A 53,726-nucleotide genomic window follows, 5' to 3' on the forward strand; every position below is an offset into this window, starting at 1 on the left:
AGCCTAATCTGTTATGACCTGTCCATCCACGCGGTAGAGGTCAAAGATCCCAAGTTGTCAAAGTCTGATGAAAGGGTCGTTCTCATACTCTCTGTGCTGTAAGTGGACTTTGGACTTAATATTTGATGTCCTGGTGTTTCTAAGTGTAATATGATTTTGTTTCTATCCACTGCTACGCACAGTGTTTGTGATCAAATGGCATAACATGTTATAACTGCTACGGCCAGGAGGGGGAGACAAAATCCTATTCTTGTCAGAGGCTGGTTGTACCACAAAATGGGAGAATACTACAGTTAAAACTATTCTGTGTTTATTTTTACCACTAGAAAATAGAAGCAAAGAGTTAAAACTTTGGTATTTTCTGACAGCTTTTTGTCCATCAGTAACTGCAGTATTTGCTGGCCTCAGACCTGGTGCAGTGTACTGGTTGCTAGGCAACACTAAACCACCTAACAGTTCCTGAGTCTGTTAGCTGAAATAATACCGACAGTGGAGGACATTTGTCGCTGGTATAACAAAAGTATATAAGTGCAATAAACAAAATGGCATTCAGTTGTGACAAAAAAGGGCATATCGATGAAATGAAGCGCAAACTCCAACTTTTAGGTAAGTGTGTATGGTTTCTGATAGCTGTGTTCATGTTAGCTAGATTGGTGGAATCTGGATAAGTGACATGTGTATTGTACTTTAGCTAGTCATGTGACAGTATCTGCAACTGGAAACATCCCAGAAAAACAAAAGTATAGTGAATGTCAATTTAAGTCACCTTTGCATATGTGTATTATGGATAAATTTGTGCACCAGAGGCTGAAAAAACTGCATTTTATGAGAGCTCCCAGACTACCATGAAAAAGAATAAAGAGATGATCCAGCGTCTGAGGCAGGAGAACAAGGGACTGTTAAGAAAACTGGCAGAGGCTAATGCTGTAAGTCAAGTCAGGCTCCATCAGTGGTAAAGTATAACTAAGTAACTGTTTCCATTTTATTCAACTTTATACATCTACTCCTACATCTGTGTCCAACAATGTACTTTTTATTAAACTACATTTATCTGATATTTGGTATTTTTTATTTTTCTGATTAGTTTGATGTTATTCATAGTCCAGTATCACAAATACAACCTATACACAACACTTTCTGTCCTTACCCTCAGTAAAAGACTCATAGGAACCATTTTCATGTACAATGACTTAAAAAAAAAACAAAAAAAACTTTTTATCCTGAAATACATTGTAATGATAATACTTACATATTTTTACTTGTAGCAGAGTATTGTCCCAGTGTGGTATTTGGACTTTGACCTGAGTAAAGGATTTTGATCATTCTTCTTACCGTTCTCCATTAGATGTAGGTTTCACTTTCACCACTGTGCTTTCTATCCATAAACTATTAACTCCAAGGATTATTATCTGACTTGTAGCCTGATGACAGTATCATCAAAGCGGCTTTCAAGAAACAATGTATACCCTACCACAACATGACAGTGAAGGTATGTGGAAGGAGCCTGGCCCATGCACAACACATGCATCTTAAATGTCAAACTTCTTACCAGTACACAACTGTATAATAAGGTGGCCCAGAGGTGCAACAGCCCAAAAAATATCTAAGAAAAAAAAGATTGTGATTAATTTAAAATAAGTACCTGAAAAATAAATGTACCCCTTGAATAAAAATAAACTTGTGTGAAAGAAACATTAATGTCCAAAAAAACAAACTAGCAAACTTTTACTAAAAATCAATTTGTACAAAGAAATAAATTAAACTTGTCTGATTTCTTTTTTTTTTTTTTTTTTTTTAATAATCTCCTCGAATAAAATAGACTTCTACAAAAAAGTGTCTCAAAATAAAATAGAGCAACATCAAAAAATAAATTCAGTGTCAGGTTTTAAAATATGTTACCCCAAAATAAATGTCACCTAAATAAAAAAGACAATTGCTTATTTTAAAAAAATACATTTATCAAAAAAAAAGAGTGTTTGAAAATATAAACCTTCATATGCCTAAAAAGAAAACTCCCATACAAGTTTATTTTATTTCTTTGTACAAATTGAGCTTATTTTTTGTTTTCTGTTTTATTAGGGATTTTTTTTTTTTTTTTTTCACACAAGCTTATTTTTATTTAAGGGGTATATTTATTTTTCAGGTACTTCTTTTTAAATAAATTCCAATCTCTTTTTTTTTCTTATAGTGGATAATTTTTTTGGGCTGTTGCCCCTCTGGGCCACCGTAGTGTAACCTCCCCTTGTTTAAATTTTCTTTTATTGCTCTTCTTACAGGAAGCCATCGAAACTCTACAGGAAAAGGTCCTGTCAAAAGAGAAACAGCTCAATGCTCTAAGACACACCACAAGGACCAAGCAGCGCCACCTGGAGGAGCTGAAGATGGAACAGAACAGAAGGAAAGAAGGTGCAGCAGAGTGTGCTGATGCTATTGCTCGCAAAAAAGAGGAAGATGCCATGGTGTGTTACCTCTCAGGATCACTGTGGAAAACATGATAATCTCTCAGTAGAGTTAAACTGATGAATATATCAAAGGTAATATTGTTTGTGTGTGTGTCTTCAGCGTCTGCGGGAATTGGAGAATAATCTGGAGAAGACCCAGCTTAAATGTACAGTGGCAGAAAACATTGGTACTTGCTATCTGAAACTCAAACAGCACTTGCAGGTGACAAAAAATGTCATTTACCACTCACTACCACACTACCACATTAAATTCTCATCTCATCAATTTGCTAACAATATAGAAACCCCAACTATAATAGCATGCAGCGTTTTTCACAATAGGAATAAAAAATGAATTAAGGGACACATATAGTAATTGTACTGGTCACCTGCTCTGCGGTTCATTATGCATGTTCAGTGTCTCCTTTATACATGCTCTAGTTAATGTGTTTTGGTATTTTGTGCTGAAACAAAATTGTACTGAAGTCCATTAAATTGCAGTGTGTTTTGTTGAACCTTTGATAGGGGACTCTGTGTTTGTGATGTATAAACACTGAGTCAGACCTCAATAATGGTATAGTACTTCCTGTCCTATTGTAGCTTTACCTTTATGTAAACTTTATTTTACCTCCAATTTTTTATTCCATACTGGTAAATTCATTGAAAATATCAAGTTTGTTGTAGCCCTTTCGTGTCTAAAATCTATTTTTATAACTTAATAATTCAAAGCAGGAATTACAATATGCTATCGTCTTAATTTTTCCTTTTTTTTTCTCTTGATAGATAGTCATTCACATATTCTCTGTCTCCTTTTCCACTTTCCACAATTCAGGATGAGAGTCTGACTTTCCAGGGGCAGTTAGACAGCCTTGAAGCAGAAATCCTTAAGAGGAGAGAGGCGCTCCACAAGGCGCTGGCCATGAACAGCGAAGCTCAGCTCTCTATAAAAGCCACCAAGGTGACCTTTGACTTCCTCTAGCATGAGCTTACTGCATACATACCACATCTGAAAGCAGGATGGCTGTCTTATCTCTATTATTTAAGTTATATGCATCACAATGAATGCATCTCAAAGGTAATAAAACTGGTGGAAAGAAGTGCAATATCAAACCAACAGTACTACTACTAGTATCGGGTACTTGGAAATAATAATCTATGTACCACCCAGTCAATATACAATGTACTTGACCTGTATCACATAAATTTCTAGTTGTGGTTATGATCCAAACACAATCAATACTGAAATGAGAAAACAATCTTCACTAATACTATTTCTATTCTATTTATTCTATCACTCACTGAAAACTAACAACAAAAGACTGTTGAAACATGATTGAACTGTACTTTATTGGTTTTACATTACATTTTCATTTTCACAGTGCCTGTATATCAGTTTCAAATAAGGGTTACTGGCTACTGGCCTGCTTGAATAGTAATAATCATTATCAGCATTGGCTCTGAAAACAATATATTTATCAAAATACTGTTCACACAACATTTCCTCTAAAATAAAGTAAGATTATCTTTCTTCCTAGACTCCTAAAATCTGATTCATAGTTTATCAATAATATGCCACTGTAAAATTAACAGCCACATTTTCATCTGTCTGTTTCCTTAATTCATTCCCAGACTCAGACTCAGCTTTATTGATATTCGATCAATAGTACACGATAGAACGAAATATACTCACTCAGGTCTCGGTTTTTGTAGCATGAGAAAGATAAAAGGATAAAATTTAAAATACTATACACATATGGTGAATAAGGTTGAATAAAAACTACCATAAAATATGCAAAAAATAATAAATAAATAACTTCTTAATATGCTCAAAATTACACAGTATGCAGCAACAGTACAGTTAATGTGATGGTGCATGTAGCAGCAGTTTGAGCAACAATGCAATAAAGTGGCAGTAGTGACTTTAGCAGTATCATGACCTGTTAAGGTGCGCAGTGTACAGTCTACTGGCAGTATATAGGGGTTGAGCAGTCCAGCAGTCTTACTACATCCGGGTGGAAGCTGTTTTTCAGTCTAGATATTTTTGCCCGGATGCACCACAGCCTCCTGCCAGAGGGCAGGGGGGTGAACAGTTCATGTGCAGGGTGGGTGGGGTCATGGAGGATGCAGGTGACTCTGTCCCTGCATCTGGTCTCCCTCTTTTCTGTATTTCCCCCACTCAGTTCCTTTGTTTTCTCCTCTTTCTTCCAGGCTGAGCTACAGCAACAGGAGGAATTGCTCTACAAGGAATGCAAAGAGAGAGAGCATATCATAGCCAGCTACATAAAAAAGACTGAGGAGCTCAAGGCCCCGGCAGAAAAAGGCGAAAGAAGGGTGACACTTCAGTTACTTACTGGCTGTATGACATTGTTGTCAAACATTGAATTATTTAAAAAAATATGACAATGAGAGAAAACTCCTTATATGTCACTGCCTTAACTGTTAAATTCATGCTAAATAATTATTGCTTGATTGAGACAGACTGAAAGTAAATCATCAAACATGTTGATTGGTTTTAACCTGTGTGGCCTGCAGGCCCAGAGAAAAACAATGCAGCCAGATGAGGTAAGCAGTGAGGCTCAGCGCAGTACCACCAGGATGGCAGGTGAGGAGGAGAAAGCCATTTCAGCTTATGAGGAGGCTTTCAGACGCATCAAGGAGGCAACTGGAATCCAAACTGTAGAGGTAAGCATATGGAGGAAGATAGATGTGCTTTATCTGCAGTATGTGTAACAGAAGGTCCTGCCTATTGATGAGCCCTTATTTTATGATATTTCTGCGCTAAAAGGCTACATGGAAATCAGTAGAAATATGCCAGAATTTGAATATACACACCTTCCTTCTGCACTTCATTGATCTCAATCTGAGTAGAAAGGATTTAATACAAACATATATGGTGTAAAGATAGACACTGTTTCATTCCACCATGAAAAAGTACAACTCAAATATCACAGTTATGAGAGCTGTCATGTTAAGTAAAGCAGTAGAGCTGAAACCTTAAAAGTAATTGCTAATTAAAGCTCAATCACATATTTAACCCTACGAAGAAGTCACATTTTTTGCTGAATGATCCCAAAAAGTGGTTGCACACTGAATCTTATATGCCTACTAAGGGTTATTTCAGTAAGCTTTTAAAGTTTTTTTATATTATTATTATTTTATAGGAATTTTCAGAACGCTACAGCTCACAGAAGGAGGCACAAGAAAATCTGGAGAATATGAAGAAAGACAACGAGAAGGTGCTGCAGCAGCTGAAAGAACAGAAGGAGCTCCTGACCAAACAGCTCCAGGAAATGGAGTATTCCCATGAGGCTAAAGTCGCCCAGTGAGTGAGACCCAATCATCAGTATTAGAACAGAGACACTGCCCTGTTCTACTGTTGTACTTTATTTCATTGGTTTTTCAAATGATGTAGAAGTCATATTTTGTGACATATTAGCACACAGTATACCCAAAGAGAGAGTGAGTGACCTGTCTGTAAATGTATTGTGATTTAAATAGTGACCAACAGGAGCTGGAGGAGAGAGAGCAGCAGCTACAGGCTACACTGAGGAGGTGTGATGGAGCTAAAGAGCAGCTGGATGGGCTCAAAAAGAACCTCAGTACTGTCCAAGCTGCAGTGGAGCACATCACCATCAAACTTGAACATATCACACTGGTAAAACCAACTTCAACCATCATGATGAGAAACTGGCATCATTTAAAGAGTTTCAGTGCAAAAGTCTCAGGCTACCTTCAGCTGTATGTGCAGAATTGAAAACGCAAACGTAATCAGAACAAAATTACTTGCACAGACAAAAGTCAGTACTTAATGTGACCTCAGTTGCCATTTTAAAAAGAATCCCAAACAATAACAAACATTTAATATGTGGTAAATGAAACCTGGTAAAAAAAAAACCCACACCAAATGATTTGTGCTCAAAAGTGTTCAAGACATGTTAAATGCCAAGAGAGGTCACTTTGGTCTGTAGAAGCATTGTTTTTTTCTTTAAATATTTGTTGCACCTAGATACAGACACAGAGAAATGCATATGTATGGACATTTTATAAATATAGTATTTTCTTTTGTTCAGACAAGGAATAGTTTTTAGACGTTACCTGCTTGACAGTTTCGACTGTGACTCCAGTCTTCCTCAGAAGTGTCATCCGACGTGTTGCTGACTTGTCATTTAGGAGGAAGAGGAAGACTGGAGTCACAGTCGAAACTGTCAAGCAGGTAACGTCTAAAAACTATTCCTTGTCTGAACAAAAGAAAATACTATATTTACATAAACAGAAGACAAAATGAACGCCTTTAGCCTTATGCTCATTTTAACTTTACAGCAACAGCAGCTTTACCTAACCTAACGGTGGCCTCACAGTTACACACACAGAACTGTAACAGATGCTTTTCACTTAAGTTTCCTGACACCTAAATAAGGACAGGTGAGAAGCAGGGCTCTGTAGTCCACTAACTGTGACTCCTCAACTGTCTTCCGATGTCTTCCTGCAGAGTGAGGGAGCACAAGAAGCGGAGGTGTCTCCAGACTCAGATGAGCACATGGTGACACTGTTGACCCAGATTGGTTTGAAGTTGCAGATACTGCGTGATGAGCTTAAAGAAAAGGACCTGGCTGCGATTAAGAAGGAGATGGAAGAGGAGGAGGTGAGTCAAAGCTTCATGACACCACCACCACTTTATTTAATTAAGGCTTTGGTTGTGATAATGACACAGGTTGGGTTTTTAAAAGGAAAGCCACAAATATTTATGGGAATCCCACACAACATGTTTTTCTTATTAACAGGGAAGTTGGCACATTATTGATGTAATGTGTCTCATCCAACATCCTGTTACTAATAACTCTATAACTGTTAAGAATGATTTTTGTTACATAATTCACATACACGTTAATGTGTTAAATTATTTTGACAATAAACTGCATAGAGAACAAAAACATCATCAGGACTGCTGAATTCCTCACAACAACATAACATTCGCAATCACTTTGACTTGACGTTAATATTCCAATGCACAAAATTTTGAATTTTCTTTTCCCTTATTCTGAAAAATAAAAAGACATCCCAATTAGCTGTTTACAGGGGTATTGAATGCTGCATGTAAGAACTGTTCCTGTTTCTTTATATGTACTGTGTGGACACAGTTTAAATATCTTCTTTGGTCAAAGACCTCCTTCCTTCCTTTAGATATTTGTTTATATTTATAAACTGGTTCATATCAATTCTTATAATGTGTGAAAATACGAGTGTTTTATCTTCTGAACAGAAATGTGGAACTCTCATCTTTACTGGAGAGGATCTTTGTCTCTACCTCAGGTCATTTCAAACAGGGATCAGGTGTCACAATCTGTGATAAAACCCAAAAATGATACACATTCTTCAAATGCACTGTATGCATGTCCAGACAATTTTTATGTCACATTGCGAATATCAGCATATCCCATGTCTTACTCAGACAATGCTTCATTTGGAAAAAGTCTAATTCTGAAAACCCAAACAGAATATGTTGTTCATATGACCCCTGTCCAATTCTTATTATCATATTCAGAAAAGAAAATGTGGAATTTAGTGTACATGTAAATGTACTCTTATATACATCTAACATACATCTTCATGGAGACTTATGTAAATTTGATCAAAATGTTATTTTGCATCATGGAAGACAATGTTTAAAAGATATTTCAAGTAAAATGTAAAAAAATTAACAAAATCTTGGGTGGCCCTAAATGTTGACACTCTGCATGTGTGTGGTAAATTACAATCGAACCACATGAGGTTTGACCAAGATAAGATTTTTTTAAAATTCATCCAGCATAAACAAATGAGAATTTGGGAATTTTGTTTACCTTGACCTCTGACCTACAAAACATTGTCATCTGTAGTCACTGTCATCCGAAACCCTCACAAAAGACAGGATAATTAGTCTGAAACTGCGGACACTAGACTGCTAACAATCAGGCAAATACAGGTAAAACATAACCTTTTTGTCAGCGGTAATAATGACCAGTGTCCCCTATGAGTGGCATGTGTGTGCATGCAACAGGTGGCACGCTACATTAGCCCACATTACGCAGTAGGGCCAGTCAGCACAGGCTGCTCATGCATAGTGTTCATGCTCAGCCATGCTGCTGTGCTTATCTGAATGGAAAGGCAACCATTAGAGCCATGTGAAGTGTTTGTTCTTGATTACTAACGCTCCACAGCGACTTCTCTGTTTGAGAACATAGCATATCAGAGAGCTACAGACAACATGTAACAGTCTGTCTGCCATTTACTAATGACATTGACTATTTTACACTGTGATCCATTTTTAGGTCCTATAATCATTGTAACTGACGTAACTTGGAGCTGATAATTTCAAAATCAGTCAAGCAATGTTTGCTTGACCGGAACTTCTGAAATGTGCTCTTGCAATGTGTAACCTGAAAGCTGTGAAGGATTGAAAGTATCATCTTAGCCTAATTCATGAAAATTAAATTTGAGAAACTTGCATTTTTCAGCCATATAATTGATAAGATAAAAAAAAGCTGGTTAACCATTACAGCTGTAATTGTTTGGGAAAATAGAATAATTTGTAATATCTAAGAATAAATATACATTTTATTTTGTTGCAAATAACATATTTGCTGAGATTCTGAATTAAAGAAGCAGTTTATTTATGAATACACAGTATAGTTTTCCCACTGCTGAAGTGTTGGTACTGTTTGTGCAGTTCTACCTCAAGATGGAGCAAAACTTGCCCCTTTCCAACATTCGTGTGAAACTGCCTCAGGACCAAGACCTGGATCTTTCTGATGATGGTCAGTTGGTATCTACACACATAACCACAACAAGGAACACATACATAGTCCTCATATGTCTTTGTTTAAAATATATTGAACATTTGTGTCTCAGAGGATGAGAGAGACGAGGACGAGGCTAATTTCCTGTCACGGGAAGAACTGAAGCGTCAGTCTCAGCTGATAATTGACTCCAAATCCAAGAAAAAGCATTAGAAGAAGAAGAAGAAGGGAAAGTTCTGATGCAGTGCCACAAGAACCTGGACCAAAACCTGAGAGTAAATAAAGATTTAGTCATGAGATCTGAATTCTCTGTTTATCCACTTTATGCACACGTAATTATGAATATTATGCTACATTTTTGTGATTACTGCAAAGCCCTCTAGACCTCAAATTTGTTTGCACTACATAAAAATATCCATATTATGAAAGGGAAGTAGACTCTGTGTGTCTAGGGCATCACACAAAATTAGGAAAGAGCTGACTGCTTCAGTTTGGCATGCATATGTATTTTTGGTCAAGGAAGAGACTGGCGAAAAAGGAAAGCTGATAGGACCAATATTTTGGGAGATATTAGTAATTTTGGAATACAGTAGCCTTACAATCACATTGCTATGCACAGAATCATAAAATCATTATTGAAGTGTGTTACCTAGCAACAGATAAACAATAGGGTCAGCATAAAAACTACCACATCTAGAACCCGTGGTTCCCGTGGGTCAACACTATTTGGTATATATAGCCTTTTGTTTTAAAATACAAGTGATGTTGGTTTTCAAGATAGCAGCTTGAAGGAAGAATGGGTTCTCCTGTTGTCTCCAATAACTTCTACATCCAGAAAATAAAAATTTACTATTGATAGACTGCATTGATCATCATCCTATATTATAAAAGGGAAGTGGATTCTGCGTGTCTTGGGCATCACACAAAATCCGGAAAGAGCTGACAGCTGCAGTTTGGCATACTTTTGTATTTTTAGTCAAGGAAGAGACTAGAGAAAACAAGTTGATAGGACCAATATTTTGGCAGATAATAATTTTGGAATACAATAGCCTCCCAGTGGCCAATCACGTTGCTATACCCAGAATCATCACTGAAGTGTGTTACCTAGCAACAGATACAAAAAATAGGGCCACGTTGCCATGGTGTCAAATTTCATGTGCAGAAATATACATGCCAGCTGAGAGGTTATTCAACTGAAAACGCCAGTGGAATTTACCAAGAAAGTGAAGGAATAAACTGTATCAGAGAATCTAGAACCTGTGGTTCCCCACAGGTCAACATGCTAGTTAGCTATATTTTGTCTAGTCTGACAACATGACACAGAAAAAGCCTGGTTTCCAACACCACAGATGAGCCCAGCGAGCTGACTAGTGTAGCTGATGAAGGCGCCAGTAATGGAGCTGGCACCAACGCCAATTTTTCACTAGAAAAAAAAAAAAAAATTCTTTTATTCTAAACGTTTTTGTTGCCATTAGTACCCTCCAGCTCAGTAGGTGACATAGTCCTGTCTGACTATGCAGTTTTCATTCATTATAGCGACGTTAGGAACTTAGCTGTATGATCCAACATTAACAGTGTACTGTGCAGATGAATTTAGGCTATTTTTATACAAGAATGGAGCCTCTACAGATAAACCATCACTGCTCTGGAAGATGTTTGAAGCCTATTCTAGAAATTTTATTATATACTATATGTCCAAGAAGAACCATGGACGAGCTAAACAGAAGGAAATTTGGGAATCCAAACTAAAACAGGCTGAAAAACACTATTACAAAAAACTCATCAACAAGGAAGCTTCAGTAAGTCTCCACTCTCCGCTTTGCATTAGATTGTCTGTAAACAAGGGGTGTAGAGGGTAAAATAACACAAATGAAGGAGACAAACTAGATAAATACAGTATTTGGGATATCTGAAAAAGAAGAAATCAGACCCACAGAATATGTTCTCTATTACAGATGGAAATGGTAAGCAATCCTCTGACACTGTCAATAATAATAATAATAATAATAATAATAATAATAATAATAATAATAATAATAATAATAATAACAATAATAATAATGGATTGGATTTGTTTAGTGCTTTTCAAGGCACTGATCTGATCCATTATTCATTCACTCTCACATTCACACACTGGGGCATTTAAGAACTTTTAGGAAAATCTTTATAGATCAGAAATGCCCACCAGTACTCCAGAGTTGATGGATGTCTTCTTATCTGTATATAGTAAAGTAGTCTTGTTATGTGTTAGTTGTATTGTCCCTGGGTCACCATTCATATGTTTTATTCTTACACTATGTGTGTGTTTTAAGCTGGTTACTTGTTGAATAAAAGGGTTTGTTTTGGCAACACTAATGTTCTTCCTCATGTGTCTTTGTTGCACCAGCATGTATCTCTCTCCTTCTCTGCATACAGTTACACCTTCTAAGTTACCAGGAAGCCAGTGAACACGGTCAAAACAGTCATCTCACTTTTCTTTGATATCTTTTATTGAGGTCAGAAATAGAGAAAAACATTCAACAACACAGGTCCTTAAGGGGTTCCTCTGATGATGGAAACTTACCTACTTACTAATATAAGAGGTTTTATCTTGCAGGTGTATTGCTTTATAATCCGTAGTGTACTGAAAACTGACACCAGTGATCAATCTAGCCTTTATTCATAGATGAATCGCATTAGAACATTAGATGCTGATGCTTTGTCCCAGTGTAGGATATAATAATACACAGTGATGTACGTTCATGTGAAACCTACCCTTGCCTGAGGGCATCCTGGGTCAACACCTGAACTATTTCTGCTATGTTCAGCATCTCAACAATGACTCTTCCTCTTTGTTGAGACACTTAAGCTTAGGGTTTTATCTGGATCATCTCGTTTTGTGAGGCACAAAATACTTTTCAATCCAGCTTTCAGTTTTGTCGTCTGTCTCACTGTGTAATTGTACTTCTGATGGCAGTTACCGCAGCAGCAACAACTGTGTAACCATACAGAAAGGTTTGGCACTGAACAAAAGCTGCTGAATCGACTCATTGAATTAAAAGATCATGTGTTCCTTTGAATGTTTACAATCTGCCAGCAAAGGTTAAAATAAGAACAGGTAGACTCATATATTGGGCCCCGCCACATGTGAAGATCTAAACCTAACGTCAGCTGCTGTTTGTCTTTTTTAAAGTCATTATTGCATTCAAGCAAAAAACTGGTCATTTGGTCATTTCCAGGCAAAGTTTGGATCTATAATGAATATTTATTTGATGAGTTGGTTTGGCATTACAAATCCTGGATCTTTTTTTCGCCCTAAAGATAATTCTCTGATTCATTTGAGCCTTCATTTAACTCAGACAACAGATTTTAGTCTTCATAAATTTTAGAATTTCCAAAATTTTTTGAAATGGGGTTTGTGCAAAAAAAAAAAAAAAAAAAAAAAGGGCAGTGTTAAAAGAATTATAAGATTAAAAGACCTATGGTCACATGGTGAACTAAGAACACTGATGTCATTCAATATGACTAGAACTGTGTGTTGAACCTTATCTATCTATCTATCTATCTATCTATCTATCTATCTATCTATCTATCTATCTATCTATCTATCTATCTATCTATCTATCTATCTATCTATCTATCTATCTATCTATCTATCTATCTATCTATCTATCTGTCTGTCTGTCTGTCCGTCCGTCCTATCTGTTTGTCTGTCTGGATGCTGTGCTTCCTGGTGCTGAGTTTTGACTTGACCTATCACTGGTACCTTTGATTTAACAGTAAATTTAAATAATGTAATTGTCAAATTTTTGTACATTGACCTTTTTTTGTAAATAGTGATATGTAACCTGCTCGAAGCTCAGAAAGAACTCTGCACTTGACATCTTATTGGTAAACTCTATCAGTCTACTTCAAATTAGGGCAGTTTGGATGAAATAACCCTGGTTTCCTCACATTTTATGACTTCTGTCCATTTTGTTGAGGTGATTTATCCCATCTACATATGTATGTTTCAGTCTCATGACTCAGAACAGGTAACCATAAAAGTTGGGAGTGTGTGGTTTATTCTAATGAGGAGGAGGGCAGTGAGCTGGAATGATAGGATGAGAAATGCAATCAGAATGAGACATAATTATACATCAGAGAGTACAGCCAAGTAGAGAGGAGGCCTTTCTAACACAACACACACTCAGACACACATGCTCACAGAGCGTCGTCCACCCACAAACACAAAGAACAATCAGTCCTCTGATAAATGCCAGAGTCTCTGCTGTCCAACTTTCACACTGCCTCTCCTTCTGCATGCTGAATATATGCCTGGATGGATACAGCTCCAAATATCATCTTCATCGCTAATCATCAGATCCATATTCAAGAGGAACAGCATAGCAGTTAAGTGGCTGCATGTTTTCTTTATGTTATGGCTTTTGGTAGTGATCTCAGATATGTAAGTGCTAATTCATCAGGGTGATAATCTGCGAATACAGATGGGAGATTTTCTTGGGGATGGCGTAAAACAGACATGAACAGTTCATCTACAGCATTTTTTTTCTCTCAGTATTGAAATATATACACCAGATTTCAACAACTAGCAGACAGTCTTCATTTTTGCATAATTCCAAACCTGTCTTAGACTGTAAAATCACTGCATGAAAATAGAAAGGCATATTTGCATGTTCTGTCTGCAATCTATGTTTGGAAATAATAACTAGACCACCGGTGATTTTCTGTAGCAATTCAATCTAACAGCACTTCAATGTGGTAGTTTGATTTAATTCTCTGAATGTTATTTGTTTTTTCTAGATTTCTCTCTCTCTCTCTCTCTTTAAAATCGGATCTCCTTAATTTTATTTTGGCTTTTGTTATCCATTCATGTAAAAACAGCTTAAGCATTTATTAAATTTGCAAAAATAAAAAAAAGCTTCTTTTCCCATATATTTGCCTCACATTTGCAAACACACACTCAAGTTCATGACAGTTATTGTCTTTTTACTACTTTGTTGCAGTGGCTGAATCATTTCCAAAGCTCCATCCATTTAATTAATTCTTTTTTTTTTTTTTTTTTTTTGCTATATTCATTGTTGCTCCCTAAAAATGTCAAATGCAAGATAGGTTGGTTGGTATATACAAAAGCCATGTTTTCAGTTTGTTGTATCTGTGCTTTTTGTGTCAGTAGGTTTTTCTACATGCAGGGAAGTGATTAAATGAAGATGATTTACTTCCTTGTCCTATACTGCTATACTTAATAAATTGAATTATGGTGTAACCTTAACCTCATTTCTTGTCTATAAGGGTAAATCTAATCAGGCTCAAACTGAACTGTCTCTGACCCAGAATTTTTAAAGACTGACCTGTATTCAGTTGAAACCAGATTTCTAGAAATCCATAGATTTAAAAGTATGGTCTGCAAATGCATTCAACTGAATTGATTCAATCGACATGAAAGTTACATTTTGCCAGTGAGTGGAGGTGGTTTTCACGCTTTCCCCTCTGACACAGATGAGGCAGCAGGTGTGGGAGAGATCTGACTAGGCGTGTGGGTCTGCAGCGTGACACTGAGTGGGAGATGAGGACTGTTCTTCCTGTGTGCGGAGGCAGTGATGGAGGGGAGTCCCGCAGCCTCCGCTCCAAGGTGGGCATGATGAAGAAGCTCCTGTGGCTGAAGCCAAGCATCCATGAGGATGTCCACACAGACCGGGAGCCTGGCGTTTGGCTGAGGAGCTTCCAGTTTCTGGACACAGATGGACAGTATGAGGTGGGTAGATCATTTAAGATTTGTTTGACCAATCGTTCAAAAGATAAAGCCATTACATTTACAATGGTAAAATAAAGGGAAGTGGAAAATCCACCATTTGTGAAACTAGATCCAGAGAAACCTCACATAAGATCTCACTAACAGTTATATTCTAATCACTGATTAAACCTCAAATCATTTTAATTCATCTAAAATTATAACATCTTACCTACTTTAGAGGTAAGGCATCTTGCTTATACTTTCCTCATTCCAAAAAAATAATACTAAAAATAAAAATAAAACACCACTTCAAGCATATTTTCATGCATTGAGGGAACAAGGAGTAATGCCCAGTATAGTGGTAATAGTTTCTGGAACATGAAAAGTCATGTTCTGTTCTACACACTGAACCATTAAATATGATAATACCAATGGTGGGCTGTGTATTTCACACCCTAGGTCTTCAGTGGTGTTCTACCTGACTTAACCCACCTTTGAATATCAGTAATATACCATCAATACTATGCAAAAAACGCAATATGGTGTTGCGTCATAGAGATATCTCATAGTGAGAATGAATGCCATTACTACAGCAAGAAACCCAATGAACACAGCTCAGCAGGTTTCCTTTCACTTAACACATACATCATCTCAACCACAATCATCAATATTACTGAATAAAATAACAAAAATAAAAATGTTCATAATACATTATACTCACCAAAACTGGTGAGTTTTGGCCTTGTTGGCCCACCACTGGTTCATATTTAGTGGTATCTGGCAGTGAAAATTGCACCACGCTGTCAGTTAAGAAACACACTCACACATGATAGGTGATCACTGCTACGTTTCCATAAAATGTCAAGTGAATTTGAAACACGCTTTTCAAAAGTTGCAAAAACAACAATGTGAATTATGTGCATTTCCACCTAAATGGTCTGATCAGTCTACATGAGCTGTTGGACCAGAAATGCTTTCACTTTTCAGTTTTGTTAGAAATCTAGCAAACAGTTGCTGATTCGATGATCAATCATGTGTGTTAATATTTCCTATGTCAGAATTTATTTGAAAAAGGTGATTTTTTTCAAGTTTGCTGTTTCAGTAAACAGTTGTCAGTGTGAAATTTCATAATGTGTATTTAATATGTTTAGGGAAATGTACATAGTAAAACATCTTAACACTGGATGCCTCTTGTTATAAAGTGGAAAAGAGGAAGCGTGTTTGGAGATACTGTAGAAATGCACAGTATGTTCCCTCTGTAGATATACATAGAATCTAAGGTGATAAAAAACACAATGAGTCATATTTTCATGCGACCATAAACTGATGAAAACATGATTATGAATATTGTATTCCATTTATGTTATCAGATCCTCATAAACTCCCTAAATCATACACACTGGATCTTTAACACTAACACGCTTCACTGCTATTTCCACATAATTTTGTTGTGTCCTGTGGAAGTTGTGTCAGTTCTCTGTGTAGCCAGAGGATTAAAGCCATATTGTCTGATAGCTTTTTGCAGTCACTGGCAAAAAATTACGTGATTACGTTTCATCTTATTTAAATTTACAGGGTCTGAATTACATGTGGACTTACAGACACTTAGAAATGTGATGTAAAACTGCATTCACCATCTTATATACTGTATATACATGTAATTTGGACCAAGAGAAGAGAGCTGTTGAAGGAAGGAAGAATAATTTTGTGTGCTGACATTTTTCCCACCTGATTTCGGCCCCTACAGCTTCAAATTTCTTTAGTTTTGCCATTTTCCAAAGCCACACCTAAACTAGAACACCTTTTAGTCTTGTGCTAATTTTTATTTTAATATTATTACTAGAATTATTTTCCTCAGTCCAAATTTACTTTAACTTCTTAAAAGCCCTGAATCACAGTAAGGTGACTGACTAACAGAGTACTGTTCTGTATTTGTTTCAGAGAAACCTGTCCCACCCAGTCTGGTTGTGCCCCATACAACCTCATTTTGTATTAGAATCAATGGCAAGAGACAAGAAATCTTTTGATGCCATAATTTACACATATGATGTTTGTTAGTTTAAAACATTTCTCAAGTCAAGAAAGTCACAATTTGTGGTAAAACTGTTGAAGCATCAGACTACAAATATTAAGACTACACACCTGAAAATTGTGGAAGTGAAATCATTGCAACTATATCCCTCCACAATCTGTTCACTTAGGGTGTTCCTGCAGCTTCAGTGTGACCAGACTGTAGTGATTTTCACCTCTTTTAATATTTTGTCACCTCCTTCTCGACGATTGAGGTAAAATGTGCCAAGGAGAGGGAGTTTTGGTGTGGATAATGTGTATCACATATAATGAAAAATGCAGTCTATTGAGATGTTTAACACAAACTAGAAATTTTGTTATTATCTTTACCAAAAACTATGACTTTCTTGGCTTTTAAAATTATCTTTTACATCGACAAATATCATAGGTGTAAATGGTGACACAATTCAAACAGGGTCATAAAAAATTGTTTGTTTCGTAACTGACTGCCGTTTATATATATTTTTTTCATATTTACGTCACATGGGACACAGCAGAAGGGACGGGACATTGGAGCTCTATTCTATCTTCATATTACATCAGGTTTTTTTATCTGAGTTTCAGCTGCTGTTTTTCCATTCTGCGTCATCTTTTTTTTTTTTTTTTTGTTAAATATCCCATTCAAAACATCATCAACAATGACAGCTTTTCACTGACACACAGAAGGAACTACACTGGCCTCTCCAGGAAGGACCTCATATCATATTCCTGTGGTTTGATGTGATTTTCCAGCTTTTTTAAAATTTTTTTTAAAGAGTTACGTACTCTTAATCATGTGATGTTACAAGGAAACTCCCATAGCCGATGTGTTTGGGCATCATCTTTTTTTCATGCTTCCTTTTGCCGCTTGCCTGTCACCTCATCGCTCATTCATGTGTCTAATCAGGACTAATTGAGGTCTTTTTGGCACTGTCTCTCTGCCCTTTTGTTTGGCTTTTGTAGAAAACAGATTTTTAGTTCAGGGACACAGAAACTCATTACAGAAACAAAAAGCCTATTCTTTCCTTTGAGCCTCAAGAGCTGCATATTGAATCATTTCACTCTACAGCTGTTTCAGTATTATTCAAGTCTATTAGATTCTGTATTTGTACCTGCTCTTGTGCTTGAAATCACAGTTTTGAGTTCTTATTCTGGAGCAGACAGACCTGTTTTATGGTGGTATGTGGTGGCGTCACATCTCCTGACATGACGAGCAGGAACAGGTGTTAATGACTGCTGAAGAAAAACTGCACCAGCTGGATTCTTTTGAATCAACAACCCTGAAATGTACTATAGCATGTTGATGTCGGCTGCAAATCAGCACCCTTCCTCCAGCTGAAAAGATTTTTGATGACTTTAACCTTATTGCTTATGTCAAACTAAATATAAACATGTCCTGATGAGAAACTGCAGCTTATTTAAAGCTGCTCTGGAAAAAGAAACATGAGAAAATGTTTCTCGTTTGGCAGAAGCAAGATGACCAGATGTTAAAAATAGGGCTAAAATGTAATACATGGGATTGTGGCCACTACATCTTTATACTTTCCACTTGTTTGCCTTAAATGAATGGTAATTTTTCTTATTTTGAATTATAATTTGTGTAATATGCACATTTAATCTTAGATTTTTGAGTACTTTTTAGGACTTTGCTCATGTATCCATTTTCTGTTAAACCCTAGGAGGTGAAAATGTCATGAATATTACTTTGGTAATGAGCTACGTAGAGTCACAACTGACAACGTTTATGTTTCGACTAGTCATTAAAGTTGTCAGTCACAAGTTTAACGTCTGTGAAAACACCTGTTAATCATCTATGCTGAAAATTTCTGCGTCCTAGAAACAGAGTCAAGAGGAGGTGGGAAAGTCTGGTTTCTTCTCAGACAATGTGACTATGCGCTGTATGGTGATCATGGAATTTTTGGAATTCACGTTTGTCTGACAAATGAATAAATAAAATATATGTGATATAAAAGAGCTTATTTGTAGAAAACCACTCACTAAATGGCGATCATTCAACTATCTAAGTGAAAAAATGTTATGATCGTCCAGCATAATGTAATTTAAGTTTTCTGAGACGACATGAGACTTCTGCATTTATTCCTTCCTCATGTTTTCAGACTGTAGAAAATGTACTCTGTGACACCGATTTCTGGTTGATCACACGTGTTTGCAGATGAACAAGGAAGCTGAAAATGTGATTTACAGCTGTAATAATCGGTGATGAGAATCTGTCAGACATGACCTGGACACGATTCTACTGTGCAGCTCAGGTGACTCAACATGGAAGCTCAGAAAAGTGACATAATTTTTCCACAACAGCATGAAATGAGAGGTTTGTCTGCATTTATATTTAGTCTTTTGATGTGGGCTGGCATTTTGGTGTTTACATGATTTTGATTCTCAGGACAACTCACTCTGATGGTCTGTGGATTGGGATGGATGGGATTCTATTTATCTACAAATGTATAAAATATTTATTAACAAGCATTATTTTGTTAAAGTTGCTATTTTTTCCTTATGGCATTGGAGGTTGTTCATATTCGTTTAGGTTATTCACAATGTATAGTGAAAGGATAGTTTGTAAATAAAACATTTTCATAATGTATTTTACTTTTTTTCCCATTAAGCCAAGAAGAAAATTTGGCATTGTCATTACTTATAGGCAATCATGCTATTATTTTCCCCATTTATATCCATTTGAGTTTTCACACTCAAGTATTACCGTCGATAATATTAGCATTAATTAGCAATTAGCAAACATTGGTATTATAGTTATAATAAACATTTTAATGTCACTCATTTCCATCTTCCAATCATATCCTCCCATATTTCACACGATTCATTTCCATTTGTCAGCCGCAACAACCCCACCCACACCTGTTGCATTAGCCCCGCCCATTTGAGGGTACCGGTCCTCCCCGTTCTTCCTCTTGTCAGTTCGAGTTCAGTCCACTGTCCACAACATCCTCTGGACTACAGTGGACATCTGGAAAATATCCCGTCTTTTCAATTCACGTCTGCTGTTTTTAGTCTGAAAATGAACGTGTCATTTGTTTTTCTGACTGACGATAAGTGTCGGAGGACGGCGCTAAATCCTTAAAAAGTGCCGACTTTCTGGAGTTGACAGTTAGAGGTTCCTTTACTCCTGGTGCTAGCTTAAACATGGGAAAATGGCAGTTTTCGATGGTGAGTTAAATGAACTGTGACGCACTGTAACTTTGATTATTATTTCACTTTGGCTAAGTCTTTTGCTGTTATTGAGTCAGCCACTCGTGAACGTCATTCTGTGTCTGTTTTTGTGGTAAATTCGCAAACATATTGATAATGGTTTCATTCAGTGGGCAGATGTACCATTGTCTCATTGTGTCCTTCTGACATGTGATATGTGGAGTTTTTAAGCATGGTCTACCTCTATTGTTACAAGTGAGTCAGATAACATTGTGGTGTCATGAAGCCTGTATCGGCACCTCATTCCAGAGCAGTGGTTGGTTTGTAAAGACTGGGATGACACCCACACCTTCCTTATTCCCTCTGGTTCCTGTGCAGCCGCATATTGACACAGTGACACATTACAGATTGTTTTTACATGCTATTATACAATGGTATTATTGTATGATTTTGTGGAGTAAAACTGTGAGTAATCGTTTATAACAAATAGAATAGTCAGTATCTCAGCAACATGGATTCTAAATAACTTAAGAGATAATACTATAAATATTCAGTACTCTTACATAAATTAACAATATAATGTTTTTCAAACTACTGGTATCAGAAGAACTTAACTTCCAATAGTGGGCCTTATGAAGAAAAACATAAAGAAGATAAAAGCTCATTTTAACAGTCATTGATGATCAGTTCCAGATTTACTGATTGATTGCTTTGACTAATGTTCAGTGATATCACTTTATTTATTTAGGTGTTCACTGCTTTTATTTAAATGTGAATGTGAGCCTTTTTCCTCCCAATATGAGTTGACCCCTAAAATAGTTATGTTTTCTTTCCTTATTAATTGTCTTACTTCTGTATTACTTACTTTCTAACCAGTCTGACAATGCTAGTAAGAGGACTTTGGTGACCAGACAGAGGCAACCACTTTTCATTTTTACATTCTGATGAATGGAAAAATGTGAATATTGGCTCCAATAACACTTGGCTTTCCTGTGTTATCAGTGCACTCTTACTTACCGTAAAACTGCACTTCATCAGGGGCAAGTATTGTAATTTTTTTACTCCGCTACTTTTGTCTGACAGCTTTTGTTACTTTACAGGTTACAGTTTTTCATCTTTTTTCTTGTCTAGTGAAAACCATATTTCTCCAAATCTATTATCTTGATTTTGAATGTTTATGTTTAAGTGAAGTATTTCTTTATATATTAGGAGAATTCATCAGAAAATCTTTAGAGAATTTTCCTTCTTAAAGTAAATAAAGCCAAATTGATTAAGCATAAAATGTACTATAAATGAGCTGAAACTGAGCTCAATATAGCACATTTTGCTGTTAATAGATATTTTTACCTTAAGGTTTTGCATGAAGAACTGTTGTGGAGTATTTTTTTCTGTATGGTATTAGTACCTTTACTTCAGAAGGATCTGAAGACTCTGGTAACATGTAGTGCAATACTTTAGGATGTACACAAAAGGAAAATTAGCGACAAGCTGTCAAGGTCGGCTATGGTTCACCAAGTTGTTCCTGTGTTTTGTAGCAACAAACACGTCAGTGAGTGTCTCATTGCTAGTTATCTGTCCATTCACCAGGTGTTTGTGTGCGTCAGAGTTCAAGGTAGGGTCTCAAACAGTGTCCAGAGAATGAGGCTAATTGTCATTGGGTTTAACGTTTTTAATCAAATGACTCAGTCTTTAGGTTGAATGCATTTGCCATGAGGCTTGTCCTGCAAACATATGAGGCTTTGGAGGTAAAGACCGGGCAGACTAAAAGTTGTTACTGGTCAGATCTTGATGACCTTGCATTCTTCTCTTGCAGGACCCAGTGCAGGAGTGGGGGGAAGAGGAGGAAGATGGGGCTGTGTTTGGCGTCACGCTGCGCAGGGAGCCTGTCCTGCCAAATACGGACGCAGCGCAGCAAACGTCAGCCTTCAGTTTTGTCCAGTACCACACAGTGAAGGTGCGCAGGCTGAAAGCTGCCACCTTGGAGCGTCTGGTTACCCATCTGTTGGACCCTGAACATCAGGAGCCTGACTTCATCCATGTGTTCCTGTCCACCTACAGGGCCTTCACACCCACTAACACACTGATCGAACTGCTGTTTCAGAGGTGAGAAAGTGTCCACGCCTGTGTCATAGATGTCAGCAGAAACCATGTGGGTGTTGTCTGTGGGTTAGTGCCTTGCTTGTAGCGGTATCTACGTAATTTAACACTCAGGTTTTGCTGTCACCCTCTGCTCAGCAGGGAAAACATTTTTGTGAGGTTCCTACAGTAATACTGAGTATTGCTCAATACTGTTAATGATACTGATACAGAGCTACATGGGTGTCGTTAGACCTGGGCAGACCTGGTCATTAGACACCCCATCCCCTCTCACAAACTACTCACCCCCCATCTTGTAAAATATTTACCCCCCCCCCCCCCCCCCCCCCCCCCCGGGCGCAAATATGTTTTTTAAGCCCTGGATGTTTTCAAGTCCTAATGACGCCCATGCTGAGCATCAATGATCAGCCCTTGAACAATGCTTTTGCTTTTATTTTAATTTTTTTCCACTTCTATGCATCTCAATACTCCCAAAATGGTTGGATAACATTAAGTCATTTACTGCAGAAAGTCATGTAAGTCATTGAAGATGTTAAAAATGATGTTGAGTTTTAGTCCTTGGTTCTTGTGTTTTTGAAATTTGATATCAAACAGCAAAACATTTTTCAAAACCGAATAGTAACCAAGCACTTCAGTCTGTGTCAAAATCTGTACCCTGTCCTGTGCTACAGTATGGGATTTAATTTTTTTCATCTTGTCTGAATGGCTATGGAAAATAGAAAACAAGGGTATGGAAAATATCTGTGTCTTCAGATTATTGCCCCTGTTCAATTTTCTGAACAATAATGTTCCAAATTTCTACTTGATGATCATACAAGTAGGGTGTTTAGAGCAGTGTTTAGAGCAGCAATGTTTACCACTGTGTGCAAGTTTAATTTTGCTGAGAGCACAGTGTGCAAAAGCTGCTTCTACATCTCCAACGTTGGCCAACTTTGCGCGTAGGAGTGTTTACTGAACAGCCACAGAGGACAAATGCATGTTTTTCAGTGGGTTGGCTTGATAATCCTAAAAAATAAAGTATGGTTGGCTAAGGATCCCAAATGTGAAAAGAAACTTGGACGAGAGAGCCACCATTTGTAAGCCAGAATAATAATGTTTTTGGCACAATGTAGTGTGAGACTGAAGCACCAAATAATCACAGTGAAATATTAACAGTTGGATTTAATTTACATATATACAGAGAATTGTATCCGTGTGTTTAATATGGTCTGAAAAGTCTACAGACAACACTATAACTTCAAGTCTGGAAAAATATGAAATTTGGGTATGGAAAATATGTAGAAACATCATACAGAAGGAAGTTGTTGGATTTGATCAGTGGTGGCTCGTCAATAAAGGGTGCTAGGGCGCAACCCTACCTGTCTCACATGAAGAAGAAGTCAATAGGATTCACATAAAATAATTTCACAAAAACGTGAGTACTGTGCATAGTCTGCATTCAAGTGTACAGTAGTTTAAAATGTTTTTGGTCATTTAATGAACATTTAAGTGGCTCACAAGCTGAAAAAGTGTGGGCATCCCTGTGTAGATGACCTTGTGACAGAGGAAGGTTTTGAAGGTCTATCAGCAAATAGCTCAGTAGGTAATAATAATAATAATAATAATAATAATAATAATAATAATAATAATAAGAAGAAGAAGAAGAAGAAGAAGAAGAAGAAGAAGAATACTGACTTCGATGTGGGATACTGGGGTTCCAATACTGGCAGGAGCGGTAACAACATTGTCATTTAGCCCATAGGACTTTTTTAATATAAATTAATATTTTAAAATAGTGGTGCATGTGCTTTGGCATATCCTAATGGTGATATGTAGTCACAGTGCATCCAAAAACTCCAAAGACTTGCATACTGTGCCCTACCAAAAAATTATTTCACCAGCCGCCACTGGATTTGATACTTGTTATCAGAGATCAGGTACAGATTTGAAGGCTTTTAGTGTTTGCTCTTCAACTCATTGACATTCATCTGTATGTGGTACTTTACAAAGGTCACTACAAATACATGGAGCAGGTGGACATTAAACATTATAGATGATTATCAAATAGATTTGGGTGTTTATTTTTTCATTATATTTGTTTAGTATAGGATTTTGGTCAACCAGAACACAGTACAACATTATGGAAAGAGTGTGACCTTTTCTATCTGTAATGATTCATCTTAATTGTTGCATCCATAAATTTCTGTAATACTGAACATTTAGTTTTCCATCAGTTAATACAGTCTTCAAACAAGTTAATCATAACTCCTGCTTATTAAGAATGGTTTTTAAAATGTAAAACTACAAGAGTCTGTAATGTAAACAGTTGCATCTTTTCATAGCAGCATTTGTGTCAACCACCTCAGTTGCTAACCATGACAAATCCAAATTAATCGGCAGACAGTGCATTATAAGTACAGTTGGAACTGATGAAAATACAGTTTGTTTTCACATAGTAGCGCTAACAAAAAATGTCTGTTACTATGCTTGAGCAAAAAATTCAAAGTACCATAATAGTAAGACGTAATAATTTTTCCATGTTGATGTCACAAGGTAATCCACAATTCAATTCAACATAGCAACGTACTTTACAACTTTATTGTCCAGTACGAGGCTGAAAAATCAATAATGAGTATCAGTACAGTATAATTTTTATGTACGCTACAGACTGTAGTTGATTTACCATAATGATGCAGAAGTCCACATCACAGTGCATCTTAGAATCACAAAATTTCCACATCTCTAATTGACAAAAAGATTTGTCCTGATTTGCTATGGTTTTGTAACATGTAGGACTACAGGAAACATAGCAAAACCAAGTCTGAGGTGTCTGACTTGAGAAGGAGAAGTAGGCTGTTGCCATGGTTCAACAAGTTTTTCTGGTTCATGTACAACATTAAACGTGTCCAATAATCAGTTCTGGTAATTTTATTATTGAAAAAAAAAAAGACACCTTATAATGTTAAAACAGTCTGATGACTGGTTTTACTGTGATTTAGTCTGAAATATTATTTTTCAATCAGCCGACATATGTCAAAGTCACTATTTTCAGATTTGACATTGTTTTGTCATTGTTTTGTCATTTTCACCTAGAGTTTTACCAGAGTAGCATTTGTTGAAGTTTGTTGGAAAGCAATGTTTTCCATGAAGTTCTTTTAAGAGGTGGAGTTTGTTCAGTGAGCCTCCTCTTAATTCAATCTGCAGGAAAAACCACAATGTCAGGTACTGTGTCTTCACTAATTATCTGTCTAGTCATCAGGTATCTGTCTGTATCAGACTTTACATTCTTTTAGCATTTGCTCTTCAACTCACTGACATGGATGTACACCAGGGTGTCCTACTTTCTAAGGGTTATTGCGTACACGCAGAACAAGTCATGTGTATTTATAACCACGTTTTTACAATGTGTCATGTCATTTTCGATGGAACACTGCTATTTTTACGCCCTTGTCACTACAACTCTTCACAAAACAAACTTGTGTTGCTGCTGGACATGTCTCTATGTCAGACGTATTGTCGTCATGATCTAAACAATGAAGTCAGTACGTTTTATGACTACTCCCTCCACACCCAGCAGAGGGACAGCTTCACCCAGTTGAAGGGTGGTGAACTCACGCTGCTCTGAGATCTGATTTGACTTACAATTTGACTATGAAATCTGAGGCTATTCAAAAGGCAACTTTGTTTATTAGTGTTAAAAAAAGACTTCCTGAGCATATGTTTTTCCTTGCAATTTGACTATTTATTATTAATCTAATATCTTAAGAAATGCAGAATTAATAACCATTAAAGTAGGTGAATGGACAGTAAAGGGCTTCTTGTGTGAACCTTGGCCATTAGCGCTGCCGATGATTTATTATTAGTTAAACAGTCGCCCTCCTATCTGTGCTGCTGGTGGCAACCGGTTTCCTGGATGTTTCTAGAAGGATCAGCCATCCAGCCATAATCATTGTGTTTCTCTTAGCATAGAATACGCTGTTGATATCTCTGGAGGGAACAGTTTGCCATTCACAGTAACTCTGAATGGACTGCCTTGTTTTTCTTTGGTAAGGTGTCTTTCCATTGCCTATGTTTCTGTGTGGACCACAGTTAATATCTTGTAAGCTAAAAAGCCCAGAATGGCGAAAAAAAAAAAACCCACTGGTTGTAATGGACCTTCACATTTTTTGCAGCCAGTATTGCACTTTACAACTTCAACACTACATGTCACTAAATATCACGCGCTGATCCATCAAACTTGGCATGGCAAACTTGGCAACATTTTTCATTTAAGTGTGTATATTTTAATGATGCCATTATTGATTCCTGATGGGAATATTTGTCCATTTACTCTCCACACCTACTGAAGCAAGGCCACGGTCTGTCCAAACTCAACAGGGATTCATGGTGTTGTAGGACATTTCCCCAGGATGAACACTTATCTCTGTTGTTTACAGGATGGTTTCTGTCACCACTTGGTCACCATGTTCTCTCTCTCCATGGGTGTTATAAATTTAACATTCATCTGACTTGTGTTTCCACTTCCACAGAGATGACTCGGTGGCCAACCTGGATAACTCTGTTTGTCCACAGAGGTGAGTGCAGTCACTCTTCAGAGATCACTGACAGGTTTAAATTTGCCTTCAGTCCATTTTAAAGAATCACTTAATCCTGCCAGTAACATTTTTTTTTTTATTTTCTCCTTAGTACACTTGCCCCCGTGATCCGGCTCTGGCTGGAGGAACACAGTGAAGACTTTCACGAGCCCCCTCAGTACCAGTCGCTGAGGCTATTGTGTGTCCATTTGCGACATCGTCTTTGCTTCAGGCGTGTGGCTCAGATTGCAGAGAACCTGCTTAAGAGGCTCCAGGAGCAAGGTAACAGGAAAATATATAGGATTTGTTTATGTTCTGTCACCGCAGTACATTGTACAGTGGGTGACTGTGCTGTCATGGTGGTGGTGTCTCTATAACTACAGTATATTAGATAATTCTGACACAGTTTAAATCCAATCTATCTTAATTTTGTAGAGGATGTCAGTTAACGTATCAGGTCTTGGATAAACCTGAAAAGGTGCTACAACAGCCCCACATAAATCCTCATTTGCTCCAACACCATTCTAGTTTCTGGGCTGGTGTTGGTACCAGGTCAGAGTTGGTTCCGTTTATGAACCTTCAAAGACCAGTTTGCTTTTCCATAAGCTAGACTGCCACGTCATCACACTATGTACCTGCACAATCCTCCATTTTTGTGAACATCAACAGCATATTCAAGCACAGCAGTGACCATAGCAGGCTGTATTTTCCATATAGAAGCTCTGGTTTATCTTCTTTGGATTAGGTTCTAGATTAGGACTAGGTACAGCACTTTTGAATAGTTTTAGTGTGTTAGTGCTGTTCTGAGAGATCTTTCTGAGAGCTCTTTCTCTTTGGTTATTGGCACATGAAGAACTGTTTCAACTTTAGGAACTGACCCTCAGCTTCTTAAGTGTACAAAGGTCTGTTTGGTTTAAAATTACTTTTATGATGAATGCAAAGTCTGACGTTTGTGAATTTTCAGCATAAACACAGCTACAACACATAGCATAAAACACCATAACCTTCATGACAATGAGTCCTAGCAACCACATCATTCTGTTATTTTTAATGAATGAATAAGTTTCATCACTGTTTGTGTTTTTCTGTTGAGCATCCATCTGAACAGTTTTATGATTCTGTGTGTTCAACAGATTGCAGCCTGTCTGCATCAGAGCACAGAGGTGAATCACTGCAGCAGGACCAGAGAGATCACGAGGACAGAGAACAGGCATCCACCAAAGAGGAAAACAAAAGCACATTCATGGACTTTCCTGTGAGAGAAGTGGCAGAGCAGCTCACCAGACTGGATGCTGTGAGTTTCATTAATCTCAGAAATTTCTGTGTAACTGTTGTGTGTCTGTGAATTGCATTCACCGCCTTCATCTTTCCTGCAGGAGTTGTTTATCAGAGTGGAGCCTTTCCACTGTCTGGGCTGCATCTGGTCTCAAAGGGACAAGAAGGAAAACCGAAACCTGGCGCCCACGGTCCGTGCCACCATCTCCCAGTTCAACGCTGTCACCAACCGTGTCATCACCTCTCTTCTCTGCCCTTCCTCACCAAGCCCTTCCTCTTCCTCCCCACATTCGTCACCCTGTTCTTCTTCTGCTTTCCTGTATCCCAACACTGCCCCGAGCTCACCTCACTGCTCGCACACAAACCCTGGCCACAGGGCGCACATCATTGAAAGGTGGATCTCTGTTGCACAGGTTAGTGGCACAAAGTTTGCATTTAACCCATAAAGACCCAGTGCTACTTTTTGTGGCAGTTCCCAAATGATTTTTTTCTCTGCATTTTTAACCTTTCTTAAGCGATTTATCACCATTTACTCTAATATTATGCTCTGTGTTTTGCATTTTTAATTGAACATCAGGTATTTTCCAGTATTCAATTCACTGATCATGTAGATCAGGGGTCACCAACCCTGGTCCTCGAGATCTACTATCCTGATTGTTCTACATGTGTCCCTCTTCCAACACACCTGATTCAAATGATAAGCCTATCATCAAGCTCTGCAGAAACCTGATAAAGACTGTCAGGTGTGCTGGAAGAGGGAAATATCTAAACATGCAGGACAGTAGATCTCGAGGACCAGGGTTGGTGACCTCATATGTAGATGTTCATTAAGCTTAGAGTAAATCCAAAGGTTATTATATCAAAACATAGAAAATTGAAGAAAAAGTATCTTTTTCTGTAAAATCTATTATTAACTGAACATAAAATAAGTGTCTCCTTCCACTGTCATTGATCCAACTCCATGGGTTTTACTGGTGAATTAAAGTTGTAGGAGATGGAGGTGTTTCTATGTTCACTATGGAGCCTCTGAACGTCCAAATGGGGCATATCTGATGACCATGAAAAGATGACAAACTGTATTTTATACCTATTATTTGCATCATGTACTGATATGATTAGTGGATCAACAGTTATTTAACATTTTATATCAGTAAATCATTTTAGTTGCCAGTGGATGTTTGGGTCTTCATGAGTTAAACAGCACAGCATGAATGGACACGACAACTTTACAACAAAAGCTTATTCTGTTTTTGCAGGAGTGCAGAGAGCTGAAGAACTTCTCCTCGTTGAAGGCCATCCTCTCAGCTCTGCAGTCCAACGCTGTGTATCGCCTCAAGAAAACCTGGGCCGCTGTCAGCAGGTCAGCAAACCATTGTATACATCTGAAATACTGCTATACTGAATAATCGTTTGATGCTGATATGGATCACAGAAAGAACATTAAAGCATCTTCTTCAATAACTTAACTGATGAAAATTTTGTTTCAAGAGTTTAAATGTTGGAAATCAAGATGTTTCATGCTCTCCTAAAAGTCAGTCCATTGACAGTGGTGGCTTTGTTTTAACAATGTAATAGTTTGTGTAACAAATCGCAATCGATGCCAAAAATGTTTTTGATGTCACAAATCCTGCTTGTAAGTACACGCCTTAAACTGAGATGTTACAAGAAACAATCATTGTACTCTGCACAGACATTGAAGCTCAAAGATTAAAATCCACTAAAGAGTTTTTAGGGAAGTAAAACTTAAATAGCTGCAGCTGCAAATGTGAGAGAAGTTAGAAAATATATATTACATCCAATTTACTTTCAGTTACTTATTTTTTGACATAGAGTCTTGCTCAAGGTGAATATTGACTTTACACAAATACAGTTCGTCCTAGTAGAGTGACTGTGTCTCGTTTCAGGGAAAGTATGGCCACATTCGACCACCTTTGTGAGAATTTTCCTGATGAGAACTGTGTCCTGACCAGCAGAGAGATCCTAGTGGAGGTAACTGTCAGTACTGCGACTGCGTTTTGAAATAAAAACTCAAGTTACAAAAACATCTGTAGAGTTATTATTTAGGAAATGTCTTCGTTTTTTCACAGAGACATGGGTGTGCTTGTAAAAAACTGCATAGCACTTGTTTGTCTCCACATGAACAGAACACAACACTACAGTATACCGCAGTATGTTTGCTATGTGGTACAGCAGCATTATTTGACTTCTTAATGCTCATGTAACATCTGAGGTGTGTTTTTGCTTTTTACGGAGCGCATGTAAGCTCTGCTTTGTGCACACACGACAAAGTTTTTTTTTTTGTAATAGCACGACTTATAAAATGTGTAATCATCAATTTGATTCTCAGAAAGGACCTAGTCTTCAACAAAAAAGCATACTGTGTAAAAAGAGTAAATTAAAAGTCTTTTCCTGATCTCTCGTTTTAACTTTCATTGCGAGACTGCATTAATGTTCAATGTCCACTCCTCAGAACTGGTCCCTGTGTAAAAACAAAAGATATGAATGTGTACTGTATTTCCTGATATTGCCATTATCAGGTGCCAAGTTTCTACCGTAATGATGAACAGCCCATTGTTAGAGGCCAACACAAACAAAAAAACCCAGAAATCAACATCTCCAGGTTTGATACCAGTGCTAATCAGTGGTTTATTCATTTCACTGTTCTGTTTAATATTATGTAGGTACACAAACAGTGCACACGCGATCCACAGCATAAAACACACAATTTTTACTTGGCCACATATACACACACATTACCATCATCTCTTAAAGTTATACTGTCTTTTTTTTCATAGCTGAAGTGTCTGTTGTCTGTTTTTTGCAGGATGGTAGTGCTACAGAAGGCTTGAAATCACCACGACTCTGCCCCAGACAAATGGTAAGACCCACCATTACACTCAATGCATGTCAGCTGTGCAGCCAGTAAAGAAATGAAAAGCAAAGGTCGGTTTCTCTCAACCTTAGTCATCAGTTCTAGTTCCCTTAAAGTCATATGTGTGCAGAGCTAAAAAAAAAAAAAAAAAGCACCGGATTTCTAGTTTTGCTCTTTTTTGTAGATGCTCAGTGGAAAAACTTCAGGTACTTGTAGCTCACATGACTGTTACTCTGATGCTTTACCAAGTGACGGATATCAAACCTGACATGACGTGTGTGCACTGTTTCCCACATTTTAGTAGTTTACTTAGTCTAGGTAGGGCTCAGTGTAAATGTTTTATATCCCCATATTCATGCTGTCCAAATAGTGATAGATGGTGCTTGTACAGGTGTATGTTTCTGCGTAAACTACTTTTATGGTATTTTGAGTTGCATCAAGTAGTGACCTCAGATCCTGTCCTAACAACCTAATAAAACTTTCACGACTATGCAAATGTATAATTTTATGCAGAATCAGGTCTTCATGTTGTCTTATCAGAAATAGAGTTAAGTGTGATATTTAAATATGATTTGATTTTTATGTCGTCAGAACTTGAGCAGTGGTATTGTGCCGTACCTGGGCACCTACCTGACTGTGCTCACCATGCTGGATACGGCACTGACAGACACTGTGGAGGTGAGCGCATCAGACCATCAGACACTGCTTTTACATTGCACTTGACTGTATCATGTAACCCTGATTTTTCATTTTGTTTTCCAAAGGGTGGTCTCATCAACTTTGAGAAGCGTAGACGGGTAAGTGTCGCCTCCTAGTGGTGTCGTATATGAATGACTACCAGTGTCATCAATTTTTTTATAGCCTTCAACAACATAACATCCATATTCTACAATACATAGTGTGAATGCAATTTGAACAGTTCCCCTGCATTTGCAATTAATTGTTTTGAATTGAGATGGTTTATTTTAAAAATGGGAGCTTGCACTTTCTTTAAATTATGAAAATTTGATAATATCATTAACAATTAAGATTAATTAAAGTTCACAAATATGAAATCAAATCTGTAATCTTTGTCTAAATAGACATGTAAAAGTCATATCAAGATTATATATTTTTCGTTTTATATCTTTTAACATCTGAACTAAGGGACTTTATTTAAGCTTTATTTAAAGTTAAATCATTAATTCCCTCACAATGATCTACAGAGACACATATTTATGTGAAGTTAAATGGATTTAATAAAAATATTCAGTGAAAATAATTGCACACTAAGAGGGGTCATGAGAGTGCTGATCCTGATGTTTTGTTGTAGATCATTTCATTTGCTAGTGCACAAACCATGAAAGAACATTTTCCAAGTTCAGAATGTAGTCATACAACAGAAAGCAGCAGCCGGTTTTGTTAAAGCAGAATACAGGCCTAAAAACCAACCTGGAAAAACTCATTCACATTTTGACTCTGGATAATGAAAGTGCAACTTTCATATATTGTTATAACCACTGCAGTATGTAGTCATTTTTTTGATGCAGTGCAGGAAAATGTCTTATATATTGTGTCCAGGCTGTTTATTACTACTATTATTATGAAGACGAGGTAAAAATAGATTTTGTCAACATACTACAAAATGTGATATTTTTACCTAACACACTGTCATGTTGCTTTTGCTGATTTTTGCACATATCCTTATGCTGTTTCATTATGCTCTTTTCTAGCTTTTAATGCTCTGTTTTACTGCCTTCTGTTTCAGGAGTTTGAGATTCTCTCTCAGATTCGGCAGCTTCAGGCCTCCTGTTCCCACTACAACCTTCCAGTAAACACTCAGATCACCATGTGGCTGCAGGCCCACACACTGCTCACAGACCAGGAGAGGTGAGATAGACTCAACAAACATTATGGAGACGCATCACAGTAGTTAAGGATATGATTTTTTTAAAAGTGAAGCCAGTTCTCAATTTAATGGTCTTTGTCTTCTAAAGCTATGAGCTGTCCCGTGACTTGGAGCCCCCAGTTGACCCCTGTCCCACCTCTCCCAACTCGTGGAGCCATCGTCTGCTCACTAAGAAGCTGGCCTCGTAAGTCTGGGGCTATTAATTGTATTGTATAGTTTTTGTGCAGTAATTGAAAGAAGTTTTCAGACACCAGCAAAATTTTACACAATTTTTTGTGTTTCAAAAGGTGTGGCTACAACAGACAGATACAAACAAGTGCAAATGATGCTTTTCTATTCATTGTTAACATGAAATAACTAAACTAAATATTTGACAGTTTCACCATGTCATTGTCCTGGATTTGTTTCATTATTTTTTGAAATATCCAGTTTTTCCCTCGATGGAACAGAGCACGTGCAGATAGGAGCATGTGGGTTTGGAGAATGGAACAATACTTGTCAGAGTTCAATGACTTAAGAGTGATTCTTAATCCAATATATCACAAATGTATGGGGTGACCATGAACTTTTTTTCCATCACTATATATTAATTTATAGTGCTGTAAGAAGTGTGTATGACTACATGGTGCGTCATCATGCAATGTAAAAAAAATCTGGACCCTAAACCCTGGTTGCTTTACCCATGATCACACTTTGCAGTTGATTTTGAAAGATAAAGCATGATTTTTATTCTCATTATTATTACATGTGTCTAGGTTGCGAACAGTGAGTGACAGCGCCCTCAGGAAAACCCACGCCGACCAGATCAGTGTGTCATCTTCCGGCTCTAGCAGTTCAGACATGGAGGACCTCTCTGCTCCACAGCCATCTCCACTCCGCCTCAAAATGAAGGTAGTCTCACTGGAAGAAACACAAAATCGTGTGTGATGCTTAGTGTATTCAGAAAAGTGGAGTATAATCTTCCTTTTTGCACATCAGTCTCTCTCAGGCTCTCTTCACAACGTCGCAGAGGACTTCTCCATCTCCTCATCTTCTCCAAGTCTCTCCAGCTCCTCCTGCAGCTCCTCTCACCCAGACCTCAGTTCATCCTCTCTGGTCCTGAGCCCCGACTCGTCATCGTCCGCCTGCTCTGCTCAGACTCTGCTCCCTGTCTACAACAAGCAAGTTGCTGACTCATGCATCATTAGGGTCAGTGTGGAGTCCGTCAGCAGTTGTAACATCTACAAGAGTATTCTGGTAAGGGCACTGGTGTTGTTGTGTGGTTTATCTGAGGTCAGCAAGATAAACACTTTGAAACAAAAAAAGAGAAGCAGAAGGGATGACAACAAAAGCAGAAGAGTGTAGAGTCTGTATTGCTTAATGATCTGCTTTAACCTCCTGTGGAAAACAGCTGCTGTATTGCGTCTCTTAGCATTTACAAAACTATTAAACAAGTATTTTACCTAATTAGTGACAAATTCTTGATCATAAATGTCCCTTTTCATTTCTGACACTGTTACCTGTGAAAATAGAAACAGCACTGTAAACAGGATGACAATATCACTTTGAATATAGAGGCATAGATTTGACATGCGTTGTCTTTGTCCAGTTGACCAGTCAGGACCACACACCGCAGGTGGTTCAGCGAGCTCTTGAAAAGCACAACATGGACGATGTGAGCTGCCACGATTTCAGCCTGTACCAGATGCTCAGCAATGGAAAAGGTGAGTAACTTCTCCCGTAGTCTGAACCTGTGAAAAGACCTTCAAAGGGTACCTGTAGTGAATTTTCATTGCTAGATATTTCAAAAGATCACATATCATGCTAGCGGTTCCGTTCGATAACTTTCGTCATAACCCCTAAGTACCATAAGTATGTGTAAGTACTAAGTTACTGCTCCATCAGTCAGGCATGGTCAGTGACATGTTGCCTCCTGCATGGGCTGTTCCAACACCAGTAGTGACGCAGACTCATTGTATTGTCCCATTACCTGGGCTTTGATGGACTGGTCACTGACCCCATGCAGCAGACACCAGTCTAAGAGGACACATTATCGGACAGTGCTGGGTCACGTCTCTAGGACAATGGCAAAGTGCTAAGCATATGGCTGCACAAACAACAAGTGCGAACATGTACTTTCCACTCAATCTCACATACTGACTGTGGCTTGTTTACTCGCACTCGATCACCCAGAATCAACAATGGTAAGTCACTTCAGGCCAGCAGCGACTGCTCCCCATAGGTTCTGCCCCCGCTCATAATTTACATAATAAAAAGGTGCAGTGTGGCGCAGTTATGGCGATTTTTTTTACTGATTTTGTGCCTCTCTTTCTTTTAAGTAATATACAAAGTTACACAGTTAATGTTGTAAGCATGACCAGTACAGGTACGCTTTAAAACCATCAGTTTATACAGCCAATATCTAATGACCAATATGAGGAAGGGTTTCACACCTCAAAGCTCAAAACCATGGTTTAACCCAAGGGTAATTCAATTTTTTTATGATGTATACATAGGGTTAGTTTTGCTGTCACACTGTAGTTTCGGGAGCAGAAGAAACAACTTTGTGTCATCTGTATGTATCTTGCCCCTTTGCTTGTCATTCATTGGTTTTAACTTCTTCCATTTTCCCTTAGTTTTCTTTTCTTTTCTTTTTTTTTTTACTGGGGACGATAGCCTCACACAACTTCCTGTAATTTGTCAAGAAGGTGTTTTCGGCCTGTAAACGAATCAAGCCAAGGTTTAGTTTGTTCCAGACCAAGACCTGCTGTTGGGTCCATGGTGAGGTCTAGGGGAGGTTTTAACAGATCAAACAGAAACATTAGAAAGTCCAAATGAGGTAGAAGTGAAAGTGCCTTAAGGTGGTGGAAGACTAATTGTCACAAATTGTGAACATACTGTAGTGGGTGAGTGAAATAGAAGAGCACAAGGCCTGCAGTCTTTTAATGTGCAGAGTGGGGAAAAAATTGTCCAATTTCCTTAACAAATTATGTCTACTGCTCTCAGCGCTGTCACGGCTGTTACTGTTCGGACTCAATTGACCAGTATTGACTAGAAAATAAGTCACTCACACTGTTAAATATGAGGAATCCCCACCTGAAATAGAGGGAAAAACAGAACTTTCAAGTGAAAGTAAATTACAATGCTTCATCGCTTCATTTTTCTTTCTGCCTCAGAGCTCCAGATTCCTGACAAAGCCAATGTGTTTTATGCCATGTGCACCACTGCCAACTATGACTTTGTCCTGCGTCAGCGCTGGAGAAGCCACGGGAAACATTTTGGCCCCTTGCCCAGTCCTGGAACTCAACCCAAGAACCGGCACAACAAGTGAAGAACAGGCTGAACTTTGGAGTACATATAGAAAACAGAGGAGCTCTATATCTCATCAACAGGAGCTGCTCACTGCTACCTCCTCCTGTCCTCACTGTCACCAGACATGAAGAAGGGCCAAACAGAGCTCCAGCTGACCTGGAGTCAGCCTCATCTGTGGCAGTAACACTAAGAGTGGACTCTAGGAACAGAGGCGTATCATGTCTACAGAACAGACATGTTAGGAAAGCACGAAGAAATAAATGAGGACTTCTATTAGAAACTCTCCTTTTGTTCTCCATCATTCCATGTAAATGAACCACAGTTTACCCTTTTGTACAAACTAATAGTCTGCTCCAGTGCATGTAGGACAGTTTATCTGGAGCTTAAGCTTTCACTTGACCTGAATGCAGACGTCAAACATTAAGAACAGCAGCTCTGGCAGAAGCAGACATGTGTCATGACAGTTCCACTGCGGAAAATGGATATGTCTGTCTGCAGATTTAGCTGGTTCCTGTCAGGGATCAGAGCCACAGATGTGGGACTTGAACGTCAGCCTGTGTGGTTGAATGAGTAACAGGAGGTGCTGACCCAGGAGGAGAAAGTGAATGACCGAGTAAGGGATGAAGAGCAGAGAGTAGTACTACTTGGCCCAGAGAGTGAGATCCGTCCTGCAGATCACACTGGAGGTCAAAAGACTCCCCAGAAAGATGATCTAGTTGAAGATTCAATATTTTATTGTAATTTAATGTACTTTCATCAACATTTATTTAATGCATTTCAGTATTCTGCTTTTATAGCAAACCATGACCCAAATGTGGTTTTGTGGTTAAATTCTAGTCACTATCCTCTCTTCACTCATCTGTGCTTTGATTATTTTCAAACATGTATGTATTTAGGCTGCTTTAGTATCTGTAAACACAGCTCAGGTTAGTATTATCTGAAATGAAGGAAGCTGATTCTTTTGTCTGCTGCTGTAAAATGAAGGAGATGTAAGCAAGTACAACTTGTTTCATATTTTATATTCATCAGTCTTGCCTCTGTTACTGTCTCTTTGTTTAATATTGAAGGATCTTAAATAGCTGATACTCGGCTTTTTGAGTCTGTCATTAAGGAGAATATAAATAAAACAGGCTCACTCACTGTTTGCTATGAAAGAGATCAGTCTAAAATTGCATTTTTGGATGTGAAAATGAAGTGCTCCAGTATGTGAATGTCATTTGAGGTATTAAATCAGTGAACCCAGTGATGTACTGTTGGTCATCTCTTACACTGTCAGATACTTTACTCCAAATACTACAAGTGAATACAAGTATGAAGTCTGACACATTTAACACACATTTATTTGGTGGTATACACATGTTTGTTCTCATCTGTGTAAAAGAAAAAAAAAAAGGAAAAAACAAAGAATAAAACCATTTTTTATTAGGACTTGTACACTGTATCACTGGGTCCTAATTTAATTCCACTGTGGATGGTGGACGGTTGGTTAACTTAACATGGCAGCTGAAATGTGAAGGAAGGGGTCGACGGAATGACTTCTACTGTGTCTGTTTCTGTATATGTGTCTGTTTTTCTGTCTTTTGGCTGCATGCATATTCATGTACTTGTAAAATTGTCAACATAATTGTCATAATTTAAGCCTACATGTGTATGTTGTAATGTTTTATTTAACAGATTTATGCTTAAAGTTAAATCTAAGCACTTGCCATTTTGTATTAGTAGTAAATGTCCATTAATAAAGCCAGTTTCCTACTTCACACAGTGCATAATGCTTCTTTTTAGCCTGCTCTTTTGGGGGGATATATAGTACTGCACCAAAGTCTTAGCCCACCTTTATCTTTGTTTTGCAGGATTGACATGAGCATAGATATTTATTTCTCATTCTCTTTTTTTCAGGTACAACAAGAAAATACGGGAAATGTGTACACAACCTTGAAAGACAAAAAATTAACTAAAAGGATTGTAAAGCTTAAAGTTAGTATTGAGGGTGACCCTGACCACTGAACCTGTGACAGGGAGCATTAACAGAAACATCTGATGTGTTGAATGAAACCACACACAAAACATTAGAAATAAATGCCATCAATCTCATATTATCTAAAAAGGATTAAAGGATAAAAGGAGGACAAAAGACAAAAGGATTAAAGACATATTTATGTATATTTATTTAAGAGTGTTTATATATATGTATATATAAATATATATATATATATATATATATATATATATATATATATATATATATATATATATATATATATATATATATATATACACACACACAGGGTGGGGAAGCAAAATTTACAATATTTTGAGGCAGGGATTGAAAGACAGTGTATGACCAATTAGTTTATTGAAAGTCATGAGAATTTATTTGCCACAAGAAAATTTACATAATAGAAAATGTTTTTATTCTATGTGTCCTCCTTCTTTCTCAATAACTGCCTTCACACGCTTCCTGAAACTTGTGCAAGTGTTCCTCAAATATTCGGGTGACAACTTCTCCCATTCTTCTTTAATAGTATCTTCCAGACTTTCTCGTAATAGTTTTGCTCATAGTCATTGTCTTCTTTACATTATAAACAGTCTTTATGGACACTCCAACTATTTTTGAAATCTCCTTTGGTGTGACGAGTGCATTCAGCAAATCACACACTCCTTGACGTTTGCTTTTCTGATCACTCATATGGGCAAAAGTATCTGAAAAGGTATGGATAATAGTGTTAGGTATGATTATGACATCAATATATGTTTGGTTTCAAAACAATTGACGTAGTGCCTGCTGAGAAAAAACAACTAAATGTTCATTGTAAATTTTGCTTCCCCACCCTGTGTGTGTATATTTATTTATATATATATGTATATATATATATATATATATATATATATATATATATATATATATATATATATATTTTTTTTTTTTTTTTTTTTTTTTTAAATTTATTTCTTTTTTTTTTGTATTGATAATTTCTTTCCGGCCACTTTTTCTTAAACTTGAATGGAGAGACTGACACCCAATCATTTCCCCCTGAGGTTAATAAAGTATTCTGATTCTGATCAAGTGCAAAAGAACATCACACTAAATCACAGGTGTCAAACATGCGGCCCGGGGGCCAAATCTGGCCCACCAAAGGGTCCAATCCGGCCCGCGGTATGAATTTGTTAAATGCAAAAATTACACTGAAGATATTAACAATCAATGGTGTCAAAATCATTTTAATTCAGGTTCCACATACAGACACATACAGTCCAATTAGATTTCAAGTGGGTCAGACCAGTAAAATATTATCATAATAACCTATAAATTATTACAACCCCAAATTCTCTCTTTGTTTTTTAGGTGTAAAAAAAGTAAAATTACATGAAAATGTTTACATTGCCAAACTATACTTTTACAAAAAATGTGAATAACCTGAACAAAAATGAACAAACGGAAATGTCTTAAGAAAAGTAAATGCAATTGTATCAATATTCTGCCTGTTACTAAATGTTTTGTGCGATTGTAATGCACATGTGTAAATGATAAACTGATAAACCGAGGCATAATATTGTTAAAATTGCACTTGTTTTTCTTAAGATAATTCAAGCTGTTCATGTTATTCAGATTTTTAAGGAAACTTTGTAGATGTAAACCTGATCATAATATAATTCTACTTTTTTCACTGTTACTATTTTACTGGTCCGGCCCACTTGAGATCAAATTAGGGTGAATGTGGCCCCTGAACTAAAATGAGTTTGACACCCCTGCACTAAATGTTTCCTCTTTGGTTTGTAAAAGCTGTTCTGTTTTTTTTTTTTTTTTTTTTTTTTCCTCCCTGAAACTTGTTTTACTGTTGTACATACTTCAGCCCTTCAAGTTGCTAGAGCATTAATTGTTTTTGTCAAGTGAATAAGCAGTGACTGCAGTTGACCAGTAGGTGGTGTCAGAGGTAAAGTTTTGACTCTTCATTCATGCTTCATTCAGAGGCAGCAGCTGATTGGATCCTTTAGGTGAAGAAATCACATGAGCGCTGACTACCTTAAAAGCAGACAGAATGTCTTTGGCCAACTTCTGTGAAGACAGTTTGAAATAAGCCAGTTTTACAGAAAGTTGTGAGGCCACCATTGTTGTTTTGGTAAAGTTATAATGACCACACATGCATTTCTCTGTCTCTGTATCAGCTGCATTAGAACAATTTTTCAACTACTGTGAACTGTATGTCTTGAACTTTCCTGCATTAACCCAGTATATATTAGATCAGGTTTTGTTTAACACATCTTAAATGTTTCTTATCATTGAGGCATGTTTTGTGAGGTCACACTAAAAATCTCACTTTTGCCTTGTAGAATCAATTTAGCTCTGATGAGTGATAGAAAAATAATTGTCATAATAGTATGTTTATATTCTTTGTATTTTCTTGAATTTGACAGAGAAGATGTAAGCTTTCTTTGACACTTAGCTTTATTTTTGCAGGGTTATAATGACTGTAAACATTTATATCTCAGTGTCCGGTCAGTGTGAGTTGTTCTGCTGCCTCTCCACCCTGATCCAGCTTCAACCAGCATAAAGGGTCCAGTCCAGGTCAAAGTGACAGATGTGTGTGACGCATGGCTGTGACCTCCATGGACAGCTTAGGGCTGTTATTTCTATATTTAACGATTATGTTCTTCCGGTTTGACTTAAAATCATCATTATCATTATAATCAGTGTGTTGCTGGTGCTTTTTAATCTGCCCAAACACAACCATTGTGCATTTACCTGTATTATTAACCCAGTTTCCAGAAAATATGTGATTTTACCTAATATGTGATAAAAACAATTTTTTTTTTTTTTTTTCAGATATCTTATTACCCCGCCCCCCGAAGGGGAGGCAAGAGGTATTCTTTTTGGTTCAGTTTGTTTGTTTGGTAACAATAGCAGCAAAACTATTGGTTCAATTCACACCAGATTGGGTTTATATATGGCCAGTCACCCAGAATAGGTGTCATTATATTTTGGGAAAAATAGGTCAAAGTTTAAATTTTTAATAGATTTTTTAAAATCTTTTTTTCCCCATTTACTTCATATAAAAATTATGTAACATCAATTTTGTTTCAATTTACTTCAAACTTGACACATATATAGAGGCAATTGATATGCTGACGTCAGCACATGCATAGACATGATGACATCAGCTATCTATCTATCTATCTATCTATCTATCTATCTATCTATCTATCTATCTATCTATCTATCTATCTATCTATCTATCTATCTATCTATCTATCTATCTATCTATCTATCTATCTATCTATCTGTCTGTCTGTCTGTCTGTCTGTCTGTCCGTCCGTCCGTCCGTCCGTCCGTCCGTCCGTCCGTCCGTCCGTCCGTCTATTTATTTATTTTTTTATTTTTTTATTCATTTATTTAACTGGGACATTGTACATTAATTCACATTGCAGTAAATGCACCAGAGTTAGCCAAATGGTTATTTTTTTAATCTGCAGTCCCTGCACAGATGTTGACTTGATGTTAACAGGCGAGTAAAATACAAAATAAAATTATAATACAAAATTTATAATTAATAACACATCAGACAAAGTAAGTCAAATATTATTAAAATACACTTGTCACTTATACATATTTAAAAATGCAACAGAGACAGGACTAAAACATGTCTAATGTTGGCAGCTCCAGTTATTAATGTACCAGTTTTTTAGATGCATAAATAAAGCAAATAAATAATAAGTAAATATACAAAGCCTGGTATCGTTCTAGTTAAATAACCATAGAATTGAGGGAAAATGTTGAAAGTTGATTTTACTTTTTCAGTCAATAAAATCATTATTTTATTAGGCTTAGTGTTTCTTTTCACGAGTAACCCCGGTTTGGATTCTGATCAGCTGTGTGTGATGCCAGTGTCACATGTTTCCCTTGGCTTAAAACTGGGAAGATGTTAATTTTTTATTCTTCTCAAGCATCTTGTGTTTGTAGTCTCTTGTTATCCTCCTCTGCCCTCGTGGCTTGTTTACTAATTGAGTCTTAATGAGTTCTACTACGCACAGAGTCACATCAGGACACTTTCCTGAAATGAACTGTCTCCACACAGTCGGGGCGCAGCAATGAACAGGCTACAAACAGACTATAAATGCAGACAGTTTACATCATGTGAGCGAGAGCTGAATCTAAATTAATGTTGTTTATCCTCAGACGTCTATACTGAGGATTACCCTGAAATTACTTTTTATGTCATTAATCTTCCAACTTAGAATACAAAATACATATTATGTAGCTTTTTCCACATACCTCCATTTTCAGTTTGTGTAATATTCTATTCTATTCTATTCTATTCTATTCTATTCTATTCTATTCTATTCTATTCTATTCTATTCTACATATACTTGGATGAGCAGCAACACAGAAATAACCATAAAGTACCTAAATATATGTAATCGCTGCCTGGATTAACCCTTCAACAAGATCTGTATGGAACAGATTTGGACCAAAATTGATTTTCTGAAAACGAACTAAAGGTCATTAATCGATGTGCGTATTTACTCTTGTGATGACACTTGTGATACTATGGCCTATTTGTTGTGCTGGTGTTGACTTGAAAACCTATTACACAGACCTTTACCTCTACAACTCACAACTTATGACACATATTGTCTATATGGTGGAGCTAATCTGCTCATGTAACCATTCCAAAAACGTGATTTTTTAATGATTTGATGTTCAAAGATCTTTTTTTTTTTTTTTTTGCTCTCCAGCAGATAAATAGGTAGTGGTGAAACTGAAGTATTTTTACTCAAGGTTCAGTGTGTAGTATTTACGAGTGAACACCTCCACCCACCAGAACATATATGAGCCCCAAAAAACATGAAAGGCTCTTGTTTGACCTGGTGTTTTTGTCTGTTCTGCGCTTTAAGTTAAGAGGATATTAACCCTGGTTTACCCTCACACAAAGAAGCTGACGTTGATGTACCTTTACACTGGATGCCACCTGCCTAAAAATGGAAAAGAGGAAGTAAACTGTAAACATGGCAATACAGCACAATTAGATAAAATAAATTGCACCTTGTTGCTTTTTTACTGCACCTTGTTTGTTTATACTTTAGATTTTATATGTTATACTTCATGCTTTAGATCAGGGGTGTCAAACATATGGTCCCCGATCCAAAACCAGCCCACCAAAGGGTCCAATCCGGCCCGCAGGATGAATTTATAAAATGCACATTCAGTCTAATTTGATTGCATATGGGCCAGACTGGTAAAATAAAAGAATAATTGCCTATATATAATCACAACTCCAAATTTTTCTCTTTCAAACACTGAAGTTACATGAAGATGTTTACTTTTACAACCTATGATTTCATAAAAAATGTGAATAACCTGAACAAATATGATGTATCTGAAATGTCTTAGTAGAAGTAAGTGCAATTTTAACAATATTCTGCCTGTTACTACATGCTTTGCACATTTGTAGATCTACTGTGATCTATAAGTTGGACTGCATACGTGTAAATGAAAAGCTAAGATGTAATATTGTTAAAATGGCATTTATTTTTATTAAGATATTTCAGGTTGTTCACAGTTGTTCATGTTATTGGCATTTTTTCAAGAATAGTTTGTAGATGTAAACATTTTCATAATGTAGTTTTACTTTTTTCCATCTAAAATATAGAGAAACGGTTAGTGCTGACATTATTTCTAGGCTATTATGTTATTATTTTACTGGTCTGGCCCACCAGGCTGTATGTGGCCCTTGAACTAACATGAGTTGGACCTCCCTGCTTTAGATTATATGCTTCAGAATTTGCTCTGTCTTTTACAACTGCGTATTTATTATTGTTTTTCTATGCTGTGAATTTTTTTCTTACCTTCTTAGCACACGAGCATAACAATTTCATATTCTATTCTATTCTATTCTATTCTATTCTATTCTATCATGGTGATCATTCCACCCACTCTGTAGGTTTGAACAGCTCCTGATCATTTCATACAACTGTAGAACCTACTTATGGCATTGTTTTCTTTATTCCACTACATGTATTTGACATATACAGTCATTTCTTACTTTTCTTATTTAAAAAAGCAAGATCCAGTGCTGTACTAGTCTGCACAGTAGTGTACAATGCATCAAAAGTTGAGCCCACATTTACAAGCTACAAATGTAAAAAGGTTTTCCCTGTGTTTTTTGATGATAAAAACAGTTTATATACACTTTAAAAACAGTTTATATACACTTTAAAATGAAGCCATTCTGCATGATGACCACCTCACAATACGTTAGTATCAAGGCTTTATTGATGGGAATGAATAGTACTACATACAAGATTTTCCATATATAGTTGTCTGGTCTGAATTTTTCATATCCTCCTGAGACCCAGCAATGCATTTTTGTCCTCTGTAGGGGACAAAGGTTTGACAGTTTTACTTAAAAAATGTTGTCCATTGCAAAGGACATTCCATTAAAAAAAAAAAAAAAAAAAAAAAAAATATATATATATATATATATATATATATATATATATATATATATATATATATATATATATATATACATACACACATACATACACACACTTAAAAAATAATTTTTAAAATGTATTTCAAAAAATGGTTGCATTATGCAGTTTCCAATCAAGTATGTGTGTAGTAGATTCATATTTTTTCTATTCTATTCTATTCTATTCTATTCTATTCTATTCTATTCTATTCTATTCTATTCTATTCTATTCTATTCTATTCTATTCTATTCTATTTTATTTTTATCTTATATTGTTTTATTCTTCTTTATTCTAGCTTTACGTTTTAAAAAAAAACATTTGCATGTAATTTAATAGCAAGGTGAGAGAGAAATGGTATCTGAATTTTTTGGACAATAAAAAAAAATCTTTGAATCTTGAATCTTGAAAAATCTACTCTCAGACTTTCCATCAGAAACTTTCAGGTCAACAAGTGTAACACAACAGAACACACACACATATGTCCGGTGTCACATTTGTGTATTTAAATCCCTCTAAATGTCCAGCTGTGTTTGTAGTCGTCCGTCACCGGCTCCACCTCATTGTGTCACTACTGTAAAAGAGTTGCACGTCTCCTGTTCACTCAGCTGAGAAAAATAACCAACGACTAATCATGGATTAGTGTGTGCATATGTGTGTATACAGTAAAGTGTAGACATGTGACGTGAGTGACCGTTTGTCATGTGTGTGTGTGTGTGTGTGTGTGTGTGTGTGTGTGTGTGTGTCCAGTCACGCTCAGACATTCAGTAGGTCAGTGTAGTAGATCTGGTTACACACTCATGTAAACACAATTCTAATGCCTCTTGTGTTTTCTCAGTGTGTGTGTGTGTGTGTGTGTGTGTGTGTGTGTGTGTGTGTGTGTGTGGTTGTACAGTACAGTACTGTAACAGTAGACAGATGGGAGAAATGGCTGAGACTAATCTAAAGGGGTTAATCCACTTAATAACTACCATGAAGCCCTGTGCGGCAGGTTACCTCACTCACCGCCACTTCAACATGTTGTTTGTCCATTGCTCTGCAACTCTGATAATGTTGGCTTACACAGAAAACGCAGACTGTGCATTATTCTGATTTATCAGTTGTGCAAACTGCGTCTGCGGGAAGGCATTGAGTAAATGTCTAGATGTAGGTTAGGGTTCAGTTCTGAATATTTTATTCATTCTTTCTTCATGTCATTGACTTGCCCACACATCAGTCAAATCAATCTTTTTTTTTTTTTTTTTAATTTATACCAATGTAACAAAGTATTTGTACTTTGTTACTGTACTTATGTACATTTTTAGCAAACTGAACTATAACTGTTAAAAAGTTGAGTTGCTGTCATTAGTACAGCTAAATAACTAGTACAAATACAAAAACTGTTCATACTAGTACTCCAAATACAAGAACTAGCAGTGGATACACTATTACTATTACTGCAGTTGTTAGTACCACTAATAGAAACCTCTACCATCTATGTATAATAAACTGTTGGAGCCAAAATACATTTTGTTTGTTTATTCCTCTTTTTTGTTTTGACCTTAATTTAATAATTGTTTAGTGGGTGGGGCTGTGATGATCACCACATGTGCAATTCATCATAGGTGCTTGTATGGGTGTTGCAAGGTTACATATAGCTACTGTGTGAGGTGGGTGGTGTGTGTGTGAGGACAGCCCCTAACAATTTTCTAATCGTGAGACACAGAGTAAATTAAGTTGGTCAGAGTTTTCAGTGTTTTTTATGTTAAGGAGCCTATTTTGTTTATTTATAGAGAGTAAATGGAACAACGATTGTGACCTATAATGAACACTTGAAATTGATATTTGTCAATAAATGGATTGGCGTATCCAAAGACAAAGAAAACCAAATGGACATTCATTCATGCACACGTCAAAGAAATATAACAGGTTGAACCCCTCCACACCATAGTAGTGGCTAAATTTAAAGCCACTGCATAAACAATATCATAACTACATGGATACATGAATAATGACGATGGAGGCAGGAGAGAAGCAGAACCACAGCAACAGATCCAGAGATGATCCAGGGAAAATAAACACAGAGACTCCAGGGAAGAAGGAGAGTCAGTCACATGTATTTACTGGGGTGTGAATAGTTAGTGTTACTGGTTGCTGTTGTGTATGGATCACGAAAGGCATGATCTACAGGCAGCTTTCTATGCAAAATCCATTTTTTTCCATCAGCTGAAGCTAATATGAGGATTCAGCAGCATGACTGAGGGTAATCAATAGGGTGTAGAAGAAAAGCTCCAGTGTGTAGGAGGATTTTAGGAGGATCTAATTACAGATATGTAATATAATGTCCATAATTATGTTTCCATCAGTGTATTAATGAATTGTTGTGGATTTGACACAGTTATAACAAGGATGTCAAACTCATTCCAGTTCAATATGATCTCAAGGGGCCAGTAAAATAAAAACATATAATAACCTATAGATAATAATCATTTCTCTATGTTTTAGGGTGAAACAAGGAAAATTACATGATGAAAATGTTTACATCTACAAACTATACTTTAAAAGATGTGAATAATATTACCAACCAGAGATTTCTTCGAAAAAATAAGTGCAAATTTAACAATAATATATCTCAGCTCATGATTTACAAATGTGCATTACAACTTACAGATCACAGTGGATCTACAAAGGCACAACACATTTAGTAACAGGCAAAATATAGTTAAAACTGGACTTACTTATCTTAAGACATTTCATCTTGTACATGTTTGTTCAGGTTTTTCTAATTTTTTGGGAATGCATAGTTTATAAATGTCAATCTTTTCATGGATTTTTCCTATTTTACTGTAAAACAAAGAGAAAATTTTGGGAAAAGCTGTTCAGTAGGAAATTACATAATGAAATTCTAAAAGGTCCATTAAAAATCATGTTAGGATGGCAGAACTTCAAAGAAATGGGAGCAGAACACCCATAAGGGAGGATACATCTAAAAAGTATAAAGGGAATGTAAAATTTCAGTAGACAGTTAGTTCACTAGAACTATTCATTGTGTTTGTTGCTTGCCACCCAGTGCACACAGCTACACCGGACTTCTCCAGACTCTGCCTCATCTTTGGATGACCGGAGATTAAGATCATAGCTTTAACATAGACAAGTAACCTAGGTAAAAAAAAAAAAAGATAATCAATAGCCAGAAGAGTTCTGGAACCATCACTAGACAGAAAAAAACGATTATGAGGAAGTCACTGCTGAGCTATGGCAGAAACATGACTCATATGAGCTATGTTTTTGTGGTGTTTTTGAGAATCACCACAGTATCACAGACTGCATTTTCACAACACTCAATTGAATCAGTATCCTGTTTCTTATTAGACACATTTTAGACGCTCTTTGCTAAATGTCATGTACAGATTGAATTACTTCATATTGGAAACAAGATAAACACTAACCAAAATCAGTTCCGCAGGTTGATTGATAATGTACAACAGTTAAGTAATCATGCACAGGCCATTTTTTAGTGTTAGTGCAGCTTATCTGTTCTCTGTGTTTATGTCATGGTGTATTTTTATGTTTGTTGCTCTGTAGTGAGGGTGGTTCAGTGACACTAAGGCTTCAGACCAGGAAGGTCTGGGGTTAGATTCCAGCACCAGGTGGTGCAGGCCTTGTTGTGTGGAAAATGAGTGTTTGGTTGTTTGTACATATCAGCCCTGTGATGAATGCCCAGGGTGTACTATGAATAAATGAACAGTCTAATAATTATGAGTGTGGTGTAAAATAACAGAAGTAATCATTCTCATGATTGTCTTTATATCTGGGAAAACATAGGCTTCCTGTTTTGCTGAAGAACACTATGTAAATGAATCCCTATAAAGTCCTGAGTCTATCATTAATTCCTGTTATTATTTGATATATTGGGTGTTAAAACACAAGTAATTTCTTATGCTGTAGTCTAAGCTGTTCCCATTTTTTTTGGTTTTTAACTTCTGCTGCACTGCATCTCAGAGATAAATGTTGTTTTTGCCTCTGAGAAGCAGATGCAGAAGCTAAAGGAACTAGCTAATTTAAAGATAATTGTTTCTATATTAAATCAAAATCAGCTTTTGAATGATGATATATTATTATAAAGATTAACAACATAGCTCCACAATTATAAACTATAACATTAACAATGAACACACTGATGCATGGGTGTCATTAGAATTCAGTAAAATCTGCTGTTCTGAAATGAGCCATTCCAAACATTTACTTTCTTTAAGTGTATTTGATATATACTGTGGTATATACAGGGTGTCCCATAAGTCTCCATACATAGGAAAAATAAACGTTTCTTGACATAAACCATTTTTATTTATATAATATGCTCTATATGACTGCCATTTTGTCGGGAACACATTTCAATGTGTGTCCTCCACTGCTGAAGAACTATAAAGAAGAAATATAAAGAAATACATGTTAGAACCATATATGTATGGAATGTATTATGTCTCCTATGTATGGAGACTTATGGGACACCCTGTAGTATGTTTGTTTATGTAAGGATTTACATGTGACATTTAGCATCTGAGAACTTCCATCATCACTCCCTGATCCCACATGGTGGTTGTAAAAACTGTCAACAGACTACTGCATACTACTGAGAATAAACAAACACACTCAGAACATTATGATAAAACTATATTTTGTTAAGTGTTTATACAACTGTAGAAATAATCATAGGACTTGTCAGACCTTGTTGATTTTAATATTTGTATAGAGCAACTCAATGTGTAGATATACACAATGCAGTTTTTTTTTTTAAATGAAGTTCATCAGTGACATATCTTATTATTCTAAATGAAACATCAAAGACCTACAGAGAAGCCTCAGACTACCAATTATATTCTCAGGACATAATGGAACAGGCAGCAAAAACCATATATTTCAGTGGAAATGAAATACGACCTGTACTGCAGTTGGTAAAAGTATTGTGTTTGCATATTGCTCAACTCTAGCAAGAACATTTTACCTGAATACTCTAAAGGAAGTTTTAGTTGTTCTTGTGTTTCAATAAACCTCTTTTTATTTTTTTAATCTTTTTGAGGTATGTCACATGGTGTGACCTCTAGTTTTGTTTCTATTTCTGTTGTGGCATGCAGAGAACACCATGTATTACCAGACGTGTGATATCTGTGTTGCAATCAGAATCACTTGTACTTGACACATGTGGGTACTTGGCTAAAAGTCTGATTGTTTTAGCACAAGAATTAAATTAGATAGAGGTGCTGAAGCATAAGGTGTTCCTACCATACCGATCTCCCCATGGTCTATTACATTTTGACTTAAAAACAATAGCTGCAATAACGTCAACATTGGCACAGTTTCATTAAAATACTTGTGAATTCTCAAAGCACAAAAATAATGCAGAGGTAAAGTTTGTGGACGTGCAGAAGAGAACACTTTGGTCAGGTGTGCCACAAAGGTATCACTATCATTACCCTCCATTTGGACACACACAGACACACAAACACATGTGCCAACAGCACAAGATATCCTAATGGCACCTAGGGGTGGTTTAACATTGCATAACACAGAGCTGATTCATCACACACACACATAAACACACACGCGCACACACACACACACACACACACACACACACACACACACACACACAGTTATTCTTGGTGGCCTACTTTCATTTCAGACGTGCACAACTTTCTTGTGTCCTATTTTTACATTGTGCTGCGCATTACATTATGTGTGTCTGTGTCACTGAAGTTGGCAGCCCTCAAATCATTGTTATACACACATCTGTAAAATGACCCACACACACTGACCTAGTTTTTTGGTGGGACAGAGGCAGCAGGGATTGAATGGGTCATGGCAGGCAACATAACTCTCTGCTGAACCACAGCCAGCCAAGCATGTTCAACAGAGGAGTCGTTTTTCTCTCCCACTCTGTTTTCACTCTCTCCGCCTTCCAGCAGCCCTGCACCGAATCTGAGCCCCATTTGTTGTGGCGGAAATAAAACGTATCAAATTTTTCATTTGTACTGAGAGGGCCCAGTATGTCGGCACCATGTCTGTGTGTCCTGAAGGTACTTTTAATCCGTGTGTCCTTTTCTTTTTTTTTTTAAAGCAATGCAATAAAGTGTAATTGCAGCACCTGAGCTGAAAACCATACAGCAGAACCAAAAACAGCAAAAATAAATACAGGGGGAAAAATTGTTCACACATGTTTCATAAAGGTCGACTCAAAACACCAGATATTTATTGAAATGCTTTTGTGGTTGGGAGGAAATTCAGGAGAGGCACTTGTATTTTATTAAAAGCCAATAAAAACTTGTGATCAGTGACTGTTTCCAGTCATGTAATAAAGTAATTAATTGATTAGCTGCAGGACAGACTCATTTAATCTCCAACTAGTCAGGTTTTCACAGGCTTTTTTGAGGATAAATGGATTTTAAACTAAAGTTCATCACAACTGAATAAAATTCTTTGTCTGTTTTGCTGAAAAACCACAGCTCAGACTCCATCCTGACTCATCCCACTCCAGTCCTGACCATTATTTAGTGGTGGCTGGTAATGACCTAATATTGTCTGACTATTATGGTTTATTACACCTTCATTTCAGATCAGAACACCCTGTTTTTAGAGTTAATAAGGTTCAGATTGTGAAAGAGAAGGGTGCTCTGTACACCCACTAGTTGGTTAATGTTTAAAGATGGGTCAGTGTGTCTCTGTTGCATAAGCCTGTTTCTGCAGCACTGATCTCCTGATGCGTTCCTCCTCTCGGCGTGTGAATGTGAAGCTCCTCCGGCACGTCCCCCTGCAGTGGGTGATGGCATCTGACATCTGCTCAGCATGATAAAATAAAGGTTCAGCCTCATGTCTGCAAACGAGCGGGCAAAGTGAGTCAGATCTAGAGGTGAGATCATATACTCGTAAAAAGCCGTGGTTGCTGAGTGAATCTAACTCACTTCATCCTCCTTACCCCGTCCCTGCCTCTCCCTGTGCTGCTGACCTACATGCTGCAGCATCCTGGTTACATAACCTGATCACCGCATCACCGCAGGGCCAACACCTCCCTCCCTCTCTCTCTCTCTCTCTCTCCCTCTCTCTCTCTCTCTCTTTTCAACACACACACTCACACTGTTGTTTTTCCGTCACTGCTTTGACTTACACTCATTTGTTGAAGACCTAACCTTCCAAACCATAAAATGTTAAAACATAATAATTGACAGCATGTTGATGTGCATTTGGAGCACATTTATATCCTCATAACATCAGCAATCCTCCTCCACTCATCCATGTACACCAGCTTTTATTAACTTGCTAACATTGTAGGATTAAACCACACTGGCTCATTTTTGTTTTTATTGTTTCAAGCTGTGGGGTGACTTTTTAACACCATCCAGCACGGCTGACAAATGAAATGCATGTAAGTGTTTATGGCTATGTTGATTAATGAATCAATTCCCTGTCACATAAAGCTTTTAATGAAATAAATCACAAAACAAACACATCTGCGGTTCACTGCGTCCACCTGAATGAGTCGGATGGAGCATTTGAGGGATGAATGAGATCAAACTTTAAATGAGGTCAAAGCAAAATGTTTGGGTGAGAAAAAATTTGGCAGCTCTTAACATCATCATAACTCACTGTCATCTCCTGTCTCACATGGAAATGTAATACATGACATATAATACTGTGCAAAAGAGGAAAAAAAGTCTTGGCAAAAGGCCACATTTAGCTTGCAGGGCTGTAATGAGCTTATACATTCATGCTTCAGTTCTTTTACTGATATACAACAAGAAAATACACAAAATACATGCACACACACAAACACAAACACACAAAGATCAGAAGTAACTGGTTTCTACAGGCAAAAGTTGGTATTTAGTGTGACCTCCATTCCCATGAAAAAAGCAACTCAAACAATATGAAACATTGGGCATGTGTTGAATAGAACACCAGGAGATTAGAGGAGTAGATCTCATATTGTCTGCACGCAAGAGTCAAAGACATGACATGTACAGATGGAGATTACACTAAATACTTTCCTGAAATTAAAAATCTTAACCCTTAAAGACCTAGAAATATATTTGTGACTTCCAGTGAGCTCTTCTCTGCATTTGATCATTCCTAAGAAATTTACACCCATTTATTATAATAATATCATCACAGAGAAACTGAAGAAGAAGTAACTTTTTCAGTAAAATGTATAATTAACTGAATATAAAAATAAGCATCTAATAAGCATCATTGTCATTTGTCAAACTACATGGGCTTTACTGACCTTTGACCAAGTGCAGTTACTACATACTACACAATGTCACAATCATTTTGTGAGGAAGAGATAAAAATATTATACATAAACATATATTATACATATATGTGCTTCATATTTAGACATTCTGTATATGTACAAACATTAGTGTTGCCTATGTTACTTGGAAAGATTTATCAAAATTGGATTAGCAATGAGGATTTTCTACAATTAGAAGGAAATTTTTAAAAATGATTCCAACAGACAGTCCTATTTACACAGATGAGTAATCAGTCAAATCTGAATGCTTATCAAATCGATAAGGTTACAGTGTAATCCATCTGTGTAAGTCATTGTGTGCATTTGTGTGGACTACTGACCTGCTCCCTCAGGCACAAACAGAAAGAGTTTCTTTCTGAGTAGTTTGCCTGACTTTACACTGTAGAGGCATGTGACGTAACCCTCCCTCCCTTTTTCTCCTTCACTCTGAATAACCCCCTCTCTCTCTCTCTCCCTCTCCCTCCATCCTCCTATCCTTCCTCGTTGACCTACTTTCTTACTCCCCTGTCCTGTTTTCGCAAGCCTCCGCACAACACAAAGCAGCTTTTAATGCTCAAACATGGGGTTGGAGATGAAGGCAGCCAACAGGGAAAAGGGTGAGACTGAACAAAAAACAAGAGGAGATATTGAAGAAAGGCTGGGGAAGATGGTGCACTACAAAGCACTGCCTTTTCTCAGTAAAGTCACCTTGTTAAAATCAGATGGTGGCATGAAGGGCACCATCTGTGTTAGAGTTTCATAAAACTGTGGTTCTGTGGGAGGTCAGTTATTTAATCATCTACTAACATCCTTCCTCTATTAATCTGAAACTGACTCAACAGGAACAGTAAACTCCTCACAGTGTTTA

At 37.0% G+C, this 53,726-nt stretch overlaps 2 protein-coding genes across 4 annotated transcripts; both read left to right on the plus strand.

The window, feature by feature from the left end:
* Window positions 1–411: 411 nt before the first annotated feature.
* odad3 (outer dynein arm docking complex subunit 3) lies at window positions 412–9,878 on the plus strand. Its single transcript, XM_030144928.1, has 13 exons — window positions 412–606; window positions 805–926; window positions 1,421–1,489; window positions 2,277–2,459; window positions 2,563–2,664; window positions 3,274–3,399; window positions 4,650–4,772; window positions 4,974–5,123; window positions 5,603–5,763; window positions 5,940–6,096; window positions 6,931–7,083; window positions 9,148–9,235; window positions 9,330–9,878. The coding sequence occupies exons 1-13, from the start codon at window positions 543–545 to the stop codon at window positions 9,428–9,430; spliced, it is 1,599 nt and encodes a 532-aa protein (XP_030000788.1). The 5' UTR covers window positions 412–542; the 3' UTR covers window positions 9,431–9,878.
* Window positions 9,879–13,452: 3,574 nt separating this feature from the next.
* On the plus strand, window positions 13,453–37,880 carry rgl3a (ral guanine nucleotide dissociation stimulator-like 3a). Of its 3 annotated transcripts, none has more exons than XM_030140736.1 (18): window positions 13,453–13,587; window positions 14,696–14,951; window positions 21,961–22,250; window positions 26,753–26,797; window positions 26,910–27,079; window positions 27,931–28,091; window positions 28,174–28,485; window positions 29,329–29,432; window positions 29,977–30,061; window positions 30,897–30,950; window positions 31,536–31,622; window positions 31,709–31,741; window positions 32,692–32,813; window positions 32,921–33,016; window positions 33,588–33,723; window positions 33,811–34,068; window positions 34,421–34,535; window positions 35,988–37,880. In XM_030140736.1, exons 2-18 carry the CDS (start codon window positions 14,763–14,765, stop codon window positions 36,140–36,142), a joined length of 2,412 nt encoding a protein of 803 aa, XP_029996596.1. In that variant the 5' UTR covers window positions 13,453–13,587; window positions 14,696–14,762; the 3' UTR covers window positions 36,143–37,880. The 3 variants fall into 3 exon arrangements, with proteins under 3 accessions (XP_029996596.1, XP_029996606.1, XP_029996616.1); XM_030140746.1 differs by having other exon boundaries at window positions 13,456–13,584; window positions 14,692–14,951; XM_030140756.1 differs by lacking the exons at window positions 13,453–13,587; window positions 14,696–14,951 and adding an exon at window positions 19,928–20,165.
* Window positions 37,881–53,726: the final 15,846 nt, after the last annotated feature.

This window comes from Sphaeramia orbicularis, chromosome 1 (assembly GCF_902148855.1).
Source record: "Sphaeramia orbicularis chromosome 1, fSphaOr1.1, whole genome shotgun sequence".
Lineage (NCBI taxonomy): Eukaryota > Metazoa > Chordata > Actinopteri > Kurtiformes > Apogonidae > Sphaeramia > Sphaeramia orbicularis.

Bases quoted from the DNA above. Each gene is read 5' to 3' on its own strand.
- rgl3a (XM_030140736.1), top strand. From the start codon at position 14,763: ATGAGGACTGTTCTTCCTGTGTGCGGAGGCAGTGATGGAGGGGAGTCC. The intron at 22,251-26,752 runs GTGAGAAAGTGT...CCACTTCCACAG, and splicing joins ATCGAACTGCTGTTTCAGAG to AGATGACTCGGTGGCCAACC. The intron at 33,724-33,810 runs GTAGTCTCACTG...TTTGCACATCAG, and splicing joins CACTCCGCCTCAAAATGAAG to TCTCTCTCAGGCTCTCTTCA.
- odad3 (XM_030144928.1), top strand. From the start codon at position 543: ATGGCATTCAGTTGTGACAAAAAAGGGCATATCGATGAAATGAAGCGC. The intron at 1,490-2,276 runs GTATGTGGAAGG...CTCTTCTTACAG, and splicing joins ACCACAACATGACAGTGAAG to GAAGCCATCGAAACTCTACA. The intron at 9,236-9,329 runs GTCAGTTGGTAT...TTTGTGTCTCAG, and splicing joins CCTGGATCTTTCTGATGATG to AGGATGAGAGAGACGAGGAC.